This window comes from Fistularia commersonii, chromosome 14, assembly GCF_037954325.1.
Source record: "Fistularia commersonii isolate RoL2024-O1a breed Wild chromosome 14, RoL_Fcom_v1.0, whole genome shotgun sequence".
Classification (NCBI taxonomy): Eukaryota; Metazoa; Chordata; class Actinopteri; order Syngnathiformes; family Fistulariidae; genus Fistularia; species Fistularia commersonii.
Genome location: NC_141297.1, coordinates 5,559,838 through 5,630,872, shown reverse-complemented (window position 1 = coordinate 5,630,872; position 71,035 = coordinate 5,559,838). Strand labels below are relative to the sequence as shown.

General features: G+C 43.8%; 4 protein-coding genes and 1 long non-coding RNA gene across 7 annotated transcripts; 2 read left to right on the top strand and 3 right to left on the bottom strand.

Annotated features, from left to right (window-relative positions):
* Positions 1-30,202: 30,202 nt before the first annotated feature.
* On the bottom strand, positions 30,203-35,033 carry slc52a3-1 (solute carrier family 52 member 3-1). 2 transcript variants are annotated; one of them, XM_086159519.1, is made up of 4 exons: positions 34,912-35,033; positions 32,050-33,122; positions 31,542-31,665; positions 30,203-31,292 (listed from the first exon to the last, which is right to left on the bottom strand). In XM_086159519.1, exons 2-4 carry the CDS (start codon positions 33,054-33,056, stop codon positions 31,080-31,082), a joined length of 1,344 nt encoding a protein of 447 aa, XP_086015645.1. In that variant the 5' UTR covers positions 33,057-33,122; positions 34,912-35,033; the 3' UTR covers positions 30,203-31,079. The 2 variants fall into 2 exon arrangements, with proteins under 2 accessions (XP_086015645.1, XP_086015646.1); XM_086159520.1 differs by having other exon boundaries at positions 34,908-35,008.
* Positions 35,034-37,055: 2,022 nt separating this feature from the next.
* LOC147227053 (ubiquitin-conjugating enzyme E2 variant 1-like) lies at positions 37,056-41,822 on the bottom strand. Of its 2 annotated transcripts, none has more exons than XM_086158835.1 (4): positions 41,790-41,822; positions 40,749-40,897; positions 39,980-40,105; positions 37,056-38,874 (listed from the first exon to the last, which is right to left on the bottom strand). In XM_086158835.1, the coding sequence occupies exons 1-4, from the start codon at positions 41,809-41,811 to the stop codon at positions 38,728-38,730; spliced, it is 444 nt and encodes a 147-aa protein (XP_086014961.1). In that variant the 5' UTR covers positions 41,812-41,822; the 3' UTR covers positions 37,056-38,727. The 2 variants fall into 2 exon arrangements, with proteins under 2 accessions (XP_086014961.1, XP_086014960.1); XM_086158834.1 differs by having other exon boundaries at positions 41,686-41,796.
* A 4,012-nt stretch (positions 41,823-45,834) lies between these two features.
* On the bottom strand, positions 45,835-55,112 carry peds1b (plasmanylethanolamine desaturase 1b). The gene is made up of 6 exons (XM_086159363.1): positions 54,915-55,112; positions 53,348-53,467; positions 53,169-53,260; positions 52,876-53,020; positions 49,767-49,979; positions 45,835-49,368 (listed from the first exon to the last, which is right to left on the bottom strand). Exons 1-6 carry the CDS (start codon positions 55,039-55,041, stop codon positions 49,247-49,249), a joined length of 819 nt encoding a protein of 272 aa, XP_086015489.1. The 5' UTR covers positions 55,042-55,112; the 3' UTR covers positions 45,835-49,246.
* Positions 55,113-59,345: 4,233 nt separating this feature from the next.
* On the top strand, positions 59,346-61,359 carry cebpb (CCAAT enhancer binding protein beta). The gene has a single exon (XM_086159385.1). It carries the CDS (start codon positions 59,969-59,971, stop codon positions 60,878-60,880), a length of 912 nt encoding a protein of 303 aa, XP_086015511.1. The 5' UTR covers positions 59,346-59,968; the 3' UTR covers positions 60,881-61,359.
* A 2,276-nt stretch (positions 61,360-63,635) lies between these two features.
* Positions 63,636-66,526, top strand: LOC147227050 (uncharacterized). Its single transcript, XR_015107127.1, has 3 exons — positions 63,636-63,671; positions 64,531-64,563; positions 66,450-66,526. It is a non-coding gene; the product is annotated as an uncharacterized LOC147227050 (long non-coding RNA).
* Positions 66,527-71,035: the final 4,509 nt, after the last annotated feature.

Genomic DNA, 71,035 nt, shown 5'->3' with positions numbered 1-71,035 from the left:
GGAACTGGGGGTTGGCTGGCAGGCATTCTGTCACCTGTTATGAGGCCCTTGTCCATGAACATCCCTGGGAGACGGAAGCAGGCGATAATTACGGCGCCGGGACTAAACTGATGTTGCTCTCTGTTCACAAGTTGTTTCAAATCTGAGTAGGAAAAGTAAAAACAATGACGACGACGGGCCGCCTCTTTGTTTCCAGCGCGCCGAGATCTCCGGGACTACAAGATTCGCAGAAAATGAAATGAATCTATTGTCACGGCACTGATCCTGCGGTGATTACAGTTTGAGCCTGAACCTAATAAATCCACACGTTCCGCTCTTTGTGCTTTCACAGTGTGCGAGGACTGACTATATTCAGGCAGAATCATGGGAGATGCACTGCAGATGGTCACATGACAAATGGCTTTATTGCCCCGTTATGGAGATTTGAATCATAATTGAGGGTCTCTACAGTGATGTGTGCACTTGGTATGAGTCACAGTGAGTCTTTTGCTAGAGGACAGATGAGCACTGTTGCTGCTCCCTCAATCTGCTGCTGCCTCACATTAAGATTTCACCTCAGATTTTTCCTCTCTAACCAGACCCGATACCTCACCGTTTTCGCTTTCACAGTGCACGTGCAGGGTTTTCTTACTCCAAAAAGAAGCGATTAATCTCAGACAAGGAGTTTATATTCAGTAAGTACTACTACGAAGCGACTCATGCCATTTGTCAGTCGTAAAACAAATGCATTTCTCGCTACAGAAGGAGTCGCTACAGGGAGTTCTGTTTTGCTTGGTGTCTAAAGTTGAATAGAGAGTAATGTGAGCATGCACATTTGCACACTGATGCATGTGCTGCATGCATCACTGCTTTTGTGTTTGCTGAGCGCTTTTCAAAGGGCATGTTTTTGTGCAGGCACAGATGATGCAGCTGGCAGAAGCATGACTATTGCTGGAAGCACGTCCACGTTGGCACACTTACAGAAAGCCCTGGCTCCTGGGTCACACTTTATATAGGCAACATAAAGGCTGCCCGTCTGCTGTCTGGACCGTCAGTAACGGCTGTGATGCGGAGACTAAAAAAAGTCCAGAAATAATTTGATTCTCTGTGTTCTCAAGTCCTTATCTGGTCTTTGTCATAGTGAAGCTTTATCACTTGTTTTGCCGTTTGCTTCCCTCCGCGATGTGTAGGATGTATCGGATGCTCTTTGGCCAAGTAGCCTGATTAAAAATAACTGAAAACGTGGCTCGGGTCACTTTTACCAAAATCGATAGCCTGGTAAATATTTCCGCTGCCCTTTTCTACATCTGTTCTTGTAACTTTTGGTTTCACTTAGCCATTCATTTTGAATGCACATGAGCCACACATGCGTGGATTCTCTACTCCCTGCTTGTCAACTCATAGGTTTGGTGTCTGATGTCAGTGCAAACACTTTCTGTTTGAATAAAGATCTTCATTTTGTTCCAATTACATTATTACGTTATGAGCGGCACCAACGACAGGGGGGCGCAGTCAAGGCTCGGTTAAACATCCATTTTTATTTTTTCAAATTAGTGTTCGATTCCTTTTCTGCAAATGTTTCCTTCCCTGTCAGCTGTGTGTTGGTTTTCCGTTTCTTGTAAATGGTCAGAAACTCCAATCCAGCCAAAGATATATTCATGGATAGAGTAGAGAAGCAAGTAAATAGCTAAACAACGCAAATGTTGACTCTTCTGATGAAACTTTCACACTCACTATTATGATTCGGACCTAAATTCTCACGGGAATCCAGACCCGGTCAGGTTGCTGTGAAATTGTCCCGGGAGTCTTGAGTCATATTAACAGTGTCGCTCCTTTTCTGGACAAATGGACAGTTTGTGGAGCAGATGTACAAAGTAATTTTCCTGTCTGCTGAGTGCATCGGCAGAGAATATTAACATCACTTTGGACAATGGTTTTTATGGATCCTCAGTATTTAGGCAGTAACTCCAGTCAACTTCATTTTTTTTTTTTTTTTTACCCTGCGGACGTGAGATATGGGAAAGTTAACATTTGCTACTTCTGCCTCAATTGATTATTACGGATGTGCCGCTGCATCTCCCCTTGCAGACCGTCCTGTTTCCTACCCAGTTCAGTGCGTCTGGCAGGCCATGAGGAGCTGTCAGCTAAAGACGTTTGTGCTCTTTTACTGTAATTATTCTGTTCTCTGTTTTTGTGCTTAAAACCCAACTGCAGTAGAGAAAGGTCAGAACGTTGCTAGTTCTGAGGGTCTTCGGTCAAGTGGAGCCGATGAGAGCCGCTAATGTTTCTACAGTTTTAAAATCAGCAGGGTAGTGATCCGTCCAGGAGTATTTAAATGTCTTAGTCGGTGCTATGAAAGTGAACTCCATTGCACTGGACAATGTCATGGCAGACATTCAAATACGGCGACATTTCGGCCTGGATAAAATGACCTATCTATTCTCTCACTTTCAAACCTGACCCAAAAATAGTATTTCTCCAGGATTCGTTATGTTTGTCATGTAAAACTAACTGCGTGTATTCCATAATTGACTGATAAATTAACAAGTACAGACACCTGTCAAAACAGAAGCTAATCTCTGTGAATCCAGGTCCCAACTGGCTCATCTTGATGGGTTAAGTTGGTAATGACAACTCCCCAAGTCTGTCCCCTCAGGCTGAGGGATGAGAGCGCCACAGAGTTCTCTTTTCCTATCCGTCCCCATTAGGATAATGCATCAAATAGACATTTTAATTTGAAGTTCATTTTCTCCTCAAGGCCCTTTAAATGTCTGAAGCACGCGTGCAGTCGGAGGTAACCTTTCTGCTTATTGCTGGCTTGCATGAAGTTTTTTTTTTCATTATTTTTGAGTCCTAATTAAATTTTCAGTGTTTACTACACTTCAGCCGAGAGTGGAAATCCTGCGATGCCGCCCAGGATAATCCACTCGCTCTTTTGAAAACCTGTGGATGCCAAAAATGAAAAAAATGAAATCCACTTGCTCCGGTAATAAACTGCCTCCTCCGGCTTGACAAAAAGCAAAACCTCAGATGACTCATTGATTTCCACAAACAAACCGGAATTGCCAGAGGTGGTACACACCAATGTAACTCTGAGGAAGCCTCATCACTCAGCAGTTATTCTTGTGCATTCAGCGACCTCCTTTTTTTTTTTTTCTACCGAGCCAGTGTGACGATAACGCGCGTGAAATGAGCGCCGAGGCCTGCCAGCGGTGCCTGAGCCCTTGCAGGGCTCGACACCTGCCCGCGCTCAGCTGTTCCTCCACGCTTGACCGCGTGTGGCTAATAAACAGACCTGTCCTTATCACTGGAACTCTATTAACGGGGGTCGCAGGCACCTGAATCCCGTACCGGGGCGATGGCAAATTACAAGGCAAATGTAATGGCTTTTGCTATATTGCCACACGCTGAGATAGTGAATTACACCAAAGGCCTGATGTTATTACATGTCCCCGGGACTCTGGCTCTGTTTTTATGATGACTACAGCGAAAACCAGGTCAGTGCTCAAATCGTCATGGTCGTTGCCTCCTTTGCTCCAGTTCTATCTATCACTTCCATTCAAAGAGCGGACAAAGGCATGCAGCAGGTCGTGCACTTCGCTTCAGACGGCGGTCGTCGTCTGTGGCCTCTGACATGAAATTGCTCTCATCATTATTATCCATATGAGATGTATGGACATTTGTCATAAAGGTTGGCGAGTAGTTACACATTTAAAACATCAACACTTCTTTTCCTTTACCTTATAGTGCAGATTCATATCGGTGGCTGCCTTTCAAATAAATTGCTTGTGCTTTTAATGTGTCACAATTTTACGAAACATCAGGCTTAGTGTTAACTACAACGCACATTCATGCCGGTTGCAACAACGCTTGGAAAGCTGACATCCAAAATGCTCAGTTAAATAAACCGCTGAGAAAAAAAGAAAAGAACTCTAGGGGTAGAAACACAGATTTTCAGCCTTCAGACATGCTTAGTACGGTATAAAGACTCGGGACATGACGAAGTGCCGGCTAAACAATGGCTCGCTGCCGTCTTTTTAAAATTGCACTGCATTAAAACTGGAGCTCTTACTTTCTGCAAAATGACACCACATGTTGCACGGCAGCGGAAACCCTGTGACAGTGTGAGTCCAGTTCTGCATTGACAAAGAGAGAATTACAAAATGGTGGTGACAACAAAATGAGAAATCCAACCAGCCTGCCTGAGCTCCCACCAAACAATCGTTAAGATGACGGTGTACCCAAATCCAAACAACTTTTTTATCCCAGTGGGTGTGTGAAGCTGAATTGTGGCCCTAGAGATGCCTGTTTCGCCTTCAATTACATGTAAAATATAATAGAAATGTTAGCATAGAGGGTTAGCGGTTCATTTCCAGGCTCTTCCTACACACATCGACGCGTGTGTGTGTGTGTTAGACTACATGTTATCTACTGTAAAATGGCATGAAACCGAAATTTTTGAAAGCTCTATATTAATTGAGACCGTTTACCATTTAATATTAGTCTCATTCGGATATCTGTGCTGCAGTTTGGGCTATTTGAAAGTAGTTCCTGTGCTGACGCCACTGGTTATATTCACTATTGTAGTCTAAGATTATTAAAAACCTTTTTCAGCCTCTTGTGATAAAGCAACAAATCTTTATAATGTATATTCCATGATGTTTTCATAATCCAAATTTTCTTGAATCCGGGTCATTAACCGCAGGAGAGAGAAACTCAAAACAGAGACACCTCTGCGTGACAAAAATGCAAATTATCAAGGTAAAATCAAAATGGCTGTGGTTTGTGGATTGTCTTGTGGTGAAGATGGAAATCACTGCAGATATTACACTCCCAAGTTTAAGTTTTTTTGAACTTTGAAGAAGAAAGTCGGGCCGTCTAGAAAGTAATCTCTACAGCTTCGACCCTTGCGGGAACCGAGGGCCAGTGGGTTTGAAAATTTTAGAAAGCCAACATTGCTGTGTGGCAGAGCTCGATGTTAACGCTGAGCGGTGAGTGGATTTCTTTGGAAAAGGGGAGAAGTTGTCCAAAAGTAAAATGGGAATAGATATTGCATTTTGTCTTGTAATGCATTAGGATTCATAACCCAGGGTCCTTTCATACAAGACAGTGGAAGAGAACTCTGTAGCCTATGTCACAAAATGAAAAGAATGTCAGTACAACTAGTTTACTTAACATGTGGTTTTGAAAGACTTGCGTAGAGATTTGCACCAAACAAATGCACATTTGACTGAAATTAAATATAACGCGCGACATGACGATTTACATCTAATGAAGTACCTGCTCGGCCGAGAGAACCTGCGGGATGAAGAAATAAAGAAATAAATCACAACTTCAACATCCAAGCATCAGTTTTAGAAATTCAAATGTGTCTTCAAATGATAAGCGGCTCAAATAGATTTTTTAATATCTTCTATTCCAGGCAACTATCAGTGCTCATCTGTTCTTCAGCAGGGCCCTATATTTAGATCAATGGCATGGGATACTGTATGTTAACCAGCTCTGCGCTTCAAAAACACTCTTTAGTGTGTCTGATGTGTCAGGCGGTGACAAGGACAAGTAAAGTCAACATACACACTCTATTTGTCTTTTAATCAGTCCATGAAATGAATCCATTCATATTTAGGGCAGTGTTTGCATGTAGCATGCAGGTACAGACTCTTTTCACCTGTTTGTCCAGCTTAGATATTTTTGCCGTAAAAATTGTGTGCAGTGACTTTTAAGTGAAACGGGATTAAGAGGTTGGAAAAACTGTTCTGTATGACATCCATCAGGGAAAACGGGACTTTATTATCAGTATACGTGTTTTTTTTTCTCACAGTGAGAAATTACAAAAATCTCATTGTGATAGCTATACAGCTATCCCCAATGAGCTGTCCAATACAAGCTACACAATTTAGGAACAAATTAAACAAAGGCAAAAGCAACACTTGAAATAAAGCAGATTCGCACTCCATTCATAGCTTGGATTATGAATACATGGATTATGAATACTTAATTCATTCATGTTGCTGTTTCTATTTTTTCATACCTAAGGAGATAACACGTGATTTCTCACCATTTCAGAAAAACAGGTTTTCAGATTATCACCATTTTCTTTCCTGTTGTCCATCCTTAGCCGCTACAAGCAACCAGTAAGTTGTAGATTTCCGCCCAATAAGCTGATATTTTAACAGAGCAAAGTTTTAAAAGGCAAAAAGGCCAATTACCAGCTGACCTGACGAGACCCGCAGCACATCGACTCCCTCGTCCTTCCCAACATGGTGACACCATCATCACACAGCTGCTGATCATGAGTGAAAAACTAATTCTTCTTACAAGTTGACATAATGACCCTGATAGCTCATATCCAAAACCATTATGACATATTGACATAAAAAGAAACCAGACAGTCAAATTGATAAAAGCAGATAATCCAAAAAAAAAAAAAAGAATCACTTCAGTACAGAAAGCAATGTGACACAGCCCTCTCCCTCGCCTCTTTTGCTCTCGGCTAAGCAATGATCAAAAACTGCCACGAGGCACGGGAATACCGGGGTCACGTTTAAGTCCATTTTTAAGTTCTGTTAATTGTGTGACCTGCGGCGGTGCAAATGCTCCTGATGTCCCCAGAGAAGCTTAATTAGAAACCTTAAAAAAATATTTCCTCATAAACAATGATCAGGTTGAAGCAGCACACATCATTTCACCTTGGCTTTCGGTCAAATATGTATGAACTCGCCTGAAGCCAAAGGCCTCTAAATTCTTTAACAGAGGAAAACGGACCTAATTATGACAATTCATCAAACAATTGCCGTTGTGATATTCATGCTGTTTTACAAAGGTAAAAAAAAACAGAACTATCAAACTCCCACGTTAGATACAGCCACGTAATTCATTTAATATTTTTCACGCGGTTTCCTTTCGCAATAATTAGATTTCTATTGTCGGGAAGATAGAAGAGGTCTTGATAACAATAACAGCCAAGGACGAGGGTTTGTTCTTGATAATTGAACCCGGTATCCTCTCTCCGGCCATACATCTTCCTCCAGGCCATCTTGCCAGGCCTCCCATGGGCCTCAAGCCATCCAACACCGTAGGCAGCTCTTGAGAAGGAGGCAGGGACAATGTTACCTGCAGGTCCCTATCCAGGGTCAGAAGATACCGCTGGGGCCTCATTGACAAATTGTCCTTGTCTGGCCACATGAGAGAGCAGGGATCGCAGTAATTGCATATTTCCCTCTAATTGCATTTGTCACATGTGGGGTCCTCTGCTGGAGAGACGGGTTCTGAAGCTCTTTCTCGGTGACGTGTTAAGCCAAACGGCTGAACTCTCACCTGCACCACGAGTGCGGGACGCGCTGGAAGAAGCCTGCAAAGAGGGCAATAAATTATGCAGTGGCACAAAACATCAGCAGAGAAGCCCTGGAGTCGGGCACCGAGGCTACTGCCAGACGGAGACGTGCTGCAGGTCCATTAAAGCCTCAGATGAGGTCAGGAAGGGCTTTACTCACTGATGCTGTTTAAGGACAATCAAGGGCTTCTACCTACAGGATTACACGATGTGATGCCCGTACCGCGGCGCGAGACAAAGGGGTCTCCAGATCTCCGTTCACCGTGACGTTGAAACTCGCAAAAGAAGGGAGAATGTGATTACCCGCATGTTGGTTAAAGGAAAGGGATTTATTTTATTTTTCTGTCCCCAGTCAGAAGCAATGTTATGATCTGGATCTGCTGTTTCACATGTCTCAGGCCTGTTTTCCTGCTTCAGCAAAGTTTTATGGGGTGAGGCAAGGAGTTAGGAGAGGGGAGGGGAGCAATAATAACGAGCAGCTCTCATCCTGGCTTCTGGTGCCTCGTGATATGCTGCCAGGCTGCTGCATTATACAGAGGGGTTGTACAACTACATTTTAATCCACTCGTGTTTCTGGCCTGATAAAAGGATTCTCTCCATCTCTTTCTGTTTAATTCACACCATCATCAATCAAATGTGCCCCCCACCCCACCCCCCCGCCACCCCCCCGGGTTTTGGGGTCTGCTGCAGATAGGTTGTGGGTCCCCCCAGGGGGGTTAGGGACATGACGGACCGGTCACAGATGCCATAGAAATTAAAATGCAAGAGTCTGTGCAAGGTGTTACATTTCTCAGACATGCTCATTTGCAGTAATATCTGAGCAACATAAGGAGGCTTATCTGTGATTCCAAATACGACTCACAAGATTATGTGAATATGATTTAAAAACACGCTATTTGGGAGCTCTATCTGCATAGTGTGGCTACAAGTGTGGAAGATTCCCAGTGTGGTAGATGCACTGTTTTTGTCTTCCGCCATTGTCTGCACATGACAGTCGCCACAGGCTACTTAGTAATGAATATGTGCCTGTAGCATGTGTTCTGTGTGAAGCCTATGAATAGAGTAAATATGCACATCTCTGCACAACAGGTCAGCTTCTGAACACGGAATATGATCAACCACAGAATCAGCTCCTGAAACTACAAAGGAATTGTGTATTAGCAGCAGCTCAGTCTGTGACTAAAGTGTCACGCGATGATGTCTGATATCCCAGCAAAGCTTTTTTTTTTTTTTTTTTTTGTCTAAATAAGGCTACAACTCTGTTCTCTATTGTCTTTCACAGATATCCATAAAGCTCTGATTGTAGCTCTCTTTATGTGCCACATGAATGTACTCTCCCCTGACAGGTAATCCAGACTTTGCAAAAATAGCACATTTGTAAAAGGCAATGTTGGGCTAAAAACGCTCCAAGCAGATTTGTTAAAATGTTGCCACTTTGCTGTAATATTGTTCTCACAAAGCAGCGGCCCATGCTGAAACATGACAGTATAAAAAAAAAAAAAATTAAGATCTAATCATTTATTTATGAAGGATTCAGAAAAAGCAAAGAAAATGTACCTATATCCAAGTAATGAATCTGCAGGACAATCTGATAAAATATCACATGTGTATAATTAAAAACGTACATTTGCCAATCTGTCAGCAGTCGAATGAAATAGGAGCGTTTTGTAGAAAATACATCTCTAGAAGTGGTTATTGATTTTGCAGCTTTGAGGTCATTGCATAGTTCAGGTCCCCTAACAACAAAAGCTCTATCCTGTTTGGTCTAACACAAAGTAGCATCGGCCAACACAGTCCTGTGTGAAGGTGTATTAACTGTAGGTCTGTTCCATAAAATTCTTGAAAGGTCCAGTGAGATTGATAGAGCTCTTTGGCAGAAGTTGAATAAAGTATGTCTTCACTGACGTAAAGTAACTTCATATTTAGGATTGTCATAATGTTGTTGCCTCTGTGCCATCGACTGTATGTCTCCGTAGGGAGCAGGTCTGGTGGATGTCAGGGCAGCTGGGGCCTCCACGTCGTCTCCCTGAGAGCTGCTCGGTCGAACGGGATTTCAAAAATTATTACACTTCCGGGTTTGGTCTTTCACGGTCTGAGCCTGATTGAGCAAGTGAAATGTGACTTCAGTGGCAATGGGGAAAAAAAAGAAATCTTGCATTGTTTGTAGACTTTCAAAATGTCACAGAAAATTGAAAAAAAAAAATCATTTTTGGCCAATGCACAATACATGTTTGTAATTTTAATGCTCAGGCTATTCAGGCTTTTTCCTTGTCTGTAACTGTATCTAAGACACCGCTTTTTTTATATAGAAAGCCAGCTATTTTGCATCTAAAGTAAGATTTTTTTAGCATGTTAGTTATCTCCTTTCTATCTTTAGTTATCTGTTTTTTTATTTATATGTGCATACCTGTTTTGGGTGACCTACTAACTAGCGTTCATTCTGAGCAGATCCCTCTCCACTGGTGTGTTCAGAGACCCTTTGACTTGTTTCACTCAGGTTGTAATTATGCATCGGCACAGCAACTCTGCACTGATGTTGTTTACACGAGGGGAAAAATGATCAGACTGGATGAAAGAGTAAAGCTGCTTCCAGGCAACAGGGACTAGTGGATGTAAAATATATATTATTATTCAAAATGTCTTTAACGTGACAGTAATTAAAGGGTTTCTTCAATTCAACCAATAACTATGTTGGTAAAACACACGAGCAGCCGGGTTCCCTTCGAATCCATCGCCATTCCGTCACAGCTGTCTGCAAAACAGGTAACAGAGTGCGCCTCAGAGCTAATTTAAAAATCTCCCATGGCCTTCACACTGACACCTGAAAATAATTTGCTTTTTTCTCTTTTTTTTTATAATCCTGTCAGAATTTTAACAAATGTAGGACCATATGCAAATGAGCCTGGAGATTGTGTGACATGAGAGGGTGTAGCTTCAAAACTAGATGTCTCTCGATGGTCTCTTTAGCTGTGTCTTCAACGGGGACAGGTTGATCTGTCTCTTGGATACAAGCGTACCAGGTCAATGACAAGACATATTCCATCATATTCCATCTGTATTTTTGCGATTGAATTTTGCAGGCCGCTATCGGGGAAAAATTTAGCCTGGCCTGCCAAACAAACGAAAAAAAAAAAAAAAAGACCAGGAAGTTTGTGTCCAGCCGAGTGAGCTAGTGCTGCAGCCACAGACAACTGATTTAGCTTTTAACCAAAGCATATTAGATCTAAGAGTTACCGCATCACAAGCCAGGATTAAATATGGTTGGGGGGATTCTGATGGGGGGGGAAAGTGCCATGAAATACAATTTGCAGTGTTTAGAGGCAGAAGCAGATACTCGGTCCCTTAGGTGTGGAGACATTAACAAAAAGGCTGGATGTTAAAGCGTTTCTTCTCTTGAACATTGTGGAGGCGCTGCTGATGGGATGGAATTTGGTAACGCTTCCCTCAGCTGGGAAATTACAGAGGCAAACAACAGTCTGTAGTGACTTATGAATTTATAAACCGAGAGCAATTGTCTCCTAATTGCACATTACAAAGCTGGGTGCTGGAGAAAGATGAAAATAAAAATAAGGAGTTCACACTCTGAGCCATTAGGGTTAAAATTCTGGCGTTGACAACAATCCTATCTCCTCATCTTCTTTGTCCTCAAAGGAACAATTTTCCAAGAAAAGTGTCAAGCTAGAATATTATTGGACTAAAACGAGAAGTTTTTTTTTTTTTTTTTTTCTATTCTTTATATACATTGTTCATTTGGATGCAATCTGTTATTGTCACTCTCGTTCAGTGCCGAATCTCTCCCATGCGCTCTGAGAGATTGCTTGGCTGGGGTTACTGAGGTACACCCATTCTGTCAACATATTTATCTGTGTAGAAGTGATACATTCACGCTGCTTGGCATTTGTGAAAGGACAAAGCTTTCCAACGAGCCTGATGTGATTATTTAGTTGTACAGGCTGATTCTCGGCACAGCGGCCGCGGCCCGAGACAGCAGGTGGCAGGTGCTGGAAAAAGAGAGTGATCGTCTCGTCTCCCGTTCTTTGAACAGTCCAATTTGAACAAAGGATTAAGTGTCCATCATTAATCATAGGCTAATCTTGTAGATTTACGCAAGCGGTTCCAAAAGTCAATACCGCTCTAATTTAATCAGAGAATGTCATCAGTTTTATGGAGCAAAATGGGGGGCTTACAGACAAGACAGGTCTTGGACAATTTGCTTTCAGGTGATCATCGCCGTGGACAATAATTTGACAAAACAGTTTGAATTGTGAGTGTCTGTGTTGAACGTCTGCAGTAAAACGCTTGTGAGCGAACGGAACTTAAAAAGAAATGTAAAGCAGTCTATTTGAACTGCTGCACATTTTGCCAAGAGGAAATGCAGAACCGTCTTTTTATCTCGTTTAAAATGGGGTGGGGGTTTGTTTTTGAATAATTAAATTTTTTTCATTATGCAAACTTATTTTAAACAGTTGTTGCTGAGGTAGATACCGATTTTTATTCCGTTTTTGGCCCAGTTGTTTTTATTATGAAATATGAAGTGAAGTCAAGTTACATAAATGCTGTATTATTAATAAATGTCAGTGAAGTATTCATAGCCGCCGCTGCACCATTACACAATTCGGAGCTTCAGTTTATTTGCGTTGCATCCGTTGTTCTGATTTAATGGTCTTAAACAGTAGCTTTATGTTGTTTAAGTAAACATGTAAAACATAAAGTTATTATGATCCGCTCGCACGATGTCTGCTCTCCGTACAACTGCCGCCTCACCCTTCATACTTGTAGTTAGTAGTTTGTGGGACAAAAGTATAAATATTTTATTGGGAGTAAATAATTCAACACCTGTGTATTCCTCTGTGGTTCGCTACCAGCTCAGATCCAGTCACTTCAAGACATCTTTTGTGGATGGAGAGCCCTTCAGCCTAAATGACACTTGGCCAAATAGCACTTAAGTACATCCTCAATATTTTAACAGGGTCGTGCAAGGAAGCCGTGGAGTGGCTGAGCTGCTCCTGCAAAGTAGAACAGGTGGATTGTTTCGGGTTTAGAAAGTAGAAACGGCAGACTAAACTCCTTTTCGTGACTGCAGAGCAGCTTTACTCAGCTTGACTTCCAAACATGCGATCAGATTTTCCTGTCAAAGTGTTGTGATTTTTATCCCGTTGAGCAATGTATCGCTGTCCCATCTGTGATTGGGTCTGCTTCGTTCGTTCTTTTTTATACTGAATAGTTTCAAATAAATGGGTTGAATATTAAGACTGCATTGAGACTGTGGTCTGTCAAATTTTTTTTGTTTTTTGTTTTTTTTGCTACTTTTTTTGACATTGCGCAACACATCACATGTGAACTGATAGTGACCATTATGATCAGAAATGAATTCACCAAAAAGTCAGTGGAAGACACATTTAAAGATGAATAAGCAAGAAATGATCAATCAATTTGAGAATGATGGCATACAAATTAACAAGAAATGACAGAAACTAGCCGGAGTTGACCTTTTTACATTCAAAAATGATCAAGCCATGAAAATGTATAATAAATTATTAAATTACCAAGTAAATAATTTCTTCTTTCTTGGCTTGGCTGGAACTTTTATAATCAATATCAAATCAACTTTTAATTATTCTTGTCTGTTGTACATTATCCTTGCATGTCAAAGGATAATCTGAACAAATCCCATCGAAACTCCCCCAGACTATGAAGCGCAATGTCAAGCATGTTGGTTTTGATGATTGTGATTTCATTTTTTGAGAAGTAATTTTCCTGAAATAGCATTTCAGTCTTTCGCAAGTGTTTCTCAATTCCTTTATTGGGAGCTTCAGGATAGTCATTTCGACACGATTCACAATGAATTATAGCACTTGGCAACGGTCTTAATTGTCTCAGTACATGAAGCTCTTGTTTGTCTTCTGAATGACAATTTCAAAAAGCATAAAAACCACAATTGAGACGGTAAAATTAGTTAATTTGTGAAAGTAAGATAAAATGTACAGTTTACATTCACGTTTCTCTCCTGATTTTATTAGCAAGTTCTGGTAATGAAATTTAGAAAAACCGATCTGTGAACTATCCACCGGAAATGTGTAGAAACAGCTATTATAGAGGCTCTGATTAACACTCTGTTGATGAGAAAATTAACTTATATACACTTCATTATAAACCCAGCAGACCTCAAGGACCCAGACTTTTATGAAGCCGGGACCAGATGTCATCCAGCCACAGCCCCAATTAATCTCCGGGTCTTGTAACACGCCCCTAGAAACAAGGGGGGAAAAAACCTGATTGGGTGCGCAAGACAGAGACACTGAGTGGTAGGCAAGGGTGAGAGATGCTATCCGGGGAGCAGCCGGCCCTGGCGAGCCTGCAGAGGGTGAGATAAGAGGGGGCGGCGGGGGGGGGGGAGACTGCATCGGAGCCTGGGTCTCAGAGAAGAGGCTGAGGTTATTCATTGCTCTGCCGTGAAAGCTTGAGAAGATTACCCAGAGCCTGTTGGCAGTGATACAAGGGGGGACAGGCAGAGGGGGCCCCCCTCTCACCCCTTTGTTCCCCATCCATCTGCTTGAATCTCACAATGGCTCATCAGGACCAAATAGGGTGGAGGGGTGGAGCAGCGGAGGTTTGCAGAATGGGAGGAAGTGAGCGGGTGTGGTGAGGCTGAAGGAAAAGGGGGGCGCGGGCAACCTGCGAGACTTTGGAAGGTAATGCGAGGCAGCGTCGGGAGAGATAGCGCAGGACGGGAATGAATCCTAGTGCTTGTTGAGATTGAATGAATGGTGCCGCAGCTGACAAGCTCTGACAGACTACATTGGGAAAGGCCAGCGAGGCGGGTGTTCACATTGTTATTTTCTGGGAGGTAATGGGCTGGCAGCTCCTCTTCACTCTGAATAATCAGTACTTTGGTTAGACTCAGACACCACTTCAAACCATGATAAATACACCACTCCAAACCCTCGCAACCAAGAGGAAAGCATTTGTCTCTAAATGCCTTGACCACCATATTTATCTTGTTGAGGAATGATCAGATGATGAAGGGTGCTTTCTTCCATTACGCAGGTAATTATAGGTGTTTTTACACAGGAAAAACATCAGCGGCAGCTTACCGTTACGGCAAGGAGGCTTTGCAAATAACACAATAGACCGATGACGCCGGCGAGTTATATTTGTAAAGGTCCCCTCCACACATGTACTAATGCATACAAACTAGAAGCAGACCCACATATCGTCAGCCATTTGCGGCAATTTCCGCACGGTATGGATCGGGGATTATCTAAGCGGAAGTGGATCCCTTAGTTTTTGCCTTGTGAAAAGTATTATACCAGCGGACCTTCATGATAACAGTCAGAGGAACAATTGTTTTTATTCCACTATACAAACTGCTTGTTGGTCCCTGCTAGGTGGAAAATGCAGACCTATATATACATCTGTTATCTCCGAATCTGTTACGATGCATCAGTATCTTCGTCAGCAAATATCAGATATGGGCAAAAAAAACATTGCATCTTACGCGTATGTTAAAGACTTAAAAGATCAAACTGTTTTGATGATGTGCCGTGGGCTCAGCGGCTGGCGCTCGCGCCTCACAGCAAGAAGGATCCCGGTTTTGATCCCGACAGGGGGCCTTTCTCTGCGCAGTCTCCACGTTCTCCCCGTGTCTGCATGTGTTTCCTCAGGGTTCTCCGGTTTCCTCCCACAGTCCAAAAACATGTAGTAGGTTAATTGGAAGCCTCTAACCCCGTCGCATCCCTCACAACAGGATAGGCAGAATAAATGAATGAATGTGTGATTTTTTTTTTTCGTCATTTGCGTCCTATTGTTTTCTCATTCGTGCTGAGCTTTAATGGAAAGGGCTCCATAAATAAATGTACTTATCAAAATATGTCAACCATTTTTATACGGATTCTGCATAGCAACTTTTAACGCTAATGTTAAAAGCTACATGTAAAACTTTTAACATTTGTTATTAACTTTGTGTCACGTGAAGACACATCTGTAGATTTTCATTCAAATTCACAGTTGGACAAAACGTCTTCCTGAAATTGAATTGACATTCTGTGTTTTTTGCTTTTAAAGCCAATTCAATTGCATTTAAAATGTAATGTGTTACTGAAATAATTAATGAAGCATTAATTTTGCCTATTTACTTGATAGATCTGACATTTTTAGTAGAGGGCTTTGCTAACGTACTCGGAGGGAATATACAAATACAAAGAGTCAGCCAATATAAACATCAATGGGATTCAAAGTATCAACATTGGCTCCAAAACTCACGCTCTAAAACGAACACACCGTGATAATGTGTGACCGTTTTTAGGCTCAAGTAAATTTATTATTTCGCTTTTAAATCCAGACAAAAACACCACCAACTCCCAAGTAGTCCCTCACCTTCCATATCACACTTTTTTCAGTCCAATGTTCAACTTGAATTGCCTCGCAAAACTGCCTCATGATATCAAATTCTATTTGGATTGAGAAAGTGTGGCCCTTCATCACTTGAAGTGAAAACTGCCAGGTGTTCATCCCCACGCTCGAACGTCGAGCTGCAGAAACATAAAGAAAAATATTATTTGACCGGAGGGGGAGTTTAATGAAATGCATCCAGTTTTATTCCTGTTTTGTTGTATTGCTACCAAGGATAATGTGCTATGCATGTTATTATGTATGTTATTATCACTACTCCCACAACATATTGATATCCTAATATATTTATTTATTCAGGATGATAGTAATTCACCATTGCCGCCGAAGTAATTGGGGGATTCGCCGCATGTGTTTGCTGTGTGGCGCCGCTCCAGGTGCTTCTTATGGCAGGGGGGCAGATTTCCTACTTGAACCAAAGCAGCTTCAATTAATGGCTGGGAGTTTTGACGCAAGAGTCGCTGACTTTGCATCATAGAGAGTTTCTGGAAGTTGCGCAATCTCACGCCGTCCCTACTTTCATCTGCTGAGTGCTGCAGAGTCGGAGCATGTGGATGGTGTTCAACAGATGATGTCAGAGAAGCATTGTGCGCTGCCATCATCTGCTAGCGCACATCATCGGACAAAGTTAGGTTTTCTCACGGTGTGTTTTTTTTCCCATTAACCCCCTCTTATAAAACTGTGACACTTAGGTCATACCATCCTTTGACTGTCCTCAGTGTAACTAGTTCATGTGTGACTATATGAATAGCTAGAGGCTATTACACCGCTGAATATGAATAGAATAGCAGACCAATTACTTTGGCCCAGATGGAGCTGTATGCTCCTCGGAGAACACCTTATCCTTGCCACACACACATGCACACTGAAGCCTGAACTCTTGAATGTTGGCACGAGCAGAGCTAATGAGCTGCGCAAATAAAAATATCAAACTGTTATCAAAGCTTGACATTTTAGAACAACTGAGGCTTTTTTTTTCCCCCCTCACTTGTGTTTGACATTTGCGTAAAGCAACCAGGATTTGCCACCTTCAACCCGTTTTGACGGGCCGCTCGATGTTCAGTGGAGACGGCTAACACGGGAGATATTGTCATTCCAACGCATCCTAATCACAGAGAGGACATGGGGAAATGTTTAAGCATTATAGCAGACCAAAGCTGAGTGAATAGGTAGTATAGTTGAAACCCTTTCTGTCCCCGAGGAGCTTTTACTGCAATGTTCCCAAAAGAATCCTTCCTCAAACCCAGCCAGTGTAGCTGGCACTCTCACAGGCAGTGGACATATGGCCAATCTCCCTTCGTCTGTTGTGCTATTTACGGCTCAGTAGCCTGTCATTTGTTTTGCCTCTCAGAAACCAGTATGACACCTGTTTGAATTCTCAATAAAATGCTGTTTGCTTTTTTTTTTTTTTTTTTTTTTTTATCTCCGGGAGAAGGCTGCTGTCACTTAATCTTTCTCTCGCACTAATTGTTATTACTGTGGTTTCCTCGTCAGATGGATCGCGATGTGCCTTTCTTGCTTGATGAAATTCTGGTGCCCTCGGTGATTGTCAAGCCAGCCATCAAAGGTCAGGAATTAAAGAACGGCCGAGGCATCCATGTGCATCTGGCCACAAATTAAAGCAAGGTCCAATTTTCTCTTAACACAGTGACAGCAAAGCAAAAATCTCGTTTTAGTAGCACTCTGGGTGCTTTTGGGGCTGTTGCAGCAATAACCAGTCCATTTGCTATCTTACCATCTCTTTCTATCCTAGTGCTTGAAACGTAGCCCGGTGCCACATATGGGCCAGAATATCTATCAGGAATTATGCCTTTTTTTTTTTTTTCTTTTTTTTTTTTTTGTTGTTTTCCAAATTATCCGGAAATAAAATGATACTTAAATTAACTGACTTCGGTATAAGATCCCCTTGCCGGTGTCTGACAACCTGAGCATTTGCTGGATTCATTAGCAAGTCCTGAAGATGGTACGGGTTTGGTTTAACTTCGCTTAGTTGTGTGTCAAGTCAGCTTAAGGCAGGCAGGTGAACATTTCGAAAGACCCAAACATAAACCAGAACCAGAATACACTGTGAACATAACAGTAATGTACCTAAAGGGAAATCACCAGCATATGTGAGGCACTTGTGAAATATATCTGTGGGGTTTTCAGCTCATGATGTGGTGCAATAAAAATATATATGGCTGTGCTTTTCACAGTGCATTCAATGACGTTTTATTTTAGCCTCAGTTTGCTCGTCATTAGATAATATCAGAATCTAGTCATTTTTTGACTGAATCTTTGGTAATTCCCCACTGGGTTGCATTTTTTTTTTTTCAAATTCCCTATAGCTGTGAATTGGCACTTGATTTGTGTGCAGGTTAAGTGCTATTGTTAATGAATGAAAGAATGACTTTCAGGTTTTATTTTGCTGATTTATCATATTTGTCGGGCCATATTAGATCGTTTGTTTGTAACAATAGCGCTTACTCGTGCGTAGGTTTTGCTTTTCGCTTTTTTCTTTCAGTCATATTGCAAGAAGTCAAGATAATTTTGTGTGAAGAATTACTGCCAAAGTTGCAGAACATACAATGAATCAGCAAAGCTTCGATCACCATCGAGATTTGCACTATATTGTTAGTCAGCAAATGTTGATACAAATGTAAAGAAGATAGTTAGATACACTGACCCACCCTTAAACCCCATCCGTGATGTTTCACAAGTTTTACTTACACTGGGATTTTCAGTGGAGTTGACAGTCCTTCAGTGTGTCCCGGGACACATTGGCATTCACAGTGTTTGAAGAACGTGGCCACATGAGGCTCGGACCACCTCCGCATATTAACAACAGGGCTGGCGAGGGCTGACTGAAATGTAACAGCATTTTTGTCGGAAGAAATCACGATTCCCAGTCACAGCTAATTAAAGTCGGCTTTACTGCGGCGCTCGAGTTGATGGACGGCTGCGGCAGACAAACGTGTAATGCTCAAATTACTGCTCTGGACAGAGTTTATTGAAAAGAAAAAAAGAAAATCAAAACTACCATTTGTATTTTTTAATTTCGTATTTTTCAGATCTTTATGAAAATCTAATTATTTCCGCAAGGATTTGACTGCTCATGAAAGAGTTTGACATCATATGGCAGTCATAGTGCGTAGTGTCGCCTACCTTGTAATTTTTATGAACGTTTCATAATAACAGTTAAATAGTGTCATTTAGCCCTTTTTCAAAATCATGAGAGTCTGTTTAGCCAAAAGTTTATTGGAAGCCTATCTGGTCATATGCTGTGACTGTGAGGCACCCACTGATTTTGGGTCTCCACAAACACTTAAAGGCATCGATCCCGTGCCCTGAGCTTGCAGACCAAGGCAGCAGAAATGAATCACCCTGGACCTCGCACTCACACACCTGATCAATAGCAGCAGAAGAGTCCTCCGGTTCCTTGTTCGATGTTTGTAATGATGCTTTCTTTATTAATTTGACAGCAAGTCTCGGTTCTGAGATCAAAGGTTGTTTCCATAGAAAAACAGATGTTCGCTTTGAGCCCTGTGGACCGCAGGAGGCAAATGCTCAAGGGCCCGGGGGGGCTCGTGTGTTCTGGATGTGGAATCATTTTTTGGAGCTCTGAAATGCAATCCTTCCAAGTAATGGGCTATAATAAAGTACACAAACTCTCACGGTTGAGTAACCGCGCTGAACTATAAACTTTTCAGTCACGCTTGTGCTCTAAAGGTGTTATTTCTCAACCGAAACAGCACATTTTTAACACATTTAAATATGAATACATCACTGCTAGGCTAATAATGTTGTATCCCTTCTACACGCATTAGCGAGTGAAGCCTCTCCTGACATGATGTGAAAGTGTAACTTTTGCCTCACCGGATGAGTTTAACATCTTTAAAATCTAGTAGGACCAGTGGTGAACTCACCACTGCTTACGCTCACATTAGACAGCCTTACTCGCCCAGCATCCTTCAGGGGCCGCTGTTCCCACCGGCTCATTGACCAACCAGTTTGAAGATGTCCACGTTGTTCATTCAGAGCTCGGTTTCTGCTATTGCGAATAAAAATGCGGTAAAAAGCCCGCTTCTGTTCTCCCAAAGCCCTGTCGCCTCTGTTGTCAGCATGACAAGTGCAAACACAAGTCAAAGCCAAGACCCCACAGGTGATATCCTGACAGCTAATGACTCATCGCCATCACCTACCCTGAGCGTGATGTCAGCGCACACACACACACACACACACACACACACAAGGTGATTGCAACAGTAACCTACAGATTGAAGTTGGAAAATGCGTGACTCATATACTGCTCAAATCCATCAACTTTAACATTCAATGCAAATCTTTTTGCTACTTTTTAATATGAATTCAAATGTAATTTCCAATGTTTGGGTTCCAAAAGTAAAACGTTCAAAAAAAAAGAGGCCCTTGTGCAGGAAAACTGTCTTTTCACTTAGCACTGATGTTCACCAGTACTTTTCCCTTTGATTGCAGTTTCCAATCTTTGAACCAAAACTTGGAGCCACTTCTTCCTAATATATTGCAAGCAGGGGAACCTGCTAGCTGCAGGTGTGCTGATAAACGTTATCAGCACACTTCAAGACTTTAAGATATCACATAAGCCACACACTTCAGGGTCTAGATTTATTTTTCGACGGGGTGTTTCCTCTGTTTCGATGTGTTGCCAAGCCTTATGTTTTGTATTACAGATAGCGCTGGGAGCATTGACAGCATCAACCTTTGAGACGCGTAGACCCGCCTGAGATTGTTTTTTCGGAACACCGTTGCATTGTTGTCGCGGAGCCTGTCGAAGTGCAGACTTCACACGCGCTCCGTCTTCCCGGAGTCGACTTTCTCTACCGGATGCCCCACTCGCGATTTAACGTGAATCGATACTCCTCGGTAACAACCTAATTCATAATATAAACCGACAAGGAGAATATTCGTCAGTCTCATTCTCAACAGGAATTGTTAAAATGTAATTAATACCAACGCTAATCATCGGTTTTTATCAGTCTGGTTGTCTCAAAAGTCCCCTGTTTGAGAACCCCGTATTTGAGAAGCACAGCAAGCTTAATTTCTCTTTGGAGACTTTCACAAATGACCATTTTCAGAAACGGATGTCTGCCTGATAGCATCCGAACATGTTGAAATAAATGACAAAACCCCCTCTCTTAAAAGGATGTGGAGCTAATGGGCGAGTCGTGCTGGGTGCTGCCTGAAAGCTAGTCTTAGCTGAAGCCACAGTGTCCTCATCTAAAATGGATGAAATTTGTAAATATTTCATTTGTACAGCATTTGTGTTCATTTTAGTTAACGACATAAAGAAAAATCAGCTAAGCCCGCTTGTCTGGGAATAGTGTTACTACGTTGCGTATCTTCTTTCTGCTCGGTGGGGAAGAAGCCGCACTTGTCACGTTACTTGGAGGCCTGTGTTCGATTTTGGAGGATATTCATGATGTTTTTGTGTATTTCATATCATCATTTTGATACTTGTATTGATAATAACACCAAACACAAAAACATGTATACCTATCAAATTTTTAAAGTTTCAATGGGCATTAGGTGATTAAAACATATAACTATAAAAGGACACAATAAAGACCCGTCACCGGTAAGACTTTTTAGTCATTCTAAAGGTCCTCTCTTAAGGCATTTGAAAAATATTCTCAAATATTTTTATGTTTATATATAGGTTGAAGCGATCTCATGTTCTCCCCGTGTCTGCACGGGTTTCCTCCGGGTTCCTCCCACAGTCCAAAAACATGCACCAAGTTAAGTGGAAAAAATTGGAAAAATTGCCCCGAGTGAGTGAATAATTGTCTGTCTGTTTATGTGGCCTTGCGATTAACTGGCGACCAGTCCGGGGTTTACCCAGCCTCTCGCCCGATGACAGCTGGGATAGGCTCCAGCATCCCCCCGTGACCCCGTGCTTATCCCGCTAGTGCAGGATAAGCGGCAGACGATGGACGGGTGGAAGCTGGAAGTTCATCCTCTCTTCCTTCCTTCTGGATTCATGAAGCCCTCCTTCTTTTGCTGCGTGATTTCTGCTCGTGTTCACCGTTAGCTCTATTAGCTTAGCTTTCAGCTGTCAGCAAAACACAGCGCAGGGCTGCGCTGCTGCTCTTTTTTCAGCGACCTGGACACTGCAGAGGTGATAATCTCCGGCTGTTTTTTCTCACCAAAAGCTACAGTCACTGCAGCCAGGGGCAGATGCAAACCGACTCTGGCGTTAGTGACACCGCATGTTGTTTAGATGGCATAAATTTAAATCTCAGATCTTCGGGAGGTGCATAGTCCAGAAATAATGTGCGGATACAAGTCAGTCCGGGTTCAGGTCAGACATTTAAGAGCACAGTAATATTTTTACAAGCTTTCCAAGTGTTAAAGATGTGACTCCGACAGTCGCTAACGCTAAGGGGTCCAGACTACCGATCACACGTCCGGACTGCAAACTCACAGCCACCCATGGTCATGACTGTTAAATAGATATCATCCCGATTCTCATCCTCCCCTAAATGACACCTCTCGTTAGACCGACCGGATCTGCCTCGGCTAGGTTGCTTATGAAAGCAGCTGTCAAGTACGAGCGAGATTCTGACGTACGGCACAATTTGGGTCCAGGCGTCAAACGTCTGATGTGAAAAGGCTGATCCGGGCCAGCCGCGGAGCGAAGCTCGCCGTCCGCCTCTCTGCCGTCTCTGTGCTCGGACGATCGCGCGGCCGCTAAGACAAGGGACATACTGTAGCACCGCATCCTGTGATGGAGGGTACAGGATGGTTTAGAGTGTCACCCTCAGGCCAAAGAGTGCTGAGTCAGTCACCGCTGACAAGGTCTCCTCGCCCTGCTTTCACCCTGACAGCTGAATTATTCATTAAAGGAGAGAAAAAGCACAGGGGGCCCTGTTAATTTCTCAATGGGATTGTTGGCTGTCCTCGCAGCGGGCCGTCCAATGAAAAGGCGAGCTTACACGGCGGCTCGGAAATGATCCGCAAGTATTTTACTCAATATATTTTCAAATGGATATCACCTGCTATCTGCACAATTAAAAGTGCTCTCAGCGACTCATTGACTTGCGGCAGAGCAGATAGATCTTGTGTTTCCTGCATTAGCTGCTTTCAAGGACACTGGATGTGGATGTGTGGGAGCCCGAATAAGACCTCACAGATTATTGAGTGCACTCATACCATCAGATACATCCACCGGCGGCTCGAGTTGTTTTAGAGCTTGGGGACTTTGCCAGTTGTCGTCATCAAAGTGAGTGAGTCTATGTTCCTGTCCTTTCATAACTGGCAGCTAGCCAGAGAGGTTAACTTAGCATATGACATTCTCTGCAGCACCGGGTACCCAAATGAACTAAATCATGTTAAAGTTGGAGAGGGCCGGTTACTGTTGCATCCAAGGCGGGCGGGAGCAGCAGAGCGGGAACGCAAGGGATCAATAGTGTGTGTGTGTGTTAGATAATGGAATAAAAGATGATATCTTTAAAATCTACTTGTTGGCAACTGATGAGACCTTTGATACAATTTGAGAGGCAATAAAGAAAACCAAGTGCAACGGCGACACACATTGAACGCATTTACATTGTAAATTAAGCCTCCGCGTTTTTTTGTTTTTATTGGAATCGCAGCACAAAGAATGGAGAGAATTATAAAGAAGAGTAAGAAAATAACATTACAACACACATTTCTTTTCAAACGATAATTCATTATTTAACACTTATATATTATGTACATCAAATATGACCACACTCAATGCGAAACAACCCTGAATCAGGTCATGTATCGCACATCTATCAGAGAGATTCGATATTTACAAGGTCAGTGGTATCAAAAATCACATTCCCTTGAGTTCCTCGGAGGCAGAGTTTTCTCCCTGAAATGCCTATGGATGCATAGTGATCAGACCCAGTTACCCACTGAAGAGTCCAATCGCAAGATGAGGGAATAAGCCTGAAGTAAATTTACCAGATATAAAAACTGGCACCCCCTATTACAACTTTTATTTTCAAATCTGATAAATGGTGCACTTGGACCCTTGTTACCCATTTGTCTTTAGTTTTAATGTCTTTGGCCGCTCATTCCTGATGCTTTCGCACTCCCGCATTTTTATGTATTTACAAAGTGTTTATTACACGCCGCATGACTTGTATTTCAATAACGGCCGCAAAGCAAGTTTTCCTTGAAAAGACATTAAAATACGAGAGGCGGAAGTAAAGAGCCGGTGTTAGTTTTCTCGGAGGTGTGTAAACCTTGCCTCGCCGTCACCGTGTTTCACACCGAGCGACGGACATGCTGAGCACTTGTATACAAGGGTGTTGTATTTTTCTGTAGAGATCATTTATTTGTTATGCGAGGCTTCTTTTCTGATTTAATTTCACCGGAGAAAGACAATTTGGCTACAATGTTGTTTGCATTTGCAAATGCACATGGAAGAATTTAACACTGAAAGGCCTTTTTAGTGTTTTGAGATGCAGTATAGTGCATATTCAGCAGGAAATTAAAACTTTATTGAACTATCTTAGCGAGGCAACATCTTTTTGTCCTTTTCACCTCAGATTTCTGCATTTCATGTATATCTTTACATCTTGTTAAAGGGAAGTAGGTGGGTGTAATGTGCTACATGTAAAAAAAAAAAAAAAAAGAAATTAAAATAAGGCCCCCACCCCCACGCTCCTTAATGCTACCTGTTTGTGCTAATTACACATTGATCATCTTGCCACATTTTCCGTCACCTCTCCGTGCTTTAAATATCAGTTCAATGCCTACAGAGAGAGCAGAAGCATGGAGGTGTCAATTTCTACAACCTCCCACTGCCGACACACTTGTGTGCACAGATATATGGCAACCTGTGCACAGGCGCATGCACCCATAGCCAACACGTCCTCAGCAACAGATGGACGGCCTTGAGGCAGTGCCTGAGAGACTTCTTTAAGGGTAGAGCTGCCAATTGATTGCTACGATCAGGTGTGTGTCAACACAAAGGCACCTCCTGTTCTTTTCAAGAATCGGGGTCGTACTAGCCTCAGGACAAATGGAGACACAAAACAACGGTGGCATCTGTGGCAGGTAATGATCCCCTCGCCAAAATCTGGATAATGATATACCTTGACCATTTGTTGCAGTTAAAATCACTGTTGCTCATTCGGAGCTCCGCATGTGTCCTCCAGCAACATGTGCCTGAGCTGTGAACGCCGCTCGCTCGAGTTACGGCCATAAATCATCCGTTAGCCGGCATTGGCATCAGGTCAGCCAGAGCGGAGTGACATGACACTGTTTCAGCTTTTATATATTACTGATCCAATCGCCGTCCATAAAATGGACGGCACGGTGCCAGAGGTCAACGGTGAATTAGGGAGCGTCGCTTCGGTTAATGAGCCCAATAAGTGCAGGAGTTGCACAATAGCAATTGCACAAAATTATCAGAACCCCACTTAGAGGAAAGATACCTGTGTGGAAATATCTGTGAAAATGTAATATTGAATTGCTGGTAGACTAAAATAACTGTTCAAGTATACTGTTTTGTAAATAACAGCAAAGCAATACATCCAATAAATCATTCAACTGTCGCCGAGTTTGCACTGGGCCCAAAATTGATTCACGGCTATAATCAGACACACATTAACGATCATTTTCATTATGCGTAACGTGAAAAAAAAAAACACTGTCAAATTCTTCAGACTTCTCACCAAGTACTCAGGAGATTTTGCAATTCCTTGATAAGTACTGACATGAATATTGAAGAATGATAATGTAGATAACTACTTGAAGCATAGATTACACAAAATAATAACCAAGACAAAGGTTATTCACCGGATCTCTCCAAATCTGATAATGGCTTTCAGTTGACCATGGATCGTAGAGTACGGTGCATCAAAAGCTGGTTGGTCAATAAAACCGATAAGAAGCCGTGTCTTGGTGTTTCCCTGTACACAATGACAGCAGTTGTGCAATGCGTATTAAAACAGTGCAATCACTGATGTATGGGTTCATATAAATTTGTATATGTTTACATATAAATCCCAGAGATCAGAGATGTAGCCTTCACAACAAACATGATTATAATTACTTAGCATGAACTAACGACCATATGTTAATATGCATATATGTTAATGTACGCTACATAAATGTATGGTATATATATTTAGTATGTACGTGATTTTTTTTTTTTTTTTTATATCAGTGTGTGACACCCCCTTGAGTTTCCCAACCGAGCTTTCTGCGTCCCTCTTTATTGGAGCTTCTCGTACAGCTGGAGGTTACTTGTGTCACCCGATGTCTCATAGAGCAAAATGTCCCTGTCCCAAACAACAGTCATTCTGCTGAAAAAGTATTTATAGTCACATGGATGCGCATGCGTGTGCCGCCACTCACTTTAGGCTGAAGATGTTCCATGAGAAACATTGCGTTCAACATTATTAACAAAAACAGGTGCTTATACACATTGTGATTAAGTCCACCCCAAGCGCGTATCTCGGTTGACAAAAGCTCAACGGGCACGTTTTGGTTTCATTTATACCTGGCCGCGACTGATACCGTGTCACATTTCCCCACAATGCCAGGGGTGATGTTGGTCGGACAAGCACCCTGCTACCCATGGATTCAAACATCAACCAACAGGGTCTTGATCCCCTCTCCTCCTGCTTTAGTAAACACGGTAATAGCAGCGCTGTGTTCGTGTGGGCTCCATGTTAACACTGCGGCTGTCAAAGGCCATCATGCCCCTTCAAAGGATGATGGCTCTCTAAAGTGGGCTCTCTCGGTAGCAGCCATTTTCCACTTGACTGGTCCCACACACAAGGGGGACTGGTAGCCCCTAGCAGCTGGGCTAGACTGGTCACTGGGGGTGGGGAGAAGGAGATGAATGGGCTGGATTGCAGGGAGGGGACTAATGGCAAGTAGGACGTCTATACGCATAAAGAGGTGTGTCCTGTATTCTGTTGTAAAATATACCCTCTAAAACACCTCTGATAATGCGGTTACTACTTAGATGTGATTAAGGCTGAACTGTTGGTTGTTCAATCCGAGCGAATGTAACTCTTGATCACACCTGCCAGATCCTCGGCCATCAGCATCAAAACGAACCTCTTTTTTTTTTTTGAGGGGGGGGGGGCTTTTGTTTTATACTGTTGTTTTTACTCTGAAAATTCTGGCAAAACTCTTGCACTCCTACATCAGAATCGGACCTTGCCGATACCTAGTCAGAAACAGGAAACAAAAGCCCTTTGAGATGTGAAGACATGAATGATAATGCAGCCGGTGTCTGTTTGCTCGGCCATATGGGCTTTGTGTCAACACTCCAGGTTCAGTCAGGTCTACCTTGGGACAGGCGGAGCAGGATGCATTTTCATAAATCATTTCTTGACACCACATCAAGGTTATGTGGTTGGCAGAATCTAGCCTGTAAATTGCCTTTGCATTATCAATGCAAAGGAGCTCTACTGGGATTTAAGCAGTTCAGTATCTATTTATGACTGGAAAATTAGGGTGACCTTTCCCCAAACAGAGAAAATGGTGCCTTCAGTAAAAAATGACTTCAGCAAAGTTAATTTTTTTTTTTTCTTTTTTATGATTATTTTGCATTCACGCAGATTGTAAAGCATTAATTTAGAAGCAGTTTTCAACCTGAAACTGTCGCCTTTGTTACCCAGCCATGATGCACTAGCCACAGTGTTGAAGTAATAATTAGCTAACAGCAGCAGGGTAACAAGTTTGCACCCCGTCCTGCTGTGCAGCTCTGTAATTGGTCTCCTCATGTGGCACAATCGGGCCCTAGAACAAAGGGTTCCCAGAGGGGGAATCTATGCTGACCCATGCTGAACCTACCACAACAATGACAGGCAGGAAGCATTTACATATGCTGACAGACTTGTCTCTTCCTAGGGTGGAGTGCTAGGCACTTCATTAAAGCAACATCAATACCTGCTGATAGAAAACGAGGAGCGGGTCTGTGTGCATCACTGTCTGCTCCGAGACACTATGGCGAAATGACATAAGGCTGTCACATCCAATCTCAAATAAATGGACGGCATTTATTAAATGGGGTGTGTGTGGAAATTGATGGGGGAGAGATTGTGAGATGTTGCCTGAACGGCGCCTGTCTGAATTGTCTGCATGCATCAGCAATCGGTTTACCCGCAAGCTGTTCACCTGAACATCATCTGCCAAAAATCCGTCTGCCTCCGGGTTCTCCGAAGCACATTTCCTCACTCTCCGAATCGCAAGTTGTTATTTCTGACCCCCTTCCGCTCCCTAGAAAACAGCTTTTCTTCGGCGCAGCTGTATCCCAGAATCGCAGGCCCGCTAAACGTTAACGCGCTACTTATTTGCGCCTCACAATCGTGCAAAGTCAGACACAGGTGACATATCTGTCGATTCAGCAGCCGAGCCGCGGCAACGCAGGTGGGTTCACTCGTTCATCGCGTCGTGGGTTCACTCTCTTATTTAGCTCAAGGAAGGGTAAATCCTCCTTCCATTTGACACGCTGCTCATTTAGCTAAGAGGCACAGTGGCAGACATGGGGGGGGGGGCAAGGGGGAAGCTAGGGTGGGGGTGACTCTTTGGGAGGTGTCGTCCTGAGCAGATGGACCTCTCAGTGGCGTAGTAAGTGGAGTCTTCGGATGGCAGCGGAGACCGTAGGATCTCACAGGACCCGGGACTCAGGATCCAGGTGGCCGCGGCCCCTCCTGACCAGCTGGAGGAGCGATGGGACCATCTGACACTTGCAGGAAAATGATACACTTTTCTTTCCCTGCTTTGTTTTGTCTCGACACAAAAGCCCTGAGCCAATCAAGGAGTTCAGCTAATGAAGCTTGTCGAGAAAATCCTTTTGATTGCGTAGACGCAGTCAAGGGCAAGTTAACAACAAGAGAGCAGAATTTCCATTCAATCCTCAGGTGAACGTGGCTAAGCTACTTAGTGATATAATATCTTATTTCAAGGCCTAAATGATCAATGTGATGCATTGTTGAGGTAATTAAGATTCGAGCCTGACCTATTCATGGTCACAGGATTCTATCAGGCATTATCAGCATTTCACATACTGTGTATATCCAGCTGGATACTGTCAGGTGTGGGAAGAAAAAAAAAAAAAAGCAATTTGTCCCCGGAGTTTTACCAACATCAATTCAAGTTAAACACTGGTGGAAGCTGACATAGAAATTGTCATTTTTGTGTTTTAAGCTAACAAAAAAAAAAAAAAAAAAAAAGATTTCTTTCCAACTTCATGAGACGGCACATGCTTTTTTTTCTTCTTTGATTATGGTTAAGGCAGATTTAGGTCAAAGTCATCAACCTTCAAACCCTTATGATGCTAGATTGAGTGCAGCAGCTAAGGATATACTCTACAAGTCCTACCTTGTTGGACTTATTTATGTTATTGTCAGTGTTTAAATCTTAATCAAGTGTAATCACACGGACAGTGAAAGCATCCTGCAAAATTAGTACATTTACCTTGACTCTTTTTGTAGACTCTGCTAACATCAGCATGATTTTTTTTTTTTTTTTTACTCATAATAAATCTCAATATAAGAGGTTTTTAAAAAAAGATTGTCTTCAAAAGCCTTAATTAATATCATGAACAACTGTCTGCAGTTATTTCTGTCAAGCTCAGAAAAGCTGGAATGCAGATCCAACAAATCCAAGTGAGAAAGTCCCATCTGTGCTTCTCCTCCACTGATCCGGGGCCCTGGAGGCTACGCGAGGCCAATTGTGGCCCAATTTTCCTTCCTTATCTTTTTGTTTTTACTCAGTGTAGGGGTCAGGGAATCTCCCAAATGACCAGCGGCAGGAGCAACAGCCATCAGCCCCTGCTGAGCATCAGTAATTATAGCCCTCCTCCTCCTCTTCCTCCTCCCTGTGCTTCCCCACAGACCCGAGCCAGGGAACCTCTTACGCTCCTTCTAAAGGGCACGGAGGGCAGAGCGGAGGAACAGCTGCTGATGGGAACTCACTCTCCATAAAGCAGGGATGACCAGCATCCATCCATCCATCCATCCATCCATCCTCTTTGGTGCAGCAGCATCTTCGAGGGGGATGATGGGGAGCTGGGACAAGGCTCGTTACAAAATCATCGTCCAAATTTTCTCGTGGCTGTTTATTTGACCTCGTCTCTCAGGATTCAGTCAGGATTTATCAGGTGCTTCCCTCGGATTTATGTCGCCGGTTATGAGTGAAGGCTTTTCGGTCATATTTGAAAATAATTGCAACAACTCCCTATAATCACTAATAAACCGCGGCAGGTGGATGAGAAATACCACCATTGTCAGCCCTATAATAGCCAATTTAATTAAAACGAATCCGACTGCTGGCCTGTATTATGATCCATTTTTTCGGGTCAGTTAAATATTATGTACAATAAATGCACACGGTCTCAAGAAGAACTGAACCGTTTAAAGTTTACAAGGATGTATTCACCGGAGGACTTTACACCACCGCGGTTTTGCGACTGCTCGCCGTTTTCCAGCCAAGGCAGCCCAAACAAATATACACATTGAAATCCTCGAGAATTTCCGTGTTTAATTTTCATTGGCTTACAAAGCATCAACAATGTGTTTGCGTGGGTTTGTCATTTTTATTGCCAAACTCATTTTATCCCATAGAACAAGGGTGTCATCAGTCTTTAGCTTGCAGGAGAAAAATTAATCCAAGCTCATTCAGTTTTTCAAGCATAAGGTCATAACTGTATTTTATGTGCAGAAGGTTTCTCAGGACTTGCAGACCTTGAGTGCCTGCAAAATGGGGATTGACATGCTTTGGAGGCGCACTTGCGCCACCTAGAGTTAAAAAAAAAAAAGGATTGTTAAATGACTGGTGCAATGCACTTGGCAGCAGACTCAATGAAAGCTGAACGTCTTGGTCTCTAATTGATTAAATTGATTTTGATTCATTTTCCGCTTTCAAGTAACGCAGTCGGGATTAAGCTCGGCGCAAAAGAAACATGACTTTACATCCTCTAAGGGGAAATATGCTTACTCACTTTCAGACTAAAGACATAAAGAAAACTGACGGCAACATTACTTTGTATGTTAACGGCTTGTTTAGTTTCTGTGCCGCGTGGCAGAGCATGAATCAAGCTCGTCAGCTTCGTGCCTTTGAGAATTTCTCGCATCCAGTGCATTCGCTTGTGTTTTTTTTTTTTTTTTTTTTGTTGAGCTGCGACATTTTTATTGCTGCGGTGCAAATTAAGATCAAAGTGTCAGCAAAAGGTGGACTACAACTTGCGGCCCCGGTCTCGATGAAATACAAGCCGAGTCCCTCGGAGAGAAATTATCATCTGTTCGCGTTAGGGAATAAGACAAATACAATCGCTATTTTGGTCGGTTTCGGTTTCATAAAGTAACTGCCTTAAACCGAAACGCTCTTGTTCTCAAGTGGACCGTCATATCGGACACCGCGTGTTGCAAAAGTCCCCCGACTGAAACAGTCCGAAGATGTTGACCAGTGGGAACATGGTGACCGAGCCGATCAAGGAGCCCAGCTGGGACGCGGCGCCGCACCACACCAGGGCGCTGTGGCTTCGGTCTCGCAGGATCACGCCCACCATCACTTTGACGTAAGACAGCGTTCCGGTGAAGAAGAGCCACGAGAAAACCTGGCAAAAGCGGGGGAAAAATTAGTCACCTAGCAGCCACCCTGCATTTTTGGGAATTTAATTCAATAATCGTTTGAATAACAACAGACGACGATAAACGACAAGCCTATTAACTCAGCATCACTTCGACGAGGAGAGTTACTCAATAATCTCGCCGAGGAGGAGTTGAACTTTGCCATTTGCCCCGGCTAACTTTTGTTGTGTGCGCTGCGATCATCTCTTACACAACATGTTTGCGGCCTCACTCACAATGATCACCTCTCCCGTCAAGGACCCTTGAAGCCAAGGACACGGACTCATGGCCGCCATCGTCATGTTATAGCTGCCAAATCCTGTGCCCAACACCGTCAGCGCGCAGAGGAAGCTCAGAGACCTGAAAACACACGGCGCTACGTGTCAGCGGCAATTATTTAAAGACTCCACTTTGAGATAACGGCATTGATTAACTGACACCGTTTAACACCTTATTAGTTGATTACTTTTGAGCACGTCAGTGCCATTCCAATGATAACCACCGCATTAACGGCAATGATGTATATTTTAATTCATATACACCGTGAGCGGTAATTTATGGTCGCCCCGATTGGTTCGGGAATTATCAATCTTTGAAATGAAAACCGCAAAGTCACAAGTTGAATGACAGACAAGTTGTTTTGCCGGCTCGGGACGAAGAGCTCAAAACGTGACGATTCTCAAGTCATTTCACATTTCGTTTATTTTATCGAGCCGGTTGGAATTCAAGCAGCGGCGGAGTTACCTGTTTTGAAAGAACATGGCAATGGTGCAAGCCAGTGGGTTGGCGACTGAAGCCAGAGCGGCGGAGAGGTGATAGGCCAGATTGCCGTATGGCATGCAGGAGTAGGTCTGCACTGAAGGCAGCACGCCGTTGGTGGCGGCGTTGACCCACACCACCATGAAATAGATGAAGGTCAGCCGGTACGTGGAGTGTTCGGCGTCTGCCAGCGTCGGCCCGCCGTGATCGTCGCCCGCCTCCTGGCTTTTCACGCCCTCCCCGTCAGTCTCTGCTCCAGGGTTGTCCAGACCCGAGCAGACGGATGTCACGGAGCCTCGCACGAGGTTTTCACTGGACAGCCGGCCTACCTGAGGTAGCCTGTTCAGCGCGACAAAAGCGGCGAGGCTTAAACACATCATGGCTGCCAGGAAGAAGAAAAACACCTCGGTGGAGAAGTTCGGAGGGAGATACTCCGTGTGTATCGACCAAACGGGCCCGTCTGTGAGGTTTCCTGCCGTCTGGGTGGAGTTGACACATTTCGCAATTCCCACGCCCTGACCCAGGGCCACCACGCCGGGAATGAACCCGCTCAGTCCCTCGCCGATGAAATACGACGTGATGTAATTGGCCGGGAGCTGCATCATGAAAGGCAGGAACGTTACCGAGGACGTGCAGTCGACCAGGGAGAGGAAGAAGGTGATGACGAAGAAGGCGGTGCTGTGGGACGCGCCAGCCACCACAGAGGTCCTGTCCCAGAAGAAAGCAAGCAGGAAGCAGGACAGGACGCCGATGGAGAGGATGGTGTAAATGACGACGTGCTCCTTCAGTCGGCCCGGGCGCTGTTTGTGCAGGAGCGTGACCAGCAGGGGTCCCAGGTTGGCCAGCTGGATGATGACCGTCAGGTAGGAGGGCAGCTCCCAGCCCTCGGGGAGAGCGTTAACAATGAGAGGGAGTTCCACCCACAGGCCGTTCACCGCCACCCAAGAGCCCAGGCCAAAGGCGCAGGCCAGCAGGTGGACCAGCAGAGCCATCGCTGCTCGCCGACGCCTCCGGAGCCCAGGGCCGGAGAGCCTTTCCACTTCAGCTGATTGTCATTCCTTGTGGGACAGAAAGGCAATAACGTCACCTCCAGCCGTTTTACGACGCCAAAATGAGTCACAGCACAGTCTTCCGTTCAGGCCGTGCTCTTTCCCGAGGGCTTATGTCGTATTAACAGTATAAAAAGTATCAAAGTAGTTTGCCGTCGCAAAAAGTACTACTTCTGTTTACGCTCTCAGGAAAATGATCTTTTACGCTACTTTTCAGACAGCAATGCATCCCTGTGCAACTCAAAAGAATAAATACAGAAACCTATACTTCTGACCTGAAACAAAATACAGTATCAAAAGATATTCCGTTTTAATTCCACTTCGATCTAATAGGATAAAGAAATCAAGGCAGATGAAGAAGATGCTTGATGTGTTATTGTAGACTGCAACCTAATGGATTGATTTGTAGATTTCATGTGATCTTGGAACTTCACAGAGTAATAATAGCTTTGCGAAGTATCGCCCCAAACAAGTCGGCTGCTTTGGTACTTGACTGGAGTTAAAACCGCTCCAATTCAGTAGGAACGTCAGGTCACATCCTACTGACACTTTTTTGTACTACAACTGCACCATAAACCCCATTTACTCTTTCTCAGATAGTTTATGAAAGTGAACTTTTATAGTCGTACTGAAAGAGTTTTACCCGCTTTTTCGTTTTTTTTTTCTTTAGCTCATGAAGCGGATGTCGATTGTGCAGCGTCATAATGAAGAGCAACACCATCAGCTTTCAGTTCTCTTAGGTACCATTTACATCAGGGGGGAGGCTTGATTTAGTGTTTATATGATTCATAAACTTTGTTAGGCACAAAAAAGGAAAATTCTTGATAATAAATCCCATACTTTTATCCAATCAATAACAAAATGTTCTTTTCATCTTGATCCTTGTGGGGTTGGGGAGGCATCAAACTGTCAAACATAATTTCTCTCTCTTTCTCTCTCCCTTTTTTGTGACGCCATTCACGGTTTGCTGGAGTTTTGTTTTGAAAGTATCTTTTCCCTAGTTTTCCTGCACATAAATGAGAGGTTAGGGTGTATTTTTATCTCTATTTTATCCTCTTTTGAATAACTATTAGGAAACAAATCTGTCAGGTGAACCACTCATCTGAGAATGGGAATTTATTCATACCACCGGAAATAGGGTTTACTTCTTTCGTTACCCCCACGCAATGATTTTAATCATAAAAGTCAGTAACACTGAGTACAAACACTAAAAAAAAAATCACCCTCAAACAGCTGAACAGAGACAAGTTTTTTGTTGTTTTTTTTAAGACCCCTTTCACACAGTCTCGCTCAACGCAGCCGCTCCACTTAGATAATGAACTCGTGAATAATTTGGCTCATATCTGCTGTTTGATAATCATGAGCCCGAGCAGCGGTGTGTTATTTGCCGCATGTTGAGGAAAAAGGAGAAGAAGAAAAAAAAAAAAAAAAAGCAGAATCGAGATCACATGTATCCAATTCAGGCTGTTACCAAAAACTCACTGAAGCGGCTAATGTTTACGAGTCACACACAAAACCGTGACTTCTGCTTTTAAGGAGTCGCGTAAGGCGAGTTCCATTAGTCACATTAACACCAGCGGGAGCTCTCGGTGTTCCGGGCGGCCGATACAATTCTCACATTCCCCTCGCGAGTAGTAGAGGAAAAAAATAACATCCGCGGGGCCTCCGTCGTGTCCTACCTAACTACCATGTCTGTTGATTGTGTGGAAAAATGCTTTTCGTTCCAGCTAAATCAACCAGCTAGCTCATCCTCCCCCGCACTTCCGGGGCCGGTTTTTAGGAGGTCAAACGTACTCACAGGTTTCGCCGCTCCGGGGAGGGATCGAAAACAGACTCGTCGTCATCTCAGCACGCAGCGCAGTGACAGAGCTGTAGCGGACGCGCTCTCACAAGGGGTGGGATCACGTGGTCTCGGGTCAGGTCAGAGTCCGAGTCCCGCTGTCGATCAGCTCCGCTGCACGACCAGGGGGCAGCGTCCTTGTCCTCTTATAGCTGCAATCGCCTCGTAATAAGTGTCGCCGTAGCTGAAGCACTTCCAGCTGCCCTTCACATTTTTTTGGCTCGCACACAAAGAACATTTGAAAATTGAAATGCGCCGCTGTTGTTTGCCAGGCGGGTGATATCACCCCAGACCCTGGACGCAGCTGGTTCCGGCATGCCGCTCACCTTGTTCGGCACCCGTTACGTGAAAGTTCCTTGTAAGTGTGCATGAAACAGAAAATCAAGCCTGGACAGAACTCGTGATCCGGGACTGAAGTGGAACGCTGGATTGGATTGGACGAGTCTTGGGCAAACCGATTCCACGGAAGCAGTCACCTTTTCATTTCTACTGACATCGTGTTGAATCAAGGCCAGAGCACACCCTGCGCTAAAATGGGTGAACTGATATGAACTTGGTCGATCCGTATCACCGGGTCGATTGAGGATTCGCGCAGCCTGAAGCGAACCAACTGAATACATATGTGGCTCGTCGTGCTTTAGCCAGAGATTCTTACGTACCGGATATTAGTCCCAGGTTTCCTGCGTTCAAGGTGTAACCTTACCTAGCAGGCCCGAGTTGATGAGAAGCCGCCCTTTGGATTTCAAGGGGTTAATGGCCTCTGCTAGCACATGCTGTTCGCGCAAGGCCATAAGGGACCGGTGACGAACTTTTAGTCATTTAGGCCGGTTCCAGATCATCAACCAGGAGCGGAGACTGGAATCCAATGGGAAAGACCTGAGTCAAAAGTCCGATTCCTCAAAATATTAATCTTGGCATTTTAAGCGACTTGCAACTCGACTTCGACCTCTCTGACTGGAGGGTCCTCATATAAATTGCCAAGAAGCCCAAATTTGTGTGTGTGTGGGGGCGCGCAATAGAAAAAGTACCTTGTATTAAGCTTTCACTATTTTTATCTATTACACTCACTGAGGCTTGAGATAGCTTGATGTGAGTGTAAAGCTACAGCGCCTTGTAAACAAGACGTTAAATACTCCAACCAAAAACAAAATAAAACATAAAAAGGCATCTAAAATCGGTACAATCGGCGCTTTCGCCTTGTTCCACATTTGGCAGCCGTGACTTATCTTAGTCTTCGTCCGTTGGTGTTAGAATTACCGTGAACGATGAGGTCATTTCTAATGAAATGCTGAGCTGCACGTCATCAGCATGTTCTCGCACGCAGCCTCCGCTCCCGGAAGCAACTTGAAATAATGGAAAAAAACAAAAAGGCAATCCAACATCTATCCAATTCTGATTAGTCTGAATGCAAATGTAGAGCTTTAGCCTGAAATCAGTTTAAAATGAAATTAACATCCACCAGTTAACCAGTTTTCACAGGTGGGTTCTTCTTTTGGTTATTTTAATGTATCCTCTCAACAACAGAGGTTAAACCCACAGATGATCTGTACGAAAATAAGCTGTTCTTTCCACACTCATCTATTCATTTTGTTTTACTCGAGAAGTTTATGCCCACTCATTGTCACACCCCTGTTTGTCCTGTTGTACACAGGCTTCACTGGAAGAAGCTGCCTAGACTTGTATGTGTGTGTGTGTGTGTGTGTGTGTGTACATACACCCATTATAGGTGTACCATGAACTTTTTTTATTTTTTCATTTTTCTGGATAGAAGTGAAAAGCTAGAGAACACCATATTAAACATTAATTAGCTAAAAGTAAAATTCAGCTCTCCATATCCACCAAACAATTTCACTATTGTTAGAAAAGCAACCCACTAAAACGTAAGATTTTGGTCTCAAGTTGCACATCAAGCCAAAAAAAAATGAAATTTTCTAATTTCCCACTTAACTGTAGTAAATAGCGTTAAAGAGCAAAAGGATCTCGGTTTCTTGGACTGCTAACATCACCCTTCTCCAAAGTAAGGCAAAACCCACGTAACTTGATGTCGTAAACGTCAAACGCGAACTTTTTTCTGACGCAGTGATCTACGACACAAGTCCATAAAAAGCTAGAATTCAGATTTATGAAAAGAAGTGGAGCGAAAGAGAAAGAGAGAGAGGAAAAAAACAAATTGTCACATGAAAAAGCCAAAACAAGTTCACAACTCAGAACTACTGATGTTACACAAGACCGTAAGAGGTAGCTGATTCAGTTCTATATTTTCAAGCATGGTTTAACTGGGACTTTCAGAAACTTACAGTAGATATGCATACTATGCTACTATGCATAACATCAGATATAGTGGTAGAGATACACAATGATCACTTTGGACAATTCTGACATAAAAGACACAAAGCTGCATCTGAATCAACCGCAGAGGTCACTTCTTGACGTCTTATTGAGCTATCCAGAAGTCATGTACATCCTTTAAGCCTGCTAAGAAAAAAAAAAAAAATCAGTGGAAGCTACTTTAATGACACACTGATAATATGTCGGCGAATATCCAGATTCATGACAAGACATTATTGACACTTTTTTTTGCCATGTTTAACGTGTCCGGGGTTTCAACTGTACACCTTACATGGAGATTATCTCTAACAGCAACCACGTTTAGTCAGCTACGTGCAATGCTTTCTTTTACAAAAAGGCAACACACAAAGAGGTACACTCAATAAGATTATTTATGTTATTGTACAATCTGCATTTTTAACAAATAATAAACAAAAAAAAAAGATTAGTAAGATGTACAGTATTCGAATGATCACATCTGGTGTGGACTGAGGAGCCCCCGCCTGCTGCATCCCCTCAGGTCCACCCAGAGCTCCAGTGGTGGTTGAGAAAGGGGCCTGGAGTGACTTTTTAACAATAGTTTGTGTCTGGAACTTCATTAGGTACACTTTAACAAATGTAATGTGATCCAATACACCCACTCTGCCACCACAATGCGGACAACTTTTGTTTGTTAAACACGCTCACACTTGGGGCGTTTTCTTTTTTTGTTTTTTGTTTGTCTCAATAGGACAGACATCACTGTATTCTATGAGGTTTAACAGGGCCTGGTAGTTCTGTCACTGCAGATTTCAAGTTTTTCCACAATTTCTCTGTTTATGTAAATACTCATGCAGAAATGGGTTTCCAATTTTGGATTTGCTCCTTTCTCGGTCCATTGCAGTGAGGTCCCATAGAGTTTGGCCCCGAGGAAGGGTCGTCGTGGCCCCGCTTTACATTTTAGGTGTGACTACATAACCACAGGGAAGGCTTTTTCAAACTGGAGTGGGTGGGGGGGTTATTGGCATTTGAATTGAAGCTTGATGATCACCTTTGTGACATCATAGCTGAAGTGTGTAAAAATACTTGGGGGGAAGGCCGGGTGCTATGTACGGGGACGAGGCCCGGTAAATCATGTGGCTAGCTGGCCACAGAAAGAGAGTGAATCGTATTGCGGCGCTACCCGTGACGTAAACAACGGTCGTTTATCTAGTTTCTAACGGTACCAACAAGAACTCGTCGAATGTAAACGGCACTTTCTAGCAGATATGTTGTGTTGAGTTGCATTCAATTGTAAAGATGTACCCAATGAACTGGCCAGGGAGTGGAAGTATGTTTGCACGTATGCGGAAGTTTTCTGCAACGTGTGCATGTTCACTCAGCCAATGGAATGTAGATGGGATGAAGGGATGTAAGCGAACAGAAAGTCGGAGGGGGTAAAGGAGGAAAACGAGGAGCGGCGCGGGCTCAGTTGGTGTAGATCTGGCCCTCCGGTGGTTGGGGAAGCTTCATGTTTTCCTTGCAGGTCATGAGCCGTCGCAGCTCCAGCAGCACCATCCGGATACTGTAGGAGTTCTGCCACTTGGCCAGCGCCGTCACTGCATGCATGTCAACCTGCGGGCCCGCACACACACACACAGGCAGAAGCGTGAGCTTGTCTCGTATCTGACGTCGACCTTAAACATCCTTTGTTAAGCGTTTGTCTAAACATTTTGGTGGGTTTCCACATCACCTGCAATCGATTCCAAATCTTACTTTCTGCCAATCACTCGCTCCCATCTTCTGCTTTTCAAAGTTTCTAAGGTAAGACACTGTATTCAAGTTTAAAAAAAAAAAATAGGTTATATCCCCTTTTACGTCCTTCCACTACAGAGACCACAGATTATCGTGACTTGGTAGATAATATCGACCAATGAAAAAATGTCTTTGTCATCCTGGTTTCAAATCAGCGGAAGCAGCTGAATGCTGTGTGTATGCGAGGAGGTGCGGCAGGACTGCAGATGGCCTCCGTGCCAGGTTGTCTTTTTTTTTTCTTTTCTTCCCCTCAGCCTTTTAAATGCTCTTTGACTGAGACACAGCTTACGATACCTTTTTCCGATGCTGGTTGATAATCTAATCAATTTTTTTTTATTTTTTTTAAAAGACACTACCAATAATCTCGTACCAGAATTCAAAATGTCCTTTACCAAAACACAACAACTCTCAATATATTCCATGTACATGAATTCATAGCTGGCAGGCAGCTTTTTAGCGAAGGGGGAAGAAAAAGGATAAAGAATATTCTTCACCTGAAACATAGAGAGCAGCAATTTCAACAAATGCTCCCTTATGTTAGACCGACTTTTGAAGACGGTCCGACAAGTTTTCCCTTCGGCAACAAGTCTGCGTGTGTTCTGCAGGAATCTAATTTTGAGGTGCCTTCATTTTAAATTGATTTTACTCTTTGACTGCCATGAGTGCAATTTCAGTGCGACAGGAGGAGACTTCCAAAGAGATATTCCCTTTTGAGATCTTGAAAGCGATGTTTACATTTGTGTGATATTTCAGGGAGCATCTCTGCAGAGCACTTTACAGATCAGTTATGAGCAGTTATGAAAAGCCCTTCCTGTGTGCACCATGTACTCAGTCCCGAACGCAAGAAGGTGCTGTTAAAATCAGAAAACACATACGCATATACATTTAATATAAGTGGAAAAGGCGGTTTTGAACATTTACATACCACACCGTTGGAGGTATGCACACCATTCAGGTTTATCTTTGTCACAAATCTGACAAATGGTGGCGAATCCGGGTATCCAGGCCCACATTCAACCTTCACATTGTACATCCTGTTTTCATAGCTCGTCTGTGGAGAGAGACAGGTGTGGGCGAGGTGACTGGACGGCGTGTTACACAGTGACAGACGCACACAAGTCAAAGCGACACTCTTAAATACAGTCTGGGTCTATTCCTCATAAAGGGGGTGGGAGAGGTCTTTTAGTGAGATGATGAGATGAGATGAGACAACAACTTTATTTATCCCGAAGGAAATTGTTGTGCCAGAGTTTCAAGTAAAAACATAACAGTAATAGATAATAGTAGAAAGGAGGAAGAATAAGAAATACAATGAAATATAAATTGTCTTAACTGTTAACTACAAAGATTTGTAGTATCTTTGTAGTATCTCTATTTTAGTATCTTTCAAGTTAAAAAGTGCAGACTCAGAGCTACTTAAAACAAGTCTTTTCTATCCCTAAGTTAACCTAAATTGATTTTTTTTTTTTACAGAATCTTTTTTTTAGAGCAATAAAGAAAGGCCGCTGAAGCATTTTGTTTCCTACAATTGATGCTATAATATAATCTTTACATGGAATCACTCTGGATTTGGTTTGTGACAGCCACACCGCCTCTTGTATTTTAGAATATCAAATCACTGCAGCTTGATTCCTCACACATGAGCTTCCTGCGGCGCCCTCACTTTTGCGCATTCCCAGAATGTCAGCACTCACCCGGGGAGGACCGAGGATGACTCCTCTCCATCGTGTTAAAGTCATGTCCGTATCATCCTCCAGACCCCAGCTCACGGTTCCATCCCCCATGCCTTTCTGGCCTTCCTCCAGCTCCTCGAGTAGCCGGAAATTGCGAGGGACTTTGACACCTGTTAGTATTCACACAGACACCATATATACAACACTTTTAACATGTGACCTCACATGCACACCCCCTGCATGAGGGGGATTTAGAGCAATGTTTTGGAGCTGCAAAGCCATTAAAAAAAAAGCAAGAGGATGTTCGCTGTGATGCCCTTTAAACATGTCATCTAGCTTCAACAATGCTGCATCATCTGGCCTCTGCAGAGGGATGTGCTGCTGCTGCAGCTGCACCCAGGAGGTGTCAGTAACGCAAACAAACAGCCACACAACGCCGGCCTGCCAGGCTGCTGTTGCATCCCCGCTGATCGAGCTGAGTTACCTGGGAACCCCATCCCCTCCCCCCTCGGGGAAAAAAAAATGTCTCGTCATTGTTGACGTTAAAAGCCGTCACCTCTGGCGTTCGACGCGCTGACATCTACCGGTGATATTTACCGGTAGAAAACATCAGTTTTCGCGGTCGCTGATGTCAACGGAGCGGCTATTACCAGCCAAGCCTGCGGCGGCGGCGGGCGGCCGCTGCACCTTGGATTACCCATTGAAAAAAAAATGCAAGGCCGGCGCGTCCGGACGCCTTCGGGAGCGGCGATTTTTCTCGATGAAACACGGCCTTTGTTTTCACGTCACGATCGGAAGTCACACCGCGTCCCCTCCACCCACCACCACCACCACTGCTAATCTAAGTTAGCAAACGTTCGCCTAGCCTATAGCGTTATTTCCTATTGATACTCCGCGGCTCCGGCTCTCCGTTAGCCGGCGTGCTTCGGCGGAACGGTCGCGTCGCAGCGCCACCGACCCCACCGCGGAGCTCCTTAGCCGCGCCGCCGCGCCTCCCGCCCTACGGCCCGGTCGCTCCGCGGCTTCTAGCGTCGATTTTCCTGTCTTCTCCCGTCCGCTTACCTGATCCGGCGGCGACCGCCATCCTGTTCCGACACAGCGGGAGCGCGCACGCAGCCCTAACCATTGTCGGGCGCGAGCACGCAAGAAGCTGGTGCGCAGGCGCAGACTGAGGCGCGCAGCTAGCCTCGCCCCCCCTTCACATACACACACACACACACACACACACACACACACACACACACACACACACACACAGAGGTGTGGTCTGGTGATGCCCACAAACACTCAAGCGGAAGGCCTCGTATACTGATAAATATCATGAGAAAGGAAAATATTTTGAATATATAAGCCCAGATGAAATAGGAAGTAAATGCCTTTTTTAATTTTGATATAAATCAATCAAATTTATTAAAATCATTTATTAAATTATTTTCCTCCAAATGCTTCCTGCTCACAAAACACCAGCTGTGAGGAAAATTTTCAGTGCTTCTTAAAGCCACTCCTGTGGCATAGAAGACCTCATAGGTTTTTTTAAATAATTTCAGTTTTATTAATTTCAGCTCCTAGGAGGAGCCGGGAATCAAACCAGGAATATTCAGTTCCAATGACGATTGCTGTACCGTCTGTGCCGCCCCACATTGCAGTCATTTTTAATATGCATGTGTTTGATTATGTAGCACACTCCATCAACAGCTGACTTGCGTTCCCCATATAGCTGGTCTGTTACACCTCCATCCTCTTGCAGCTTTTTCACTGGACACACACGAGGAGCAGGTCACAAGTTTCAAATGTTTCTCAGCTGGAGGGCAGTTAATAAACTTCTATAGAATAAGTCCATCCATCAATCTTCTCCTGTGTATCTGGAGTCAGGTCGCGGGGGCAGCGGCCAGAGCAGTGAGGCCCAGCCCTTCCTCTCCCCAGCCACATGGTCCGGCTCCTCTGGGGGGACCCCGAGGCGTTCCCAGGCCAGCCCGGAGACACGGTGTCTCCAGCATGTCCTGGATCTTCCCCGCGGTCTCCTCCCAGATGGACATGCCCGGAATACCGGCGTCCAGGAGGCATCCTGACCAGATGCCCTAGCCACCTCATCTGACTCCTCTCTATGTTGAGGAGCAGAAGCTCTACCACGAGCTCCTCCCAGATGACCCAACTTCACACCCTATCTCTAAGGGAGAGTTCGGCCACCCTGCGGAGGAAACTCACTTCGGCTTCTTGTATCCGTGATCTCGGTCACTACCCACAGCTCATGACCGTAGGTGAGAGTGGGAACGTAGATCGACCCGTAAATTGAGAGCTTCACCTTTTGGCTTAGCTCCTTATCACCGCGACAGACCGGTACTTGCTGGAGCGCCATAGCAACGCGCCATCCCAGTAGGGTCCCACCTCCAAGGGGCAAGACATTCGCAGGATGCAAGGCAGACACTCAAGGAAGAACTTAAAAAATTATAATGAACATTATATTACACATTTGAAATACAAACAGAACTACTTTTAAGGCAAACAGAACCGTTACCTGGCATGACTGGAAGAGGATAACATTTTTAAAAGCTAAATGATTGGTCCAAAGGCAACAAGAGAGGTCACTGATTGAATTAAATTCTGAAATTACAGTTCTATTTTAAGCTCTAGACCCCAAAAGTAATGTTGCCGGAGATCGGTGATACTGACTGTGTGTGCACGTGTCTGTTTCTCACCGTCTAAGTGTAGTGTGAGGACCACCGCACAGTTCAACACCACAACTTGACCTACTTCACTATCAGTAGAACAGACGTAGAAGTTTCCGGTAGCCTTTGAGAAATTACCTTTCTCAGCTTTCGATCGTCAGCAGTTATCTGTGTGAAACGCAGTATAGGACACATCCCACGTAAATATTTCATTAAACGTCACCCAAAAAATGCTATGAAAACCGTCGAACCCATTCTGGAGGTATTCGCTGACTCGCGAAGGTAAAAGAACTGATGTAGATGCTGAAAAAGTGAAAGAAAAGATGAGCTTTGACAGCATGTTAAAGGAATAAAGGGCAAACAACTGCCTCTTTGAAAATGACTTGATCATCACTGAAATTTTAAAATGACTAACTCATCCTATTACATTACATTACATTACATTGCATTTGGCAGACGCTTTTATCCAAAGCGACTTACAATAGAGGACATAGAGACTGCAAATACACTTGCAATACACGATGCACAGGAAATATACAGATCAGTAAGCTTGGGTTAGTGAGGGTTTTTTTTTTTTTTTTTTTTTTTTGGACAGAGACACACAAACGTACACACACTCACACACACACACTGCATAGCCTAACTTGCTGCCAACCTGATCTGGGGCATCAGTGCAGTAAAAAGTCCTGAAAGAGAAACGTTTTTACCTGTTTCTTGAAGGTTGAGAGAGATGATGCTAGTCTTGTTGCTTCTGGGAGTTTGTTCCACCACTGAGGTAGTAGAACTGAGAACAGTTTTGCCTGAGATCGCTTAGAGCGAGCAAAAGGTACTGCTAATAGGTTTGTATTAGAGGAACGCAGCTCTCTGCCGGGAACATAAGGTCTTATCATTTCGGTCAGATATGCTGGACCTGTTCCTGAGGTGGTTTTGAATGCCAGGGTCAGGGCCTTGTGCTTGATCCTGACAGCTACTGGTAGCCAGTGCAACTGGATGAACAGAGGTGTAACATGAGCCCTTTTGGGTTGAGTGAATACCAACCGTGCTGCAGCATTCTGTACTATCTGCAGTGGTTTTATTGCACAAGCAGGTAGTCCAGCTAGGAGGGAATTGCAGTATTCCAGGTGGGAGATGACCAAGGCCTGATCCAATAGCTGTGCCGACTGTTGGGTCAGGTAGGGTCTGATTTTCTGAATGTTGTACAGCACAAATCTGCAGGTCCTGGCAGTTGAAGTAATATGCTTGGAGAATGACAGCTGATCGTCGATCATGACGCCGAGGTTTTTTGCAACTTTGTTAGGGGCCACTATGGTAGGGCCCAACTTGAGGCTGATGTTGTGATGAATTGTCTCTTTGGCTGGGATCACCAGAATGTTGTTCTATGATCCAATGCCTCCGGCCATTGGATCCCCGGTGCCAACGCACCAAACCTCCAATCATTTGCAAAAATAACAATCTTTTTAGGAATCGGGTGGTCGAGGGCCCAAGAAAATGTGTAAGACAAAGCCGCGGAGAACCCAAAACGGGCCAACAGGTGTCAGCGCATTTATCCAGTACATGGCCAGACATTACCAGCTGACTTGTCTGAGAGGGAGCGGCATGGGTGTTACCAGTAAATAATGTCGATGCCTTTGAGTGCTTCTGTCGGGCCTTTGTTTGTCCTCATCGAGCCACAGAGGAATCCTGTTCATGCTTCCCTCTGTCAATTTGGAGAGTTACTGCAATTTGGCGTTTTTGGTCTCCTTAGCAACACATACGAGTCTCTTAAAAATCCATTTAAGAAACAGTCAACTGCCCTTTTCAGGATGAATTGAGTGACTGAAAAGTAGGGGGCTTACTTGTTGATGAAATTCAAAAAGATTAATATGTATGACTGATTAACTGTGTTGTTTACAAAACCTCGTAAACAAAACAAACACTCGAGCCTTTGAGCCTGAATTTAAGATGAAAAAGAAGTTGCATTTGTACATTGTATTACAATACTGTTTTTTCTTGGAGCTGAAACGGCTCCGGAGAATTCAGCTTGAAGAGATGCTTCAAGTCAACAAGTTTACCGGTTTGATCAACAGCTCAGAGAAATTGTTACGCCTTGGCTCCTGTTTCCGATACAAAGGCCAATTTCTTTTGGAAAGTGTCGCCTGTCCTAATGTGATGAATCATCATTTTTTCTTTGGCCGCAGTCAAGGTTATTATTGGATAGGAATTTATTCTGGGTGTGGTTGAGACTGCATGTAATGAAGAGCTATCAATGTAATGGCTGAACAAGATTAGCCTGTGTGTGTGTGTTTGTGAGAAAGATAAAGACAGAATTATGCAACGTTATGCAACAGTTGCTTTTGGTAAAAGGTGGTCACTAAACAATGGCCTTATTGTGATCAGTATTGTAAAAATGCTGCTAGTTCAAGCAATGGAGAAAAAAAAACAACACAGAGACAAATAGGTAATGGTACTTGTGAACCTTTTATTTTGTTTAGTTATAAATACAGTTTACTATACACATTGTAAGTCTCCAAAATGGAGGACAACAAAAAGGCATCAAGGCATTATTCTGATATCTAAAACTCCATCACCACCACCGGCATACATTACCAACTACGACATCCACACGGGTCCTGCCTCAGAAGAAGCGAGAGGCAAGTGAAACGTGATTTAAAGTCCATCAATAAGCTAGTTTCCCCTTTTGCTGGCAGGATTTTCCAGTTCATCAATTTGGGACAGAATGAGGCAGTTCCATGAGAGAACAGTTCAAGGAGCTATACAAAAAAGTAATTTTAACCAAAACAACATCTCTGCTGACCAACGTTCGTCAAACCTCTTTTCGGGTGAAAAAGGGACCTATTCTATCTCGCCGCGTCTCGAAAATACCCTTCAAATCCACGAATGAGAGCCCGTTGTCCAAACGGCACAACCAAACACAGTCCGATCACAGGTTTTTACTTTAACAACGGTGGCTATTGTATTTATGGCTACTCTTGACCCCGTTTAAAAATCACCAGGCTATTTGGCCAATAAAAGATGGGAACGAGTGATAAAGCCATCGTTCATCTGCGAAACTGCAGTCTTAACGTTACTAACAGTGTCAATATTAAAACAGTGATCTACGTTAATTCATGTTAAAATCTGTACTTTTAGCTCGACTCCTCACTACCAAAGCCATTAAATAGCAAGTTAGAAAACTTGTCTCAGAGATTACAATAAAGCTTAGCATGTACTTTGACAGAAAAATATATATATATGTGTATATAATTTTTCATCTCTGGACCAATAACATGTCATTAACATTAACCCTAGCAGTCATCCTACTTCGCAGTGTTACACAAACAAATACAAAGCGTCCCTCGAATTATTTTGCTATCACCACAATACAAAATTTTCCGACAATGCCCCCCAAAAAACCTGCACATAATAATAGCCTTTTCCAAGCTCTCGTGTGTCTGGCAGCAGCCGGAAACCTACTTATATTCCCCCTAATACTGACAAAGACCTACATAAATATAATCTCTACGTGAGCCTCGAAGTTTGTTGCAGTGACAATGAGCATTGATTTACCAGCTTATATATTTACCTATCGAGCGCGGCCTAAAACTGCTTTTCACAATACTCTACAAGCACTATGCAAACTGCGGTGTTCTGTTGCAGTTGACCTATGGTGGTTTACGTTATATAATCAAGTATAAAGGATTCAAAAACTGGAATATTTCATATTACAAAACATAATTTTTGGCTTCAAAATCAGCCTTTACTCTACTTAAATTGCCTACTTTGACTAGCTTAATAATTGAGTCTTCTACATCGGTCAAGCCTAAAAACAAACGGTGGTTTCACTTCTCCAATTCACACCAGTTAGGTTTACAGGATTTCCTAGGAAGTGAATGATTTTGCGGTGGTTTCAAACTCGCGGACCCTCTGGTCCAGATTCGGGGATCGTCTTTTTGAAAGCAGTGCAATAGATTTTTACCTGCAAGCGTAGCTCGTCCCTGGTCAGTGTCTACTTCGCACAGTCAAAGCACGGCTAGTCGCCCTGTGTATTGCTCGCACGTGTCGACATGCTGTATCCACGCATGCATTCTTTCACCTGTGTAACTGACATCATAATTAATATAAGGTATTTTAGTCATGCACTTCAATAAGTGACTAAATCTTAAGTGCTCCCACCTTTGCAGATATTTGTAAACTATTAGAAAAAGAAAGGCATTGTAATCTAATCAGATAAGTTAAGACATATCATTAAGGGCCTCTTATTACACTGCATAGTTATTTGCTGTACATTACATTTACAAAGTATTGACTAAAGCGTTTGAAAAAAAACAAAAACAAAAACAAAACAACGTTCACCCGATTTAGTACATAAACTCTACAGGAGTGAAGAAAGCACTGTTTCGTCAGCCTTCACTGAAGCCCTTGTAACATCGCCAAAGTCTGCAAATCACGGTCGCCAAGACGGCACACCGTGGCAACACTACTCGAGGGGAATGTTACGCTCTTGAGACAGACAGGTCCTTCCGACGTTACGAAAAGTAGAGCAAGATGTGAGGGGTGGAAACTGTTACATCTTGTTGGCACATGACTTGAGATTGTGTGTGTCTGTGTGTGATTAACTCCGAGAGGCAGGTCCCGGGAAGACAGGATAATCACTCCGACAACAGGAAGAAAGGCCGTAAATGAAGCGAAACAACAGAAATATTACAAAAGTACTGCATGTGTGGTGTCTAAGGCAGCTCGACAAAACTGCATGTGCCTCTTTCTTTAAATGCTTAACCAGAGTCCTTCTGTCAGAGGTCATGTGATCATCTGCAAAGGTCACTAATGCAGCCAGAGAAAGAGTGACAACTACATTTGCCCAAATTGCTAATGGCCTAGCTTTTAGAACAGCAGCAATTTTCCTGTGCCTTCTCCCCCCTGTGAGATTACTCTGTCAACTCTGCCTGAGTCATTTTTTTTTTTGTGTGTTTGCACTGTCATCAAAAAATGCAGGCGGTTGTGACAGACCTTCGGCTGTCCAGAAAAAAAGAAAAACCCGGAATCCTGATCACAAAAAACCAACCGCAATTTTTTGGAATTTTGACTTGCCGTTTAGCACCCCGATGGTATAAGTTTGGCATTAAGTTTAAACTGTAATCATTATATCGTTCCCTCCGTAAAGCCATGACTTAACAGTTAAATATGGCACAAGCTTGGTTTAAACCAGAGGGTGTCAGCTGAATATTGCAATCGCATTATTATACTTGCATTTCATTCGGAAACGGGTTCGAGGATGTGCTGCTGAACCCGCATGTGTAACAGGATTAAACAAATTTGTTCTTTAGCTATTGACATTGGTAACGTATTCCAAAATCTATGAACTTCGGTCTCGACACCATTCAGTATCTTATCTCAAACCCAATTCTGTCAATTGCACATCAAATAAACCTTTTATTGGGCAGTCACGAAAGCCAATCCAAGGTAAATAAAGCGGTGCTAAATATAAGATGACTCGTCACCTCTTCAAATGAACAGCTGACTCTGGAGGAGCGCTCTTACTTTGGATCATTTTGAGTTTTATAGAGTAAAATAAAATCCTTGCTGTTGAAGTTCATTGCTAATTATGTGTCTGATCATATTTTCCTTGCAAACCCTCCCCAAAAATATTGATTTACATTAGACATGAGGATATATTGCAGTTTGAAATGATTTCAACAGTGAGTTATGAAATTTCCCCTTGAAAAACAGACAGAATGTGCAAGACTTAAAGCTATGGCATCAGAAACCGTTAAGTTTTTCCTCTTATAGATTACAGTTCAAGTGAGGCAAAAAAGGGGGTGAGAAGTCTGGACGGATCCAGCATCTTCTGAGGTAGGGTGCAGTTAGTCTGCGGCATTACTTGACTTTTTGAGCCCATTTCAGGTCATCTGACCTGGGTTTCTCTCCTGTCACACCCTGAATAAGATCTTCAAGGTACCTCCAGAAGCCCAACCTCTCTAGAGGGTAGTTCAGCCAACCTGGAGGGGAAAAAGACAGAAAGTTATCAATCGCACCTATCGCACTATTCCCCAATAAAGCTCCAAAATCAGACGATGAAAGTGCGTTTTTCTTTAAATCTATTTTTACCTAGGCGATCCAACTGTCAAAATTTTAACAAGATCAGTGTTATAGCCTGAAGGTACTACTATTCAGTACTTCTTCATACTCAACAAGGCGTTTCTCACCTTGCTACCTGATGAGTGACTGAACAAACACCTGTTACCTAGATATCTAGATAGTACCTAGATAGACGTAGGCAGCAAAAGTCACTGGTAAGGCCAAGGACCAAATCTTGATTTTTCGCATTGTGCTGAGCTAGCTCGAACCCCCCCCCCCAAAAAAAAGTTCGATTCATCGTGATTCTGTGTAAACAAACCTGTGGTGATGCAGAAATATGTCTCGTGCGGAGACACGTGATGGACGCGGTGGTGCTTGCGTGGGAGGATGATGTGACAAGTCTGTAGGAACACGACCCAGCGGGGCAGGCCGAAGTACGTGTGTGACCACTTGTGGATCTGGTTTGTGAGCGTCACGAAGATGGCGAGTGCAAACAAGTAGCAGTACCAGGGGTAGATATGGTAAATCTCCGCTGTAAGAGAAAGAAGACATGGACTGGGTGAAGAGTACATACAGTTGCATATGTCCTATGAACATTGCAGGGGGGGGGAGCTGGATGTGAGATGCAAATGTCAGAATTGTTTAAACTGGACTGGCCGGTCCTCCAGTGTAACACGTGACTTGGGAATAAAGCAGGTCACTGTCCGCGGAATTCACAGGGAGCAGGTGGGCGCGCTCTTGACTACACAACTTTCACTGTCGCTACTGATTTTGAAAAGACTTGGAGGACACAAAATCCGATGGGTTTTGGCAAATGACGAAAGCACTGGGGAGCAAACGTTTGACGACTGCACCCGATGAGGGATCGCAGACTACTTACTGACAGTCCTCAACCTACAGTGTTCTCTTCTTCTGTCTCCTATAAATGTATCAAGAAAGGACTTGTTCCATCATTTTGCGACAAAACCAATTTTGCGTGTGAAATAGTTGGCGAGCCGGGCTTTGTTTACATTTACCACTGTGTTAGCATAGGTGAGTGGCATAGGCGCTTACCCACAGTATGTGAGTTGCAACTTACAGCAAATAATGTGTTACATGACACTGTAAAAATGGAATTACGCCGAAAGTCAAGAACCCCCCTGTCGGTGACGTGTCGAGCCAACTGAGCGCAAGAAACTCTTGTGAGAACAACCATTTTTATGAGAGCAACAGCTTAGAAGGTAAACCAACAAGGCAGATAAACGCCTTGCTGTTGCTGTTACAGCCGTCTGCTTCTTCCCATTAGTATAGTCCACTTTTGCTTTGTCATCCTTCGCGGTTCGACATCACCGTTTTGATATTCCGCCGATTCCTTTTGTATTTAGACAAAGTTTCCCATGTCCTGCCGACTCTCTGACTGTTGACGACATACGTTTGCAGCTGGATTGAAGGTGACAAAACTGTGGTCTGGTCTATTCCCATCACACACTTGGCAATGGGAGGTCTGTTCTGCTCACACACTGACAGATTTCTGTGCCTACTGGCAACACAGACTATCACAGACCGGTGCCCGACTGAATCGTCGGTAAAATCCTGCAAAAGATCTTGTAGTGCTTCCTCAGACTTGTTCAACTGCTGGGAACATTCATGGCTGAAGCGTAATTAACATGATAATCCAATTCAATTCACCTTAGTAAAGGGTTTATAAAATGTCACTCGATGGCAGATGGTGCAGAAATCATTAAGACAGAGGAAAAAAATCCATTGAGTCACTTTTTATGGCCATATGATAAACTGGCTCCATGCCCTAGTTACATCACGTCAATTCTCCTTCACACTGTCTGGGCTCTTATCTTCAAAATCTTTTTTTTTTTTTTAGTTTGTCAGAATCCCACATGGACAGTCATCTGTGAGAAACACCTGTGGAAAAGGTGACTCTGGACCCGGACGCTGTCTTGGATTCATTTGAGAAAATGTCCAAAATGGCCTGCGGCCGCTCAGCTTGGTGTTTTTTCGATGATCCGAGCTCCATCTTGTGTCTAGTGCAGCTCGCAGCACAGCAAGATTGTTTGGATCTGTTGGGTCTTAACAAGCTCCATCACAACTAATGAGAAGAGGAGACACTTGGTTTTACTAATCTCACTCTCCTATTAGTTAAAATGTTCATATTTTTCCACCATTATGGCACTTAATTTGTCTTTTTTTTTAATGTCATATGGTTGACCCACTAACATACAGACGAACGCGCACGCACTGGTTGGGCCAAAAAAAAGTCTGCAGTGGCTCGATCAGTCATCTTTTCACCTCAGGCCGACTGGCTGAAGATCGCTCGATGCTCATCCGACCTATCGCGGCTATTGCTTCACACAAACAGGCCGTTTGAGTAAATCCTGGACACTTCATTTCCCCCCCTTTGGTGAAAATTGTCTTTCAAGACCCTTTTTCAGAAGACGTCGTCGTCTCCTCTGAGGTCGTGTGATGGTTGACGTCCATTCTAGATTATTTCCTTTTTCTCGAGCAAGGTTTCACTGTGGTTGGCATCGGTCAAGATGTATTACAGCTCCGACCGAGCCCTCACCCTCCTCAGCTTTCCAGCTCATCGTCCAGTTGTCATTGAATGCATCAATAGATACGTTTCACCCCGTCAGCTTCAACTTTTGGGCAGCATGTTGAAAGTGGGGCTTTAAGAGTAATGCCACGTAGTCCCTTGCTGACAGCTCAGATCCCCCAACACCTTAACTCGCAAGTATCATCCCAGTCTTCCAATGAAAGCCGAGCTCCGTTGCACCGAGACGATGTCATCGGCTATGTCTGTCTGTAGTGATATTCCATAAATTCCTTCTCTGCTGTTGTAGATTAAACTCCCTATATTCTTCAGCTGCCTACCCAATAGCCTCCCGTCATTGCATGCCATTTTTCTTTCACTACAATCCCTTGCAGGTTTCTAGTTTGATGTGCAGCTACGGGGAGGGTGATATCCCGCGAGCTCCGCCGTGGCTGTATTTACAGGACTTTACTCCCTCGATGCGGTTGACTTGTCGAAAACACCGATCAATTCGAAATCCTCCTTCTTGCAGTTTCTGGTATTGTCACATTGGATTCAATAAGGCTGGGTAGCAGGTACATGACCCCCCCCCCCCCCCAACTACCAATCCTCCTTGTTGTTAGCTCATCTAAAAGATTTGCAGAAAACCAAGAACATCACTTATTTTATCTCTTCTGCATGCAAGCCCTGAGCAGAAAAACTTGCTGAGTTAATCCCCGGTTACCAGTAGATCGCCGGCAGATGTCCTTTGGGACAACTCCAGCGAGGAGCGCAGAGTGGTGACCTCTCGGCTGAGCTAATTATTCGTTCCGAGGCAAATGGCAGGGGGGGGAAGACATATCAGATCTGAATGTGATGTTTTTCATGCAGCATCAAATGCCAAGTTTGTTGGTACGACACTCACCAGGGGAGAGGGTGAGGAAGTTGAAGGCCATGTTGGCGAGAGGGACTATGGTCAACATGCAATTGTCACCATTGGTTTCAATGAAGTCATGACGGGTGATGGCTGTGGGGTCAATGTGGTGCTCCCTAAATGGTCGTATAAAGGCCTGCGGGACAGATCAGACAGTGCAAAGGGGTGAAAAACAATGAAAAAATAAACACAGGCTACAAAGACAAGAAAATTAAAGGACGCGGATGTTTTTTGGACCATTCGGAATGGATTTGAGTTTTGACGTACGACTTGGGGACGCTTACCTTTCCGAAGATGGGTAGATCCACGGATCCCCACGTGTCGGCGCCCCAGTGAACGAGCCCCGACGCAAAGTCTGCAGTGAGGATTCCTGCCACTGAAGGGGAGGGCGGCACGGCAGAGCAGAAAATCAAGCGCGAGGAACTACGCTTCCGTTACATTATCTTTCAAAGTCTGTACATACCGATACCCAAAACGATGGACCACGAGTGTCCCAGGTGGAAGTTGGCAAGGAGGTGAATGAAATTGAAGGCCATGAGAGAAAAACAGAGGACCACACTGGCCCACTCTTGACTTCGTTTGCCTTCAAAAGAAACACAAGCTGTTAGAACATGTGCAGTATTTTAAGTCGCAGGCAAAACGCTTTTGCATATAGAGGTCAACCGTTCTTTTTCCTAAATATATCCCGTCCATAGTTCAAAATGTTAGGACGTCATTTAATCCAAATGTCCAAAGGTGAGTGAGATAGTCAGCGTAATATGATTATCATACCAGGCTTTGGGAGAGTGACAACCTGAACGTAGTGAGGCAACATTCCTCTCTCGGCCCATCGTTGCGTGAACCTTGTGAGCAGCATTTCAGCATTTTGCAAAACCACATTGCAGCAAGGTAATAAGATCCCGCCGAACACGTTGACGGCAAAAAAGAACAACTTAGCTTCACGCAGGCGCGCATGTTTTAGGATGACCTGATCATAAACAATCACATCATTGAAAATAGACCAGGATATCCGGTCAAAGCGTGGCCCTTTCCTCCTTTAAATATAAGATTACTGTAAGAACATAGCATCATTTCAGTAGATTGTCTCGGTTTGTTTTGTTTATGATGACATTGTGGAATCTAATTATAATGTTGCTCTTGGATCTTTGATCATGCAGTTCATCGTTCATGTGTTTGTTACATCAGAGTGGTTGATGCCGTGAGACCATGAGCACCGACCAAAAGAAAACCTGCAAACAGTACCTAGATGTTGAACGATCTAAAAACATTTCAGCTAGTGTTACAGAGAAAACGGCAAGAACGTACAATTATAATCAAGGTCTCATTGCACTGGAAACTAATCCAGTTCATTTGTTTGTGTCGAGAATTTGCTCTTACACCCGCTCATGTATGTTTACTTTAAAAGCAAAGTGGGAGAAGAACTCCTAATATCTTCCCTGGGTTGTTTTTCACCTGCGGGTCACAGAAATCCTCTGTCCACAGCTTAGATTTGACATGACTGGAAACATCCGTGAAGATGATGTGCATTTCTGACAGTGGGAGGGGGTTTAACTGGAATACCTATCATGCCAGTCAAAGGGTCCAGGCGGGGCCCCTGGCCAGTCCCCTTACCTGGTTCTCCAGGTCTGAACACTCCCCGCCTGCAGGGAGGGGGAGTGTGACTTGGCACTGTTGTGAAAAGGTCACGGCAAACCGGGGTGTCCAGGTGTCCGGGGCCCCGGGGCCCCTGGGGGCCTCCAAACCCGCTCCGTGCTCCAAATGTCAGAGGACATCAGGCGGTGACTCGGATCGCCGAATCTCACATGACTCTTATTGTGTAACCGCGGCGGCGCGGCTCCCAAGGAGCTCCGGAATGTCGCCTATTGTTTATTCAAATGTCGATGACATATTCGTCCTTCGATTGAGTTTTCAGGGTGTTTTCTCCAATTTCTCTGCAGTTTGTGACTTTGGAAGTAACCCGGAGCCTGTTGTTATGTCACGGCGCTTCCACTGGCGCTCGTAAAGAACCTCGAGAAGGAGGATCCACTCACCTGACGAGTATAAATTAGCCAGTTCCCGGGCTCCGGCGTGTTGCGGGCCCCATCTGGCCGCGCCCCGGCCGGGCCCCTGCTCCTCGGGGCCCTGCGCGTCTCCTCTCTCGGTCACCGTTCTCGCCATGTCTCGGCCGTCGGCCCTCCGCCACCTCGGTCTCCACTACTCGGCAGCCAGGAGCCAACGGAATCATCAACTTCTCAGCCCACGAAGCAGCGCTGCGCTCCCCGCCAATCGCACGCCGGGCGCTGCGCGCCGGTGACCAATCGGAGGGCCGGAGACGTGCCACAAGGAGGCGAACGGACCAATGAGATCGCGAGAGGAAGCGACCGCATTTCCTGACCCCACCCGGCACGTCTCTATCGCCCCCTTGTGGACGAGAGTGGGAACGCAGGGGTTGAGAAGCGTGTGATTTCGCTTAATCGCCAGTAGGGGCGCTGTCGCCGGCTTCTACTCGGTCACACATTAACCAGAGGGGCGTGATACCAAATGAGGCAAGTGTTACAGCGACATTTGTCATACTTGTGATACAACTTCTTGGAAAAGATCGGGCTGGAGGAGGGGGCATTGACGCCATATTGAAAGGGAAGATTTACACGGCTTTGCAACTGCAGTCACTGTTATATTTTAAATGAAAACATTATATCAGCTTCCAACTGAAGTATAGTCATTGGTCCTATATATTTAATAATAACCAAAGATTTTGCCTGGGTGCTTTGTTTGTTTGTTTTTTTTTTGTCAGCCAGTGATTGTGGTATTTGTTGTATCCTGGTGATTTTCTTGTAACAAGATCATTTCCAGACAAAGTCTTGCTGGGTAATTCCTCACTGACTTTTAATATATGATTCAGGTTTTGGTTATTTTGGATGTGGAAATCACGTCTACTCTTTGCCCCACGAAAACACATTGAAATCATCACGATCTGGAAAAAAAATAGGGAAGAAAGAATTAGCTTTAAATGAAATCCTCTTCAAATCGTCTTTCTCCGTTGCAATCTCAGAAATAGCCATAAGATGGCATCATACGTCCAAAAACAAGTAAAACCCACGCAGATGCAGCTGCTGGATTACTGTTGGACGTAATAAACCGTTTACTGGCACTGATGTAAGAGCAAATCTCCGTTTCCTATAATTATAATTATTATTATTATTACAGAGAGTGGAAATGAAGCAAGGAAACTTGTAGGAAACTCCGTTGTTGGAATGATTGGAAGTGTCGGGGTGATAAAAAAAGAGTCTCAGCAAGAATGGAAGGACAGGTGTAGAAGACAGTGGTGAGACCAGTGATGTTGTCTGGTTCAGAGACACTGAGGAAAAGATGGGAGGCAGAACTGGAGAGAGCAGAGATGGAAGTGTTGAGTTTTCACTCTGGGAGTGACGAGGATGGAGGGGATCAGGAATTAACCCATCATAGGGACGATTGGTTTTTGTGACCTCCTAAGGGAGCAGAATCAGACTCAGAATCAGAAAACTTTACTTGTCCATGAGGGGCAATTGGGGCTCACATAGAGTAGCAAATCCAACATATGTAAATATAAAGAATAACAATGTAGAATGATGGTAATGTAGGAATCAAATGAAAATAAGATTAAAATAAAGTGAAAAGGTCAAGGATAGAGGGGAATGACTCCAACATCTGTAGATAAACTTTACATCTGTGAAAAGGCAGTACATCTGTATATTTGTGCAAGGGGTAGTGGAAAAACTACTACCATATATACCATAAACTCCATTTATGAAATGGAAAACCCAAAAGGAAAAAAGGTTATTGTTCATTCATTAAACATCTATGCTACTTATCCTGCACTTAGGATTGTGATGGGCTGGGGCCTAACCATCACTGGACGTGAGATTGAGTTCACCCCGGTTGCTCACAGGCACAGGAAAGTCATCAACATACCTAGTCTATTTCCTGGTGTCCAAGTGTTTCCAGTCACGGAAAATATATGTAACATGGACTGAACTACCCAGGTTTTCGCTGGAATTTTATCACTCCGTTGTTGGACATTTGAGTCAGTCGGCTTCCAGTTTGGCTCGGAGGGGTTTTACCGTCTCATAGAACTCGGTTAGTGTGTGTGTGGTTCTTTTTAGGAAGGGCCGCAAAAACATGAGTGTAGGTTATTAATTTGTCCTGGTAAAAAAAAAAGGGTCACACGTCAGTTTATTGCGACTAATAAAAACATGGAACTTTTTGTTTTGTCTATTTATAGCAGCCCCCACAGATTTTAACAACATTCTTCACACTTGACAGTAAAACAGATGGAATGAATTATTGCAAGCTGACTAAAATTCACATGAAAACCCATAACCTCTGCTCAAGTTTCAGGACAGGGTGCATCATCATCATCATCATCCTCCTCCACTTCTTCATCCTATAACCCAAATTGACTGGTTTCAAAAGTTGTCTAATTTATATTTTTAGATTTAATTTGCAAGGCCTAGGCCCTGCGAATCCAGACAGCGTAGGATGATGGTGTGTCGGATGACTCTGGTGACAAGGAAGATCACGAGGACAAAGGCAGAGCAGAGGACAAAGTGGTGGAAGCTGAAAAGGGAGGAATGTGGTCTGGTTTTCAGGGAGGAGTTGACGAAGGCTCTGGGTGGTCAGGAAGAGCTTCCAGATGACTGGATAAATGTAGCTAATGTTATCATGGAGACAGGTAGGAGAGTACTCGATGTATCATCTGGAAGAAAAGTAGGTAAGGACACTTGGCAGTGGAATGAGGAAGTGCAGGTGTAGATATGGAGAAAGTGATTAGCAAGGAATTAGTGGGACACTGAGGGGACTGAAGAGAACAGACAGGAGTACAGGGAGCTACAGCGTAAGGTAAAGATAGAGGTAGGAAAGGCAAAACAAAGGGAGCACGATGACTTGTATGCTCTGTTGGACAGTAAGGAGGGAGAGAATGATCTGTACAGGAGAGATAGTGATGCAAAGGATGTACAACGAGGATGTACAGAGTGATTAAGGATAGAGAGGGAAATGTATTGACAGATGCTAGAGGAGAGATGGGTAGATGGAAAGAGTACTTTGAAGAGCTGATGAATGAGGACAATTCAAGAGAAGCAAGGGTAGAAGAGGTGACTATTGCAGACCACAAAGTAGCAGAGATTAGTAAAATGAAGTGAGGAAGGGATAGAAGAGGATAAAGAGTGGACAGGCAGTTGGTCCTAATAATTTACCTGTGGAGGTGTGGAAGTGTCTAGGAGTGGCAGAAACATGACTGAAGTTTGCAGAAGTTTGCATTTGTGAACAACAGAATGGCTTCATGCCTAGAAAAAGTACTACAGATGCAGCATTTGCTTTGAGAATGCTAATCGAGAAGTACAGCGAAAGGCAGAGGGAGCTACCTCTAAAAATGACAGGTTCTCAAGAAAGGAACTCTGATATTGAATGAGGAAGTCTGGAGTTGTAGAGAAGTATGTTGGACTGGTGCAGGACATGTATGCTCACAGTGGCGAGGTGTTATGTAGGGGTAACAGAGAAGTTTCAGGTGGAGGTGGGAGTCCATCAGGGATCAGCCCTGAGTCCCTTCTTGTTCGCAGTGGCAATGGACAGGCTGACAGAAGAGGTTAGACAGGAATCTCCATGGACCATGATGTTTGCAGATGACATTGTGATCTGTAGTGAGAGCAGAGAACAGGTTGAGGAAAATCTAGAGAGGTGGGGGTATGCTCTGGAAAGGAGAGGAATGAAGGTTAGTCGCAGTAAGAGAGAATATATGTGTGTGAATGAGAGGAACCCGGGTGGAACAGGCAGAGCTAGCGGTTGCAGAGATGAAGATGCTAAGGTTCTCTTTGGGAGTGACCAGGATGGATAGGATCAGGAATGAGTCTATCAGAGGAACAGCACATGTCAGATGTTTTGGAGAGAAGGTCAGAGAAGCCAGACTGAGATGGTTGGGTCATGTACAGAGGAGGGATAATAGAAAAAAATGGTAGACGGATGCTGGAATTGGAGGTCTAGCAGAAGACCAAGGAGAAGATTTATGGATGTCGTGAGAGGATATGAAGGTAGTTGGTGTGAGAGAGGAGGATACAGATAATAGGGTTAGATGGATAAGGGAAAAGCCAAATGGAGAAGAAGACACTACACTCCATGATGGTTGCTTTACTAGATTTGTACTCTAGGGGGCGTGATGGAACGTCAACACACACACACACACACACACACACACACACACACACACACAGACACTCACACACATACACACACTCACATACACACACACAGTGTGAGTAAAAGGAAAGTGGTGGTTCTTCTTAATCCTATAGCTGACACCGCTTCACTTGCACGGATACGTCTGTGCGCAAAGTTTGGGCTGTTTTCACATGCACCGGTCGACGTATCGATCCGGTTGTTCCCCGATCGGTTATCGATATTGTTATTGTCTCCCTTCCGATCGAACAGTCGTGGGTTGGTGGTGGGTGGGGGTGGGAGTTATAAGACCGCCGGAAACACGATGCTTCCAGTGGGACTGGAAATCCGGTTGTAAAGTATTTGCGTATTATTATTATTATTATTATTATCATTACTATTATAATGTAAACATCAGTGACGTGAAGATGGTTTTATTTATTTTTTTGATCAAAATTTTTACCATGTCACACCCACACCCACACACCCACACACACATTCACAATGCGTACAACAGGTTTGGAAAAGTTGCTTTTCTTTTCTTTTATTCCGATCCAAAAGTAGATGTGCGTCGGTCTCCCGCATCGGAACGCTTGAAAAAAACAAAAGTGCCCGGAAAGCGGCCCAGGTTGTCCGGTTGGCTCCACGCAGCGCGTCACGCACCTGCCCAGCTAAGTCCCGCCCCCACGCCGTACTAAAACTCCCACGGACAGGAAGACCTGTCAATTCCTCCCCAATTGGACCGTGGGCGGTCACAGGCGCACTCTTAAAAAAAATATATATATATAAAAAGGGTTGTTTTGGGGTTTTTTTTTTGGAAGAAAAGAAATTGTTAAAAAAGAAACTTGGGCTTTTCGTGAACCGCGTCCCACCTGAGCCCCTCCATGCTCCTGCAATCCGGCGGGTGTTGAGATCCATGGAAGTGGCCGGTTTCTACGAGGAGGGCGGCTTTGCGATCCACGGTAGAGACAGCGTGATCGGTCCCGTCGGCGGCGGTATCGGCGGCGGCGGCGGCTCGTCGTACTGGAGGTTCGGCGACTCGATGACCGAAGTGGGCTACGAGGAGCGGGAGCGAGCGATCGACTTCAGCCTGTACCTGGACGCGAACGGCCACGGCCCGCAGCCCCCCGCCAACGCGCACTCGCACCCGCACCCGCAGCCGGACGACGTGTTCGCCGACTTCCTGGCGGAGAACAAGATCAAGAGAGCGCTGCCGAGCTATAAGAGCTACGCGCTGCTCAGCGAGCAGGAGGCGGCTCTGCGGGCGGCCGACCCGCGGGACGCCCCGCGGGAGAGCCTCCGGGAGCCGTACGCGCTGGCGTACGCCGACCTGCAGGAGACCCGGGTGGACAGCGTGCTCGGCTCGGAGCTGAGCCGCTACAGAGGCGCCGTCGACCGGGACGACAGCCAGGAGGACGCCAAGACGGACCACGGCTCGTCCGGCTTCGACATGAGGTCCTACCTGCAGTACCAGTCCACCGGCGGCAGCCTGGGGAACATCTCCACCGCGTCCTCGACCTGCTCCAGCCCGCCCGGCACGCCCGCCCCCTCGGGTAAGGGCAGGTCGCCGACGCGCGGAGCCAAGATGTCAGGAGGGAAGGCGAAGAAGCGCCTGGACAAGGACAGCGAGGAGTACCGGCTGCGCAGGGAGAGGAACAACCTGGCCGTGCGGAAGAGCAGGGACAAAGCCAAGATGCGCAACTTGGAGACGCAGCACAAAGTACTGGAACTGGCGGCGGAGAACGACCGCTTACAGAAACGCGTGGAGCAGCTGTCCAGGGAGCTGGCCACGCTGCGCAACCTGCTCTCCGCCACGGGACAGTGTTAAGGCCGCCTTACACCGGAGCCCACCGACGGACTCACACTACCGGAGGCCAGCCGGGGTCGGGGGCGGGAGAGAGAGAGAGAGAGAGGGGGGAAAAACGGTACGCCGCACCGGGGTTCGAGGAGGACTCAACGCCGCTAGTTTACACGGACACTTGGAAAAGGAAGCGAAGGAGCGGAGGTGCAGCGGGATTGCGCAACACCTTCACGATACTCGACATGTCACCCAAAAAGCTTTGTTTCTCAGATGTGATTTCGTGTATGCAGTATTTTTTCTGTGCAGGTTTTACATACATTCGGTGTATCTGGAGCAGTGGTTGTCAAGGGAAGAGTTGTGCTGCAGTGAAATGATGCAACTCTTTGTAATAGTATTGGCAATGAATGAAATAAGTCTAATTATTTAATATTAAAAAAGGTGAAATGCTTTAATTGTACTCGATATTTTATTGAATTAAAAAGATTTATACTTTGTTTAAACAATGACCTTTGGCAATTTCTTCCTTTTTGTGTCCCTGATTTTTTTTTAATTTTTTTTTTTTTTTTTTACATTGAAGGCGCTGCCGGCTCAGACACTTTCAGCTTTCATTCAGACTGATCTTCTGTCTTTCCGTACAGATAAAAACACTGCGCATTTAAACAAAAGAAGGCTCGCTTGAGAAACTTTCAAAACGGTGTCCAGACGTGGAACGCCGTGCATCCGCAGGAACCCTCTTCCGCCGGGAAACGTGAAGGATGCGGACATTTTTAACATCGCCTCGTTCACCATCTCCACGCTGAATTATTTAAATTATCCCCCCAAAAGGGGATTTGTATGCAGTGGACTGATCTGTACCATGGCAACCTTTTATTTTTTTTTTTTGTACGAAGGGTCGACAGGTCATTTATTTGTAACCGACGGCTCAAACCGAAGGCCTCTTGAAATGATTTTGAGTCCTCTGCACGTCGTTCTGTAGTTGTGGTCTCCCCGTCTGTGTTTACACATTGATTTGACACAAACGCACCGAAATCCATCCAGTTTATGGTGAAGCGATACTGCTGAGGACAGCAGAAACACACTCGGTCACACACCGCACGCAGTACAGAAACGTTAGCTTTATCTTTAGCACACAGCTCTGTCAATAGTCTGCCGGGTCCACTGGCCCAGAGAGGGGTTCAAGGTTGCGCGACAAATTAATCAGCAACTAACCTCCTCACACCACCTCGGGTCACGCTTCGCCAGCCGAGACCTCGGGATCTGCACCGGCTGACGTATTAATAATCGCGGGCCAAATCTCACTCGGGTCTCAAGTGTGTGTGTCTGGAGGGGGTGGGGGAGAAAAAAAAAAAAAAAACACTTAGCAGAAAATGTAGAAGTTAAAAAACGGGAGTGACAAAGTAGGCTTAGTTGACAGCTGCTTTTCACCGCATCGGAGGCTGTAGTGTATCCACGCGAGGCCTCGGGCACGGCGGGATTCTGCAGGAGATCCATGACAATCCGGGGTGGGGAGTGTTTTTTTTTTTGGTTTTCTTTTTGAACTTCAGAGAGGAAAAACCACCTCTGCTAGTTTTTCAAGAGCGGGCACCTCTGCTACAATATCCCCACAGACATTCTCATTATGGTCTCTAAATAAGGCGTAAGAAGCGTCTCGTTTTGTGTAGCCGGGGATGACATTTTGAATAAAATGGAAATTTCAACACATTCAGTTGAACTGCTCAGCTTTGAGCTGTTGCGCAATATCCTCATTTTTTTTTCCAACACATCACCATTTGAAGAATGCTACTCCCACATTAACATAAGACATTGTTATCCTTCACACACACACACACACTCACACACACCGGCAGTCACTGCTTCAAGCTCAGCTCCAGGCCTTTCCAGGGCACCAATGAATTATTTCAAATATAGTTTTGGAAAGAAGCAGCAGCAGCAAAGACAGATGTGTTGTGAAGTCAGCGGCATTCCACGGCAGGCCCCGCTGTCACACTGTTGCACGTTCACTCAAACATTCTAGGCATTTTTTTTTTTTTTTTTCTCTCGATGACCCCTCGTTTCCTATTGGAGCCCGACTCGCCCTGCTCTTGGCTCTCATGCTGACAGGAGAGGGGGGAAATTCCCACACAGGATGACCTCTTTTCTTAAAAGTTTAGCCCGGCCTCCTTTCCAGATTTTACCGTCAATGGGCAGTGTCTGTCCGTAAACCGCTCGTTGCATCATAGTCGTTCGTCGGGCCAAATGGCCTCTTGAAAAAAAAAAAAAAAAAAAACTCCTCCGATAAAGCAATACAAACACGGAGAGACACACCTGTCGCTCTGTCGTCCAATCCGTGCGAGTTGTGAAATGGGAGACTTTTTCTCATCTATGAGTCATGTTGATTTTTGATTTTTTTTCTTACCTTTATCCCCAGCTGTTTGTTCCCCCGCGTTGCTTCGCTCCGATATTACGTCGAGTCCCGAAGAGTCCGACCGCACGCCTACATTTTTGATAAACACACTTTAATCATCCATTTCTACCCAGCTGTGGTCCAGACTTGTTTCTGTTGATACGTTGCTTCGCCTTAACGCTCGCAGATGCCAAACCTCATTTGTTGTCGTTTTACGCAATGAGCTGCGTGCGTCGCCAATGTATGCGTTGGAGTGGTTGGGGGGAGAGCGCAAAAAAAAAACAAACAGACATACATGTTCATGATAGCTACGCACGATCACGGCCTGTTTGTTTAGGGGCACGAGTCGTAACAAACACAACGTAACTGCTCAAAGACCTTCCAGCTAAAACAATTAAGCCGGTGGCAAACCTCGCACAAAATTCAAATAACAAGGTAATTACTACATTCTGCCTCGCACTTGCGGTTTGAAATTGCTTTTTTGACTCCTATTACCCAATGGATTGTAAACGGCAAACAGAGAGGAGCCACCCTCAGCGGCAAATGCGTTAATCCGGCTCTTCGGTTTTGTCCTGCACGCCGGTCACTCTTATTATGATGTACTGGAGTCCAATAGCCGGCTGGTTCCGGCTGATATCAACCTAAACTGGCCGCGGTCGCCTGGTATGTTGCCGTAAAATAAAAGGGAAATGTCGTTTTCTGACGCGTCCAAAATGTCGAAAGTGGCAAAGTAGCCGGGGCCGCATCCCCTTTTTTTGTCATTAAGGAATTTAGCTCCATATGGAGCAACCTTTCAGTGGGTCGACAAAGTTGATATTTTTATTTTCTTTTTAGCTTTGCTTTCATTTCACCGCTACTAATGACTAGTTTTTACGTACCGTCGCATTTTTATGTCGTAACTTTGTCGTCTGCAAACGGATTATAATCTCGATAGGCCTTACCTCTTTCAATAAGGTTATTTTCATTATCATTTAAACTGAAGAAGTGAACTTAAAGGGCTCTGGACTGTAATTTACATTTAACAAAATAAAGTGTTTCCCTTTTGTATTTGTGCGTTTCTTTATCTGTGCAACAACTGTTAACCCTAGAGTTTTGCAAATAAGTCAAGTGAGAGATGGATGATATGATATGATGGGGAGAATATAAGAAACATAAATAAGAGCAGAGTTTGTCCAAACAAAGTTTATTATCCAAATAAAATCAGGGCAAATAGTAATCAGTCCAAGGCCCAGCAAGAGTTCATGATCATGAAGGCAACAGATGTCTCTTTTGAATTTTTGTTTTGTTTTTCCAGTGTCACTGTAGGAGGTGGATCTGATTATCAGAGGTAAACTATTTCCATTATTTACTGCACATCCAACAACCGAAAAGCTTAATCACCCCTTGCTTGTGGCCTGAGGCCCAGCGATGAAGGGTGGGGATTAGTCACGAGTGCTGACCCGTGCAACCAATGCTTCAAAATAAATACGCCAACAATCGCTAAACTCACTTCTGTATTTCACTGGTGACTAGTGAAGAGAAAGCAGTGAAACACCACGAATCCTTTTCAGCCTCTGAGAAATAATCCCACCAACTATACGTAAATCTTTCGCGATCGTCACTCAAAAATGACCACAATCGCATTTGTCAGTTTCATATTTTCAGTTTAACCAGCTGGATGAAGCTGGACGCATTCTTGGGGACACTGTGAAAAAAAAAAATTAAAAAGAGCTACTTGATACTTAATTATAAGGGCATGAGCAAAGAAGAAAATAAAATCGATAGTGAAATAGTGAAAAAAAAAAAGAGACCATGTGCAAGATCCACTGTTGCTCGAAATCGGCCGAGAAAAGCTGAAAGTTTCTTTTAAATGAATTTCCATGCAAACCCAGAGAAGACAATAAGGATCCAACTTCCATCCAAACACAGTAATTGTGAAATTCTAAGTGGATATACAACGCGTCTTGTAACAGTTTATTATTGTATCCTTTTGTTTAACAGTTATACTTTTGTTTTCAATTGGGAAATGTTGTTTAGGGCGGACGCCAGTCACGAGGTGCATCCAAACATCATCCATCTGCATCGTCTTTCTCGGACAGTTGCTCGTGGCGTCAGTTGTTTGTCTTGGCAACAACCGTTTGTCTGCTTTGCTGTTCATGACGCACCGGAGATTTTCCCCTAATTTACAATTATTTTTAGCTCATTGTTCATTTTTTTGTTTTATTCTAAATGCATTTCGCTTCTCGTCTTCTTCCGCGTCTGAGATTTTCCTTTCGTATTTCTTCAGCTTTATCAACACGAGGCACCCCAAGGTTTGATTCCGGGCCTCATATTGTTTTCAAAATTAATTTTAATACAATCCACCTAATACACATCGGTGACTCAAATAATGACTCAAATGGCGTATAGATAAATATTGGTAAAATCTTCAGTTGCACATTTTATTCGAGGATCCATTAGATGATTAAATTTTCACCTCCCAACTTGACCTATGATAAAGGCGTAATACAATGACTCATCAAGCAACATGCAGCACTGCTGAGTTTAAAACCTCTTCCTCATCTGTCTTTTTTTCCTCTTCTTTTCTTTTAAACATTTGTAAATGTAATGTGCAGAGATCTGCACCGAGGCGCCTCTGACATCTCCTGCCCTCCGTGCTAACATAAACCCCAATACTGTCATGTATATATTGTATGCATACATTTTGAAACTGCCAGTTTATCCCTAGTACTTTAACCCTCGCATTTTGCACACATGCATCATACACTCAAGACACAAGATATGTTTTGGGGTTATTATATAAACATAACTAAATTCTAATAAAATCCATGGCTGTAGGCATGCATGGAGAGAGGAAGCAAAGATTTGTAAGACAGACATAGTATGTACACCATGGGATAGAATATATCAAGTACGTAGACATGATATATACACTGTATTCCATTCTATGTATGTATTTATTCCGATGCTAACCATGCTAGGATATGCTGCCTCTGTGTGGATGTGCCGAGCTGCTATGAAAAGTTAATAACCTCTATCTTTCTATTGATTAAACGCTTTTTTTTTTTTTTTTTTTGCATGTTTTTACCAAAATAGTATAATATAAAATGTTTGGAAAAATGTTTGGAAAATCAACAAACTGTCCAAAAAAAAAAGAAAAAATTTCAAATTCTATACTTGATATCAAAACTCATTTTTGTGTGTGTGTTTTTTTTATTTTTTATTTAATTACAGTTCCTTCTTCTAAGTGAAAGGAACACCGTACATCCGCAGGCTGGGGTGTAACGGGAAGCCGCGCCGCCTGAGCTACGGTAAATTGACGAAAAACTCGATCAGTCAACCAAAATTTCGACATCTTTGTTCACTTCTGCTATTCAGCCGAGGATGACAGCAAAAACACAAGACTGACGTGCAGGAGGGACCTGCGGTCACTACACAGCAAGTGTCACTGCCCAAATCTTGTGTAACGGTCGTTGCAAAATGAACGCTGTTCTAATGGGAAGAGTAAGGGTGTAGTGAAAGGTTAAGGTAAAACCAATAGACCGACACTAAAGTTGTTCATTCAGTTCAAATGGATTAAATATCTGATTAATTTAACGTCCCGTACCTCTTTTGCAGTTAAAACAGGGACTGGATTTGGATTGCAGATGCTACCGGGAGGCCGCTCTCGTTATACAGCTTCAAAAAATGTAAAAGCGGCGAGAGGATATTTGCAAAATAACAATTTGCAACGCCAGAATCTAAAATAATAACTAACGTCAAAACCATAAATGAATCAGTTTCCCATTCTGTATGTGACGACAGAGGAGAAGCAACGGTCACTGCAGCATCGCCGTGTTAACAAATGACACGGGAGTGCTTGAATGTACTGTGTATCGGAAAAAAACACAAAGTCACACCGACGTGCTTTGCAGAGGGGTACAGGAGCCGAAAAGCAGGGCGAAACTCAACCGCCAGTGGGGCTTGATGAAATAAAATGTCGTAAATGTGTAAAGGAGGGCGGTGTCGGCGCAGTGAGGATGTTGCAGAAATCGTGGGCAGATTGGGTTCTATTGACAGGAGGGATCTGAATAAAAATACACCCTTTGTAAAGACACGAATCAATACCAGGGAAAATGAAAAATACTTATGATGCAATATTAGATCTAGTGTTTAGGGTGTTTTGTGTGTTTGCGTTCGACTCAGAGGGATTGATATTTCACACGGGGTGATAAAAAACAGTGGATAATGTTGAAAAATGTGCAAAACTATAGCTTTTTATTTTGTAAGTATAGTGTAACAAAAGAAAAGTATGGATTGCAAAGTAAAAGTAAGTGGAAGTGAAGTGCCTCATGGTTACTTAAACCTTCTAGTTATAAACACCCCCAAAAATTTAAGATCTGCTTCTCACACCCGAAATAAGCGAAGCAGGCAAGCAAAAAAATCAGGATCCCTTCTTTGAAACAGACTCATCCAGACTCCTATTTTATGGGTAAAAAAAAACTTTTCATGCATTTGTATTTGTTTTTTGTTTTTTTACTTTGATAAGTAAAGTTCACTTTGTTTTTTTAGATAATTTGTTTCCCTATGATTTTCAATAATATGATCTTCAATTCATTCCTTTAATAAGTAAAGGTCACTTTGTTGTTTTTTTTGTTTTTTTTTATTGTTTTATTTATCTATTTTGATAATTTGAGTATTTCTTCGAAAACCTCAATTCATTCCCAGCCTTTGAGACCTGATGCTTTATTTAACCAGAAGGATGCATGATCCCTCTCTTCCTTGTATTTTTACAAAATTCAATCCTTTCGGTCACTAGGCCTCCACTAAAATAGTCTTTCTATCACCTAGTTTCCATCACAGGTTTACATGCACACACCCACACACCCACACACCCACACACACACACACACACACACACACACACACACACTGATGGCAGCAGGGCGACCATGCAAGGTGCCAACCAGGCCACTGGGGGTCATTTCATAATGTGGGAATCAAACAGACAACCTTCTGAATGGCCCAAAGTCACCCTTACACAAAGTATGCCTCGCCTCTATGTCATCATACTTTTATACACTTGATTTAATTCTGACATGTTCCGCATGCGGGTTTCGACCCGGCTGGTCTCCTGGGTCTTTCGGCACAGAAACTTCAGCCGATCGGCTTCATTTCCTCAAAAACTTTCCTAGATTACCAGATGCCCCTCTGACACGGCCCGGGAACATCCTGTTTTTTTTTATCTTGACGATCTGAAAAAATCCTGAATGTTACAGAAGTGAGAATATATACCGTTTTGCACGTCACCAATCACTGTGAAAGCATCAAACATAAGCATGAAAACTTGCAAAGAATTTGGAAAGGGAAGATGATGGCGGCCATTACATCTGAATTACTTCATGTATTATTTTAATCATTTGGCTTCTTTCAGGCCCTGTAAATATATTATCCTTTTTTTTTTTTTTTTTTTTTTTTAGAAACTCTGCCCCCCACTATTTGCCATATTTTTTCACGGGCGGTCTCCAATTTTGACATCCCACCATGTAGAGCACAGAATAACCATGGTTTTTATTTAAATGATAAGTAAATAACCAAAGTGACTCAACTCTTTCTCTTGTAAATCACAAGGCATCTGTTCCTGTGTGACGCCTGCAGTCTCTCAGGAGTGTTTATGACTTTCTCTCCAGATGTAAAGGATCATTTATGACATATGCTATGTAATACAATATAACACGAAAATAAGGGGGAGGTTCTCGGTTTCTTTCCGACCGGGGCGTTCCTGTGTGGAGTTGGCATACCCCCCCAGTCCGTGAGGGGTTTTCTCTGGGTTCTCCTTCTTCCACAATGCACCATCTTCCCACTATCATCACAATCCAGAAATAAGCAAGCGGTGAAATGGAGATGTGTTAGTGGGAGGGCGAGGGGTTGCACTTCCCTGCGTGGCCTTTTGATTGACAGGCGAGCGGTCCCCGTTTAAACCTCGCCTCTCGTACAATGACAGCTGGGATTGGCTCCAGGTCCACTCTGACCCCGAGTGCAGGATATGCCTGACAGACAAAAAAAAAAAATGAATGGAATTGATAGAATGCAGTGTACAGTCACTGTAATTATTTCTCTTTCCCTTTTACTTCCTGTTTACTTCTTGGCTATTTTTCTGCAAACTTGGAGGCGACCTGTTTGAAATTTCAGGTAAATTTCACAAGGCAGATATTTGCGTTTTTTTTTTCCAATTTTTTCCCCTCTTATTCATCTGTGCTGTTGATCAGAAATGATGAAGAGGGGGGAAAATGCAATAAAGCAATAGTAGTAGTAATTGGCTGCCAAAAGCAATGCGTTTGTTGAAAAATTAACAAAAGTAGACAAATTTAAAAAATTCAAATTCAGAAGAACTTGGCTGTCTAACTACCTGATGAATATACTTTTATTTTATTTTATTTTATTTTATTTTATTTTATTTTATTTTATTTTATTTTATTTTATTTTATTTTATTTTATTCAATTTTATTTTATTTTATTTTATTTTATTTTATTTTATTTTATTTTATCTTATTTTATTTTATTTTATTTTATTTTATTTTATTTTACTCTATTTTATTTTATCTTATTTTATTTAAAAGTTAAAAAAAAAATGAAAGTGCATTCATCAGGTAGTCAAACTCCAAATTCTTTTAATCTTCCACACTAACTTGTAGTTTAGAGAGACAATATGTGAATTCAGGTAGTTACCCAGGTGATAAAAATGGTAGAAGAAAAGCTGTGTTGAACCTTGCAGCAAAGTCCAAGTGCATTTGTGAATCAATCCAGGTGCAGTGGAAGCTGTGTTGCGTGGGCTTTGACAGGTTCCAATAACACTCCAGGAAACAGGGTGTGTTTGCTGTCACGAAAACGCTCACCTCCCACACTCCTCCTTGCACAACCATGGCCATCATCATGTTCACCACATCTTACCTTTCACCCAATTCCATAGCATCACTACGACGCTTGTCCGCTTCCACGCTGTCAGCAGACCGACGGCCCATCAGGCTCGCCGGTGAAACCATCACCATCTTGTGATGTAACAAACTAACGCCTTTTTGTTGTTTTTTTTTCCACGGTTACAATGATAAAAACATCGACGGCAACCTCAAAAAAACACAGCCAGTGGCATCTGTGGTGAGGCACAGGCAGGTCAGCGGGCTTTGTTTACATGTCGTGGCGTCAGTCCCTGCTGCATTTGAGAGGAAGGATGCGGGATCTCTGATGTACGTGGAGGGGAACGCATCGGCCCGAGCGCCCTTCGTCAAATGCTCTGACATCAATGCAAAAACGCAGCCAATGGCAGACGAGGACATTCTATATGTCACATTGATGTCTGCGACGGGTGGTTTGTCCTCAACAGCGGCAGCCGGTGGAACAGGAAGAGGAACTGATCACCCCTGTGAGTTTCAACACACAAACCTCTGACACACAGGCTGCATTCTAGTGAAAACAACAACAGGGGTTTTTGCTTTTGAGTGAAAAACAATTAGATAGTGTGTCACATTGCACTTTACTTTAACTCTTGCAGCCCCGCGTCTCCAGATGATGATACCATACCCTGTAGTTTATTCTAGTTACACTTCCCTTGCTGTCTGTTTTTATTTCCTGCTCGCGATAACAAAAGCAACCCCCCTCCTCCTGTGGAATCATTCTGCAGCCCTTCCAAAATGCAAAAAAAAAAAATCAACTTTTTTTTTTTCTTACTTTATTTTTCGGTGTGGTACGCATGCACACGTGACAAGCTACAACAATAACTGGTTTAGGGGATATTGAGACTTTGACCTTCCCATCCACCCACCCTCAATGTCCCACGATGTTCT

Excerpts from the sequence above, each read along its gene's own strand:
- slc52a3-1 (XM_086159519.1), bottom strand. The coding sequence starts at position 33,056 with ATGGCTCTGCTGGTCCACCTGCTGGCCTGCGCCTTTGGCCTGGGCTCT. Across the intron at positions 31,666-32,049 it reads GCCATGTTCTTTCAAAACAG|GTCTCTGAGCTTCCTCTGCG; the intron begins GTAACTCCGCCG and ends GTGTGTTTTCAG. Across the intron at positions 31,293-31,541 it reads TGACGGGAGAGGTGATCATT|GTTTTCTCGTGGCTCTTCTT; the intron begins GTGAGTGAGGCC and ends CGCTTTTGCCAG.
- LOC147227053 (XM_086158835.1), bottom strand. The coding sequence starts at position 41,811 with ATGGCGGTCGCCGCCGGATCAG. Across the intron at positions 40,898-41,789 it reads GGCGGTCGCCGCCGGATCAG|GTGTCAAAGTCCCTCGCAAT; the intron begins GTAAGCGGACGG and ends GAATACTAACAG. Across the intron at positions 40,106-40,748 it reads TCATCCTCGGTCCTCCCCGG|ACGAGCTATGAAAACAGGAT; the intron begins GTGAGTGCTGAC and ends CTCTCTCCACAG.
- peds1b (XM_086159363.1), bottom strand. The coding sequence starts at position 55,041 with ATGGCGAGAACGGTGACCGAGAGAGGAGACGCGCAGGGCCCCGAGGAG. Across the intron at positions 53,468-54,914 it reads GGCTAATTTATACTCGTCAG|GCAAACGAAGTCAAGAGTGG; the intron begins GTGAGTGGATCC and ends TTTCTTTTGAAG. Across the intron at positions 53,261-53,347 it reads GTCCATCGTTTTGGGTATCG|TGGCAGGAATCCTCACTGCA; the intron begins GTATGTACAGAC and ends CCTCCCCTTCAG.
- cebpb (XM_086159385.1), top strand. The coding sequence starts at position 59,969 with ATGGAAGTGGCCGGTTTCTACGAGGAGGGCGGCTTTGCGATCCACGGT.